A 71,133-nucleotide genomic window follows, 5' to 3' on the forward strand; every position below is an offset into this window, starting at 1 on the left:
TGTTTAAACATTATCTTAAATTAAATCACATGCTGGCTAAGGAGTAACCATTAAACAGCAGGCGACTGCCAAGCATCCTACCTGCAGCAGTGGCCAGAAACGTGCAAACTGGAACAAACTGTGCATAATTTACAGACAGGAGCAGGCAACAAATGCTTTTAGTGAGCAGCGGGAAACTCGCTGTGTGTTCTTTATAGTATTATTTTAACTTTGCCTCAGAACTCCTTTATAATTATGAGTGGACCTGTTGTTCATTCTCACCATTTATTTATAGACAAAATATTCCATCATTTCCAGCAGTAACATCAGTCAGCCTAAACTTTAACAGTTTGGTTGCTTGACTTCATTTGGAACAGGTAAACCTTTCACTGCAGCCAGGGCATTTTTGACCATCTTCTCCAGTATTCTTTCTGCTGTGCTGTAGGTATTGATGCCGATGTGGGGGGTGAGCAGCACGTTAGGCAGGCCAAGGAGTGGATGATCCCTGCATAAGATGAAGTAGAAGAGCTGTTAGTATTCAATTTAAGTCTATTTATTCAGTATAGCACATTTTTTTCAAAGAGGTGAGACCTTGGTAAAGGTTCGGGATGAGTCACATCCAATGCTGCAGCACGAATTGTTCCCGACTGGAGAGCTTTGACTAAGGCATCTTGATCCAGAACTTGACCTGAGACATGACAAAAGCATTATTGCTTATTTGAGCCCTTGTAAGTCAAGATCAATGCGGTCTAGAAACCACGCCGCCCTCACCTCTGCTGATGTTGATAAGTATTGCTGTGGGTTTCATGAGGGACAGCTCTCTGTGTCCAATGAGGCCTGTTGTGTCCGGAGTTAATTTGACAGCGATCGTGACAAAGTCCGAGCGCCTCAGCAGGTCACTCAGGCTCTCGCAGTAACTCGCACCAACTGCCTGCTCCTCTGCTACACTCCTGAACACCAGGAGAAATGAGTGTATAAGTTACTGGACACATACACCAAGTGTTCCAGACGTACAGATCATTGAATCAATCTTTTTTTTTTTTTTTTCTTCAGTTAAAAAAGTACAAATCAGTGCAATGTTCACTGTACCTGTTAATCATTAGTTGGTTAAAGTTAATCATTTCTCTGAGCAGCAATGTTTGATTTTGGATGTTTAGTGTCGCATGCTGTCACAATGTCAACAATGCATATTTGAATGTAACATATGTGTAATACTACATACTGTTTAAAAACATTAAAGAAACATTTTGATGTGTTTCTTTTTACCTTTTTGTCCTGCTGTGATAAAGGATCTTCATTTCAAACCCTTTGCTTCTTTGGGCGATTTTGTAACCGACTTCTCCCATTCCAATGATCCCCAGTGTCGACCCTGTGACTTCAACTCCCATCAGTGATCCAGGTAAGCTGGTGGTCATTGGGTCCACAGCAATTTGATTACCTATCAGGAAAAAAGTCTAAATGAGCATTTTATTTATTTATACCAGAGCCCTGTTTTAAGGGAACCTTTGACCTACCTGTGTTTATTTAGTGCCTACATGTTACACTAATGTCTTTATACCTAAATATAACCAAAGCACAGTGACTGTTCTCCCTTTGAAAAATTGGCAACACTTTGATTTACAGCCCGTGACTTACAGGGTAAGTACAGTGAACTTACTATGTACTTGTAATCACTCGTGTAACGGTGTAACTCCACAGTACCTATGAATACATATTTGTTCTAACCTGATAACAATAAGCAAACTTTGGAGAATAACAGCGTAACAAGATGACAATAAGAAAAATGCCTACAGTGTAGGCATTTTGTAGAGAAGCGGTTCTTATTAATTAATGTCAAGTTTGCTTATTGTTACCAAAGTCTCAACAATTATGTATCCATAGGTGGAGGAACACCGTAGCTATCTCTTTTAGGATGCACTAATATCGGTGTCAGTGTTTGGTTAAGGGATTCTCGTTTGAATGGTTTTGTCTACTCACCTTCCAGGATCCTGCGAGCCGATGCCAGAAGCAGACCCATGGCTAAATCTGCTGTGGAGTCACTAACCACACCAGGCGTGTTGGCCAATTTGACCCCAAGGCTATTGATATATGGCACGTCCACGTGATCGATGCCCACTCCTCCACTGGCCACCACCTTCAGGGAGGGAAGCATTCCAAGCAATGCAGGCTCCGCTTCAGGGAGGAACTTCCATATGAACAGAGCCTGGATTTTGGGGCCATGAAGCGCTGGATTTTGTAGGAACTCTTTGTAGCAGATAATTCGGAAGTGCTGTGTCAATATGTGCGACAGCTCCTGAAGGTAACCACACTCCCCGCCCACCTCTGAGATCAATGCCCATGGCTTGTCCTCTTCCATTAGCTGATGACATAAAAGACATAAAAGGTCTTGAAGTGACAGCATTGAGTTTTTGGTCATTTTAGTTGATTTATCATGTGAATTAAATAGTCTTACCTTGTCAAGATCCTGTTCCCAGTGTTTAGTTGGTCCCTGATTTCCCCAGCTTCGCTTCTTGTCTCCAGCTTTTATTTTTTAGCCCCTCAGCCTACTTCCTGTCTTCAGTGTCATCAGACCCTGATCATTTTCACCTGCTCCTCTGTCCTTTCAAACCCTGCTTGTTCGTCTTTGTTACGTTGCATGCCTCTGGACACCCCACCCACCGCGCTTTTCCCCTTTTGGACTGCTGTTTCTCTGGTCCACCTGTTCCCCGTGTTTTACATCTGTCCGTTTGGACTGAGGTTGCGTTATTTTTGGTCACTGTTTAGCTGCCTCTGTTTTACACTCGGTTTGATTATTAGTTTATCCTTCTTTAATCCTTTACTGTTCATCCCGTCCCTGTGTGTGCACAGCTCTGCTGGCTTTGTGTGTTCATATGTATGTTTGTGTGTAGTTGTGTATTTGTCCCATTTCCCTCTTTCTCCAGCTCAGTTGGAGCTCTCTTTGCATCTCCTTACTTGGCCCTTAAAAAACAGAAAACACTAACCTGTGACATATCTAAACATTGTTAGATTTTGTATTTAGCCTATGGTGAATATTAAATGTGTCATTCTGTACAAAACTCTAACCTAAAAATTTAAAGAAATTACATAAATTACACATTTCTTTTCTGTTCTGTTCTCTCATTTCATTGTAGTCATATGTCATTTTTGTAAGAAAGACTTCACCTTTTTTTCTTTTTTTCACCTTTTTGTAATCACATGTTATTTTGCTTTTTGAGAAAAGTTAAAGATTTGACACAGCAGGATAATGTAAAAACCAAACGAGGGCTGTTGTCGCCCTGTGGTTTAACCATCCACTGCTCACAAACGTGTTATTAATAAAAGAGCTTATGCAGTAAACAGTATGCAGTCTATATTATATAAAGGGTGATGTGCATTGAAGAGTTTTTATTGCGTTGAGTTGTTTGTGGAAAAAATACAAGAGACAGTTTATTATTCAAAGCAGTCATGTTAAATGTCTTAATGCATGACTGGAGGGCACCTCTATTTCTTTCTATAAAATAATTTATACTACAACAGATGCACTGAGTGTCTAAGATAGTTACAATACTAGTAATTAAAAGGTTCTAAAACAGCAAAAAAAACAAAAAAAACTCACTCCGACTTATAAACACAGTCTATAAACTTTAAAAAGATTAAGAAAAAAACTTCAAGCTTCCCACTATACCGCACATGCTGGAACACACAATATGAACACACATTGTACATATTTATTCTAGTACTATCTAAAAAAGAGATGGACTTTAATGCTTATTTTTGATTTTATGGTTATTATCATCCGAACCAAAATGAAAAGTGGCACCTCAAAAAAATATCATCAGCATCAAAGTTGACGACAGTGATGATTATATCTTAATGTAAGCTAAATGATCACTCGTGGCGGGGCATTGGAAGGAAAACACATTAAAAGCATAAAAATATTATCCTAAAGCATTAGTGATTCAGATCTACGGGAGAGACAAACACGCGACATGAAATAGATGAGGTCCTGAAATAAAAGGGGTAAAAGCAGGTCACCATACTGTAAGCTTAGATGGATCACAGGGTGGACGTACTGCGCATAGATGGACAAGGGGCCCATGGGACTGAGGATCTGACGTCTGACCGAGCCCAATAAAACATGTGACCAAAAATAATGAGCCATATCCTGAAAGTATCCCAATCCACTGAAGACCATCCACCAAACGTCCACAGAACAGACACAAAACAAGTAAAAACAGGACACATGGCCCCAAAACATGCATTTATTAATCAAAACCAGACAATAAACTTAATCACTGACAAACTTGCACTAATTCAGTAAGAGAAGAAAACCACTGGAAACATATTGTCAATACAGCAAACGAGTTGTGCAAGAGTGTTATCAATTGCCTGTCGTATCTATGGTGCTGTCACCATCACTACTGGATGTTTCTTATTAATATTTTTAATCCACTTACTCCGTCCTCAGATGACCGCAGAGGCCTTGCAAACTGTCGCCGTGCATTTGAGAAAGCTTTGTTTTCCTGCTCCAGCGTACGGGCATAGCATACAAACGGCTGCATTGTTGGACAAACAGGCCTGTCAGGAACACATTTTATGCACGCACAGACCCATATCTCAAATTGCCTTTATTACAAATCATATCGTGACATAGAAAATATAAATATGACATACCAATAAATTGCTAAAGTGTGGGTGTAACTGTCTGTTGGAAATTATGTTGCTATACCACTGAGCTGTTTTCCCAATTATAGTGTGGTGGCAATGCAATCACTAAAAGAAACAACCTTTGGTCATTATTTTAATAGAGAACATAATCCAGCCGCAATTATGTCTCCTTCAAAAATATTGGCTGTTGCAAATTAGTTATATACTGTAGTATAAACATAACTTCAAAGTGACAGGAATGTGAAGGCACACCTATAAACCGAGCGACCCCCTTTGTGTAATTGGATTCTCTTATACATTGTAATGATGTTTGTTGTTGAGTTCAGTTATTCAGTATTTTACATTAGAGAATAAAAACCTTGCCTCTTATTGCGGCCGGTAATAGGAGGTTGTTAACACCATTTTTACCCAAGCTTCAGCCGTGTCTCCCTGTGCAAAGCCCTGAGAATGACAAATGCCCAATCAGTATTCTTAACCTCAGTGTCGTAGGACAAGTCAATATTATTTTGTTGGTATCGGGTGGATGTGAGAGATAAAGTTGCCTAACGATGCAGCAAAAATATTTCACATGAATGCAAAAACTTCACACTCCCACCTTTAGCTCGACTTCACTGCGAACGCTGCACCGCCGTCCCTCGAACTGCAGCACTGCAGCAGAGGGAGGTTTTCTGCACAAGATGAAGCAGGAGGAGCTAAAAGGAGCGAAGGGGGTCGGTTTTTATTCATGCACCCTTTGTGCTGGGTTCTGCTGATGACTGCTGAAAGTCCAAAAAAGGGTACAAGGTGGTCGTGACTGAATGAATTATAGGAATAGCTCCTTACATCTTATATACTGTGTTCTTCTGCAGACTAATGGTGTGTTACAGCTGGGTCTTTTCACCTCAAGGTAACATGTGTTGCACTTCTACAGTTGAGTGAATTTGAGGCAAGAACTTGGTAAAAGTTCAGGAAGAATCTCATCTAATGTAGAAATTGTTCCATCCACAAGTATAAAGATCAGTTTTTCCAATGTGTTTTTTTAATAATCTCTCCTCAACACCAAGCACAATGTTCCCCCCTCTGCTGATGCTGCTGCGGGTTCAGCTCTCTGTGGCTAAGGAGGTCTGTTGTGTCAGGTGTCAGGTAACAGCCAGCGTAACTAATTCCTCAGCAGGTCATCAGGCTCCCGCAGTAAGTCGTCCCACTGACTGCTCAACGTCTGTGTTTCTGAACAGGGGTAAAGAATGAGCGGATTCACGCTGTTTTGTTACTTTACTATTTTGGATTTTCCGGCTCCCTAATGTGATAATAATGATTTATTAAAAAAGCAAGCGACTTTTTCTTTGACCCTCTTTCCAGTCTTTATTCTTATTAGACCAGTATTATGGGATACTTTCTTGTAATTATAGATACAGGGGTCATAATCACAAGATAAAGCCTCCAGTCTTTTTTCTTCATATAGTGAATGAAATGCCCTTGTGCATTTTCCTGCCTTGTTTTAAAGATTATGGAGTGAAAATCTCGGTCACAGTACATTGACAATTAGTACGACAAACAAACACAACAGATCATAAAACGACTCGTAATACTTGTAATACTACATCATGGAATGTGCATCATTTTTGCACATTTTGATAAATAAAACTATTTGTTGACAGCTTATCTTTTGAGACATTTATCATCTTTTGCCCTCAAGTAGCAGTTTATACATAAGTACAGAACCATTTTAAATGTAATCTTGGCGCTGCTGTTTTGGTCGAGGCAGCCCAGAGGGAGTGTCAGCTCAAAAGCAACCCACACACATCGTCCAGAAATGCTGTTTATGCTCAGAAGTGGACACTCAGAACCCTTTTACCTTCTGGTCCTGTTATGATACAGGATTGTTGTGTCAAGTCTTCTGCTTCTTTGAGCTCTTTTATAACCAGCCTTCCCTCATATTACTTCCGGTGAGTGGACGTAACAGGAGCCACTCAGTGGAATGAGAACATGTTTGTGCTTTGCTATGTGGGTGGTTACACTCTCCAGCTAATTAAAGGTCTGTGAATGAAAATTGTTTTTATTCATTAATCTCTGGCTCTCATGGTGTTTTTTTCTTTAAGACACCATCCTCAGTTTGTGTGACCAGAAAAATCAAGCTGTCTTTAGACCAAATTACAGCCCCGTTCCATGGATGGCAATGATTCTATCGTGTTACGTTAGACTGAAGTATTTAATCAATTACTGCAAATCTTACTAAATCTTTCTAGTACCTTTGTCGGTTCTCTGACTTTTCATACCAACACGATCTTGTCAAACACATTCATTTCTAAATACCTGCAAATATAGCATTCCCATCAGTCTGAGCTGCATTTTGAGTTTATTGTGAAACGTTAACAGCATCCTAACACACAATATAAATATCTGCCGAGCATAAAAAATACAGTTTCCCACATTTTGGGCTATTTCTCGACTTCCTTCCTCTCAACAATGTTACAAGCCAGTGCCTGAAGCAAGCCTATGGCAGCAACTGCAGTGGCACTGCTGACCGCACCTTCACCCCTCGACTGGTAATGAATGGCACGAACAGATGCTCACCGCCTGCCCCTCCATTGGCTACCACCTTCAATAAAGAAGCAAGCTGAGCAAGTAATGCTCAGCTGCACAAACACGGGCTGGATTTCAGGTCCACGTACTGTAGCTGGAGGGGTTGCAGGAATTCCTTGCTGCAGTTGATTTGAAATTGTTGTTTCATTATCTCAATTACCCTGTCAAGGAAACCTTGCTCTGAGATCGGAGCCCACGGCTTGTTCTTTTCTATTACCTGAGAGGATGGAACACAAGGGTCACTCAAAAGCTGCCTGTCATGGAAGAGTGAGGGTGGACGACTCAAACGTGAAAAGTTGTTCCTCACATTGGCCTTTATTACAAGTAATGCAATAAGCACGAGCTGATATTCATCTTAACTCAAAGCTGTCCTCTACACAACCCCGTCTCAGTGAAATAAAGTTCATTTTTTATTCAACTAAAGGGCAGCACTACATTACATTGTCAACAACACACACTTGGCGTTCCAGCAGTTAGCAGCACTGTACACTGAGCTGCTTTTTCCAAAAGTTGTTACAGTAGATATTTACAGCTGTGTGTGGATTCCTGCAGTGTGTGCGAATGTGGGATAAAGCACGATTAAGGCAGGCTGGCAAAACACTATTACTACTACTACTACTACTGCTACTGCCACTACTAATGCAGTGTCACAGTATTGCATCACTGTGTGTCACCTTTCAAAGCTTTCGTTGCATTAGTTTCCAGGTTTTAAAGTCACTTGACCGTCTCATCAGAAAAAAGACAGTGAGACACGTAAATGGCTGTATATGAATTAAAAGAATTATTCAGGGTAAATATGAACTTGCAAATGCTGTCAGTGGGCTGTTCCTGCTCTGGGAGAACTAAACAGCTAATAAATAAATAATTTCTGAGGCTGTTTCCCCAAACCCATCACAGCTTTGTCACTGGGATTAGTGAATAGAATAATGTTGTCATTTTTTTCTACATAGCGAGCCAGCTACCTGGCTTTGCCTAGGAAAAACAAAAGCAAAAAGCAGAAATAATGTGAGCACTAGGCTGAATACAGTGAAACAACATGGGAACTGATAATCAGGTTAATGCAAATAACATAAACTAAAGTTTAAAAAACAACAAACTTTTATTAGTTTTTCTGTGGACACAGATGGCTGCATGTAGCAGTGTCTAAATCTTTTGGTTGTGGTCTGTTGCAATACTGTGTCCGTGGGACTCAATTGTCATTTACTGTAGGACGGAGTGTTTCTTAACGTCAAGGAGAAATTGTTGCTTGTCGTTGTTTGTTTGGAACATGATGCACATTCTTGTCTTTTTATACTTTTTATAAGGGTCTGTGTAACACAGGCTAAACATTTCTACAAGTTACAAACTCCATTTCCAGAAAAGAGAACAGCTCATTGTAAAACTTTGAATAATTTGTGAATTTCATCATCTAAGGTACAACATATCTATAAACCAAGAATCTGCGGGTCTAGCAAAGCAAATAACTTATATTTTAAACAAAAATGGGAAATATTCTCACAAATATTTGAATTTCTCACTTTGAACATTTGATTTTGACTTTGTGTTAGATGCAATAAAAGTTATGTTTCATATCATTTACAAATCACTGCATTTTTTTTTACAGGTTACAGAGGATAGCAGCTTTTGCGAGGTTTGAATTTGAGCACTGTAAAAGGCCTTTGTTGATGAGAGTATGAACATGAAATCTTGCATTGCTACTTGGCTCTTCACTGTGACTCAGATGAGATTTATGATGTAGGATGAACACAGAACGAAATGTAAACTTAATATTGATCATAACATACGCGTGGGAGGAAATGAATAATTGTCATGAAGATGCCTCCAAAGTAAGAAGACATTTTAGAGAAGCAGACCCACGAGGGACGAGGGGAAGATTTTAAATAGCATAAAACCTTGATTCAGTTGTGGCTCTGGAGTCGAGAAACTAAAGGTACAAAGATGAGGATTAAACACGCTGGTCTGTTTTCATCTGCCCTCACATCTGAACTTTCTCCCATTGCTTTGGTTTTTTTTAGCATTAGTGACAGAGGTTTGTCTAAACGAGAGCTGATCCCGACCATGCTGTGTATTCAGATTGTTCTAAAAGTAAGAGTTTAGTAAGGTGCAGAGCTGTTTGAGGCCTCACATCAGTAAACGCTTGTAATGTAAGTGTCATTCTACAGAGCACGGGTAAACAACATATTAAGCATTTAAGGGCTTGCTGAAGTAATTATACCCAAACAGACGTTGTAACAGCATGAAACAAATGGAAGAATAAAACTACACTATGCATAAAGAAAATGTCAGCAAAGCTTACTGTAGCACCTAACAGTGGTGCCCTTTCTCTTTTCTTTTTTCTTTCTTCCCCCTCAAATTTTGATTTCAGTGAATTTCCCTCTTTCTGTTTGGGATTGAGCTCTATGGGTCATGGGAGAAGGTAAAACAGTGGGAGACTGATGCTGCTTCAGCAGTAATGTAGATGTTGTAGCGTGGTGGTGAAGTCTACTGCATGTTCTATAACACAATCAATGGTCTTAGAAGCAGCCAAAGTAAATGTTTTTATTAATATTGATTAAGAGGTAACATGCAAAAATGACAAACAACTACAGACAAATAAATTAACGTAAGACATTTAAAGTCTTTGTCAGTCTGTGGTGTGTGGACAGGGTGAAGGACGTTTCATCTCTCTGAATCGAGGGACCTGCTTTCTCATGATCCATCCATGATTCTGTCACCAACATCTCCTGACATACAGGAGGAGAGCGTGTTATTTTTACATCTGCCCAGTAAACGCCATCCATGTGTTCCCTGCACACCTGCTCCTCATTCCTTCATTACCCAGATCACTTTCTTTGCTCTGTAGCTTTAGCAGGTACCATGTTTTCGTTATGTATTTAACTTTTAAAATCGGAACAGTTCAAAAGTTTGGCTTTCATGTTATCACATCTGGGAGCAAAATACAAGCAAAAACCATCCTGCGCTAATTAATCAATTCAGTTATTGATCGGAATTTCATCTCCGCAGAGCAGTGCAGCCATCGTGGTGATTATCCCTTACATGTCTGACTAATTTTTTCTCGTTAGGCTTGCTATTGTTTCTCCTCTGCTTATTATGCGTCTCTTTTGATAAGTCTTGCTGATGGGGGACCACACATTTCCATAACCCATCCCCGCTGTAATATGAAAAGAAAGAACGGCTGCACGCTTCAATAATCTTTTCTTGTCTTGAGTCTGCAGACACACTCTGCATTTGGACCATAAAACCTAAAGGCTCCATTTGCCGTTCCCCACTGCTAAAGCCCCGCTGAGCTGACACAGTCTCTCCGTTTCATTAATGAAAAGCAAAAGGAATGAGGTCCTATATGGATTTCATACTTAAGCAAGACTGCAAAACTGTAGGAACATAGGAACGGAATAATAACTAACATCCGAAAAGTTTTTTTGTAAATGTATTTGGTTTGAATCATCACTTTAAATCTATTATGACAAAACAAAATGCCACAGGGATAGTGAGTTAATAGTATATAATTATGCATTCCAAAATAATTATGAAGAGCAAGAAACATTTGTGCTTTTAGTCTATCTCACTCTAATCATGAAATATTGTGTTGAAATTACAGTATCTCTTCTTTCTGCTAATAACAGACTATTCTTGTTGAATGCCAGCCCTTCTCCCAGAATACAGCTCAAATGTATTTAGTCTATTCATTAGGGTGACAGCAGGGCACGTTTAATCGGCCTGTGATTTCCTTTTTCACCAGGATCTTCATTATGCAGAGAGAAAGTGACCGGAGACTTTAGTTTAACATGCAAGAACATTAAATAAGCTAAGAAAAGTTCTGTCAAGTCAAGGCCAGGTGAAGGTTTGCGGGAGTGACGTTTCTTCAGTCGATCTTCGGCACAGTGACTGGTAAAGCTGCTGCTCTTGTGACAATATAAACAACGATGCTGCTCCACAAGCTTCGCAGCATCTCTCTCATCATTTTGGTTCGCTCTCACTGCTCTTATCAGTTTCATTTTCCAACCTGCTCTACCAGAAATAATGTCTTTTTTGAATGAATGAAGTGCTACATTGAATAAGGGAAACGGGGAGGCTTCTGGAGTCAGGGGTGGATGGAAAAATAAGTGCAGAACTGTTAAACTATAAAATGGAGATTGACTCCAGAGTCCTGTGTGTGGTTGTTTTTAGACAAAAAAAAAAAAAAAAAACTTGGGTTAGAGAATCCATTAAAGCTACAGTACAAGGCTTTTTGGAATTTATTTATTTTGTTAGTTATGCTCGATAAGGTTTGACCTTCTGTGTGTTACTGATGCAAAAGGTTACCTTGTGTGTATCTATGAAACAGCGTCAATATTTGAAACCCTAGGTAGAGGTGCTGCTTCTTTCCAAAATGCGGCATATTGCAACTTTTATCCCGACCCCAATATTTGTCTAACCTTCACCAAAAGTGTGTTTACATGGACTTAAGTAACCGTGTGTCATGTAATCTGGAAAACGGGTTTCTGAAATCAGTGTAGGTCATGAGGGAAACACTGGTTTCCCTATTTCTGTCATTGAACAAAGATTTTTCTGCTGTGTTTGAACATAACCAGGTTTTCTCCAACTGCACATGTGCGTAAACAAAAAGGCTGCAGACAGGAACAGGCAGCTGAGAGAAAGGAGAGATCGTTAACGGGGCGATGCCGCCTCAAAGTCTGGCTAAGGTCCGACAGAAGATTTAACTGACACGAAGTGCCTCGTTCCCCCGTGGATTTTAAAAGTTCACCCCCTGCGCTGTCACTCTGCTGCCACACAAACACACACACACAGGGAAAGATAGAGAAGCGATTTCCATCATTTTTAAGGTTAAAATCTCTAAGCTAAGGCTTCCAGAATAAGTCAGAGGTGGAGGAGAAATCTTGTTACTCTTCTGCTGCATGTACATGCAGATTTTCCATAACCAGACTTGAATTACCAACAGAAAATGTAGCACTTGCAATTATGTCCAAGAAACATGCAGACAGGACCAACAACATAGAGTGAACATGACGAGCAAGAGAAATAGTCATTCCTCTGGAGATGGAGACCGAAAGCTGAGTCAACACTGGGCTTATATTTGATAGAAACATGACTCCAAATGAGGATCCAGCTCAATACCTGCTGCATGTGTTTAACAGTTATTTAGGTTTAGACTCTAATTTAAAATAAGAATTTCTACTGTAAACAGCACTAAACAAAGAGCACAGCTGAATGCCATCGGCAGGTGCTTGGCTTTTCTACATTTGCTCACAGATAAGACAGTCAGAAACAAGAAATGGGGAAATTGTCCCTTTGGGAAATTGCGCAAAAGTAAAAAAAATAAAAATAAATCTGGGATGTGAAAAGGTAAATAAAAGGACAGTAAAAACTAAACATAGTGCATCTGAGTAAACTAAGTGCAACTGGAGCCACACACCAGTCAGAGGTGATGAACCTTTTGTTCTTTCTGAGAAAAAGTCTCCATATCAGTTCTTTGAGGCCGTGATTGAACTCATGTTGAATCATTTTGAAATGTTTTACAGTGTACTTCATGAGCCCGGAAGAACAATATCAAAGTGCTTTCACCGACTTTATTCTAACTCCTATTGCTGCTGCTGAAAAGACTGAAAAGACTCTTTGGAGGTACATTCCCACTGGAAACTGGGTTTTAGTCATACTTTGTTCAATTTGCCTCAGACCTTTGTAAAAGAATTAAAAGGAATCAACTGGAAGAATTTTTCTGTAGTGAGATGTGTAGGTAAAATTTGCTGTAAAATCAAAGTCACCGACATAATAGCGTCTGCACACAGAGACCCTGGGGATTCACTGCTCCCAGATCAGTTTGTAACACTTTGAGAACGCTGTTAGGGTATTTAGCATCATATACTTCACTTTGAAAAGACAACAAACACAGGCGTTGTAACAGTTGTATTTTTATGTATTTGGCAAAGACAATGTGAAGCAATAGTCAATATCCAGAGTAATCAAAAGTTTAATCCAATTTACAAATAAACAATATGGGTCTTTTTGAGTGTCAAAATGAAAATTAGAAGGTTAAATGTTTTACATTTTTAAAAGCAAATGCCTCAATAGCTACTGCCATTAAATTTAATAGAATGCTCCATGGTGCTCAGTGCATAAATCTTAATGACTCTTGTGATCTCCTGACCTTTCCTCTAGTCCTCTAATCCACTGAAAGGCTCTGGCTAAACACATACTGAATGGATTTGCACAAACTTTTAAAGGTGAAGCCCTTGATGACAATTCATAGCAGGTTTTGCTAAAATCTCCTCTTGTTTGCATGTCTGTCCAGTATGTGTGCTCCAAAGAACTCTCACTCATGCACAGTGAGTATATGGACGTGGGTCTGAGGAATCCGGTACGTTACAGTTTTCATATTTGCATCATTACTGCACCGAGCAGAGGGAGGCTGGATCCTCACAATCTTACGATTAATGTTTCCAAATAACACCGTGAGCATGTTAGCGTGATTGTTTATTTATTTATTTCCTTTCGGCTAATCCCGTGAGTTCAGGGTCGACACAGCGGATCATTCTCCACATGTTGATTTGGCAAAGTTTTTTTTTTTATGCCCTTGATGCAATTCCTGACGCAAACACTACTGTGCTAAATTACTCTTAACATTATTGTTGACTCTTAGTCTGTTTATATGACTACAAAGGTCTTAGCTACTAGAGTTAAAAAAAAGTTTAACATTTTAATACATCATTTAATAATAATAATAGTGATAATAAATTGTATAAGCTGTTGCGGCATAACCATGGCAGCAGTTTTTTTCTTGTGGAAATATGTAGGAGGGCTGTTTAAAGGAGGAACACTCTGATGAAGAGGTCGTCAATGGGTGAACATTCTTTTATATCTTCCTAAAGCATTTGAAGAGGGAAAGATCAGCAAATGCTCAACACCACTCTGCACCATGCTGGATTTATCTCTTCTGCATCTCATCAGTCTGAGAGCTTCTGCTTTGAGAACAGGCTGATATCCTGGTTAAAAGAGCAGAACTCCTCTTTGAGCTTTCTGAAAATAACACGTTTCTAATTTGGTATTGTTCAAAACCCATTTGCTGAGCATATAATACATTTCGGTATGATGTGTTTCTTTTGACCTCAGACGTCTTTGCTATTTCTAAGCACTGCAGTGTAGTTTGAAATCAGTGAGGGATTGCTGGCCTATTTGGCCAAGATTGACCTTGGTATTTGATATTAACACCATCATGCTGCCCATATGTGTCTAATAGGGCCCAGTCTGATGATGAATAGCACTCAGTGTTCACAGAGCTGACCTATAAGGGGTGGGACGCACAAAAAGGGCCAAAAAACAAAGGAAGCCCACTTTTCAGCTCATTTACTGTAGCTTCAGGGTGATTTACGCAGAACCTGTTCGGTGAGCTTTGTTGCGTTTGTATTTTGACTGTTTGAAATTTTGAGTGTTCCTCCCTTTGTGGTGTAAAAGCAGAGCAGATGTGTGATAGTAGAAAGGTTTTAATCTGAGGATCTTGTGATCTCAAACAAGATTTGGAATGTAACTTTGTTACGTTCGTTTTAAGCAACACTTTAAGTGCAGGAATATCACTTCGTAGGAAGCAACAGTACATTTCAGTTTTGAAAAAGCTCATTTGAGAAACACAAAATCACCCAATAACACAAAGAGCTGCACGATAACCCAGAAAATTATGCAAAGAATTATACAAATCAAGACAAATGAACAGAGGCGCAAAAAATACCAAAAACAATGACACATTTAAAAAATAGGAGACACGAAATACATGAAGCGACCTGAGAAGTGAAACGCTCAGTTAAAAGAAAGAAATGACAGCAAAAAAAACTTACAGAAAAAGTCTAAAAAAAAAAGATGCAAAATTAGTACAAAAAAATGAACGACAGCGTGACCAAAACCAGAGACCAGATGCCCAAAATCAAATGTAGAATCCCAAAAAGAGCCAAAATGACCAAAAAGAAAAGGGTGAGGCTTCTGTACCCAGAGGCCTATTTTTTTTTTTACAATCCATCTAACATCAAAAAGGGATTTAAATGCTTCTTCCATCACTGCTCTCAATTTGCAGCAGGGAGCAGCAGCACAGTAAAGTGCAGAATAAGAGTAAAGATGATGATGACAATGACCATTACCTGTTAGTTTCCTCTCTTGGTTTATTAGAGTAAGTCAGTGCAAACACAAAGGCAACATGTGAATCGTTGTTCACGGTTATGTATCTATAAACCATGGAACATTATACTTATGATTTTGGAGTCAGTATGATCGAGTTTCCTCTGTGTACAATAGCTCTCTGGATATTCAAACTTTCGCCCTGCCTTTCAAAGATCCACCCATCCGAAATGTGCTTTAAAGTCTTCACATCTGGAGGGGCACACTAAGGTTGAACCTCACATGTCCTCAGTTTGCTCTGTGTGAGAATTCTTTGTTTTTCTTTGGAAGGGGAAGGACAGAGCTGTGAGTATCTACAGAGGCTTTGGTTTGAAAGAGAGGAAAAAATCAAAGTGCTCTAATGTGTTTTAAGGCGAAATCCAGGCTAAATCGATTCTGCTGAACTGAAACACTGGGGCGGTTTTTGCCAAACCACCGGGTTATTGTTTAGTGTATGTTTATACAGTTTGATCCATGAAAGAACAAAAAACAACTCAGTGCTGGGCCCTGCTTTCATTTCAGCCCGATTTTAAGAGGATAGATGAACTAAATATCTTGTAGCGATCAATGGGTATCGATCAATTCCCTGAAATGCTTTTATTTCAGGCATAGTGTGGACCAAATTGAAAAGCAGTGTGTTGATAATGGAGAGAAAGGGGAGAAACAGAATACGGTGCTGTGCTGTCCTCTGGACTGCTCTAAACTCTCAGTGCTGTGTTGTTTAATGAAACAGGAAACACGAGGGAACAGACTTCTAAGGTTTACTGTGGGGGTTTTTTAAAACGTACAGTTTGATTTCAAGATGCCGCCCTGTCTTATTTTGTTGGCTGGGAAACCAACAGCCAGCTTTGTTAAGGTTGCTGAGTACAAAATCAGCGCATCAAGTGCATAACCATCGGCCCACGACATAAATATAACAACAAGTAGGTAGAGTTATGACATTAAAAGACTGCTACATTAACAAGGAGGTATTCAGAATGGAAGGTGGAGCAATGTAAATCAATCTAACAGCTGAGATATTAGATCAGCAGCGTAACCAGAGGATGGTGCATGGTGAGAGTAGCATGAAATTAGATTTCAGGGAGGCAGCACCAGTGAAAGTGACTGGCTTCAGTCTGGTAGGAGACAAAAATACAGGGACATCTTTCTGACGTTCTTGCTTCATGAGCTCTAAGGAAACCAAAGATTTCCAAAGTCTGAAGGTCCTACGTTCCGAGTACAGCTCCAGTGTTTGAACTGAATAGGGTTAAAAACAAAAATGAAAGGGCCAGAAAGAAAAGCCCATTTTAAATGAGGGTAAATGTAAGAAATCAGTCGGATCACTGAAATACTGTGGATGTGGATCTGAAACAGGCTTTTGTTTTGTCAGTGCATGAGGTGTTGACTTCATCTAGGTCCAACATGAGACTCAGTCATCGCTAATACCCCCCCACCCCCCCCCCCCCTCTGCTCTGGTACAGCTTTACTATGCTCATTACGTTCCGCCACGCTCGGCACAGCCCTTCAGGTAGTTGTACTGATCTGAAAGAATTCACCAATCCAGCAGAAATTATTACTTTCCTCTCATTGGTTATTAGGCTTTTACTAATATTAAATCTAAAATCTAAAATCTAGACCAATGATATGCAGGAATAATAAGTTGCAGTAAATCTGTATATGTGTTTAATAAACAAATTATATTAAAGTACTAGGACTCTACTTCCCGAAATAAAAAAAATACCTTAAATAAATTTAATCATAAAATATTTTACAAATAAATCCAATTTTGAAAAATATCAATAAAAAGAAAAATACTAGTCAAATATATAGAATCCACCAAACCAACAATCCTCCAGTGAAAACACACTGTGTAGTGGGGAAGAAAAAAATCCAATATTTCTCTCTGAAATTTGCATTTAATTATATAAAGTAAGGATGAATCTGGTCAAACTTGAGAATTGTTCAGAATAACAGAAGCAGCTTGTTGATCTCTTTCATGTTGTTCCATGTTAACCATACCATTATTGACAGTTCATAAATTAATGGGACGACCTTAACAACATTTATAAGGTGAATTGGTTTCACATCCACAGGCTAAGAAAACAATATCAGGCTCTGTTTATTATATCAGGAGCCATTAATTTTCTGCCAGCTTTATATTGAATATGTTATCAGAAGCCTGGCAAGCAAATGGGAGCAAAGACAAAATGAGCCAATTTAATACTGTTTGGCAGGAGGAGTTAAATTTCACTCTTATCTGCTCACTGTGATTTTGTCTGACTGGGAATCTCTAAAATAAATTTGTTCGACCTCATTCTCCTGAGGTGTTTGCACCTGTTCCTGACTTTTATCTACAGTGCTTCCATTAGTGCCCCATGATCCAGAACTGCAATGGGTGTTGGATAATTTTCCTTTCTGTTTCAGACAAAGAAGTTCATTGTGTGTGAGCGTCTTCTGTTTCCAATTCAAACACTTCTCAGTTATAAACAACGCGTCCCTTTCATTTCATCCTCAGCTGAAGGTCGAGGAACAAATAGTTTAAGTTGTCCGCAACATGCTGCTCTTTGTTAACTTTTTCCCTTTTATGTGTGCTAAGCTCAGACGCTTTACTTTTAAAGCTAAGTGTTTCAGGGATTAGCTGTGACTCAAACCGTGTGGGCAGTTTCTTGGACTTTCTTTTCTTAGTTGAATGCTAATTATTGAATTATGCTATTTATTTCGGCTTCCTACATATCCGAATGGGGTTGTACACCAAGATAACTGCAGCTACTGTACAACTCAGCAAATGCCAGCAATTAGAAATAGAAAGAAGCACAACGGGCCTTATGAATATTTCTTGAATTATTAATCACATGTAAAACTCTTATTCAAATACGTTGAATGGAGTAGAGCTGCTGATAACCAGGGCTGTGTTTCAACACCTAATGCAGCAGAATAAGAATAAGAATCTTTAGTGTGACGCAGAAAAGTGGAAATCCTTTTCTTTTTTTAATTAATTTTGATCTGTGGTTCACTTTGTCTTATTTTGTCTCTGTTTTTTTGTTGTTGTAGTGTTTTTATTTGTTTTGTGTGTTTATCTGCAGTAATTTCAGTTTACTAATTACAGTGTTTTTTGGTAAACATGTGGGTTTTTGGAGGCGTGTTTTTTCTTATTTTTCCTTTAATTTTAAAGCATGTTTGCTGATTTTCTCTGCATGATGAAGGACACAAAAACTCAATACATTTCTCCTTCCTTTTCTGTCGATTATGCCTGCTTCATGTTTGGGGGGGACATTAACTTATTAATGGTAACAGACACAAATGATGGGTTGAAGGTCTGATGCTTTTTGCAGTTTTGTGGGTGGGCAACGGCAAATTCTCCATCAGGAAGCCAAAGCGTAAAATGACTGCACACCAGTTCACCGCTAGCACTGCATATGTCAAATACGTCTTTTAAATAAGACAGTGGCAAAAGAAAATGGAATAGTAGGTAACTTTGACTAGAAATGTAGTGCAGTAAAAAGTAGAGATGTTTGCTCTAATGTAGTGGAGTAAAAGTACAAAGTAGCCATAATTCAATCTACTTAAGTAAAGTACAGATATGTGGAAAATGTAGTTAAGTACTTAGTCACTTTCTATCCCTGGTTTCTTGGTCTTTTGGTTAGTTTTTATCTTTTCTGACAAACTCTTTTTGTATCTGTTCGGTCGCTTTACGTGCGTTTTTGGTGATTGTTTTTCATCTTGATCATTTTGTGCCAACAAGAAATTTTAAGACTCGTGTGTTATTAAGGCACCACTGATCTCTTGGGCCTCTACTTAATAGACCCGTTTGAAAGTCCATGGTCCAGTGTTCCTTGCTGAAATTTTAAAAAGAAACTTTGGTCAAAAATGAATGGAAGCAGATGGCTAACTGATGGCAAACTGTGGAAAACAGTTTAACAGACTGTGGGACAGTGTTAAAGAAAAAACAGTATAAATGTAGGACAGATGAATTGTATGTTTTACTAAAATGTCCTCCGCATATGAGGAAGACACTGTGAGACAGAGCCACGAGAAAACTGTCGATCTGACTTTTGGAAAGTATTTCAAGTTATTCAGTGGCTTAGTTCTGAGAGAAGCAGAAAATGAAGGATGCTATTGAAAGTGAAGCAGTTCCCTTTTATAATTCCTATTGAGCTCTGTGAAAATTCATTAAAAGACTCACAGCTTCTGCAAAGTCCGGACATATGAACAATGCAGCAGACCCGACTTTGACAAATGAAGATCAAACTGTTTTATACACACAAAGTCAAACACTTCTTTCTGATTCTAGGCCGTCAGGTTTCAGCTGTCGTTACATATGCGGCGAATTTGTAGCGATTAGTTCACATTATCTATAGCTTGACTGCTAAAAGGGTCGGCTCTCCTTCAGAAGTTGAAAAAAAAGAAATGGATGTCAACAAGAATATTAAACTGAGCATGCAGCACTTGTTTCCAGCTGCCACAATGACCTCTTACTTCAATACATAAAAAAGGTTTCTATGCGCACAGCCTCTTCTGTCGCCTTCTCTCTGCAGCAGAGACAGCACAAACATATGAATGCTGACTTATATAATTATCGTTCTGTGCAAGGCAATGTGCTGCAGGAATGCGGAAAGGAAACCTAAAAGATGGAGTCGATGTCTGTATGGATCTGCGAGGAGGCTGCAAATATCCATGGACAAATTGCCCATGGATATTTGCAGCATGTGTTTCTGCTACATGGGCTGCAGGAAAACAGTAGCTGATGAACACACGCTGATAAGATGAATCATAATGACTTTTGGTAATACCCTGACTTTTTATCCATTGCCACTATGGGGTTGATGAAGTTTAAGTGAAATGTCTCAACCTCTGTTTAATGATTTGCCTGTGTAGGCACATTCCGTGCAGCACCACTGATGGTTCAGACAAACCTCTTTTGTTATGATTAAGGTGCAGCAGCAATCAGGGCATTTCTTCCAGTATGTACATCTCTGCTCAAGGTCTTGTGATTGCTGCTGCCAACATTTGCCTTACTACCGATGCAAGATGGCGAACATGGTGTTAGCATCATCAGAGGGACCATTGAGCTCAATGTGCCTCACTGCAGTCTCATGGAGCCACTAGCATTTCTGCCGCGTTACAACAAAATGCATGTCTTTGGACTGTGGGAGGAAACTCACACAAGCATGGGAAGAACATGCAAACTCCACACAGCCCGGGACACGATCACTGGAGTTCAGTGTCTTGTCTGAGGTGAGAGAAAGACATTTCTGACTTCCCTAAATATACCTAGGGACATGTCTGTACAGGACACATAGCCAGGAGAGACTGGGCGCTGCAGTTGGTAAAGGCCACTGTCTTACCAACCGGGCTTCAGCCGTCCCATAGGGAAATGTCCATACTAATATTTTGGGAAATCTTTCTAATATTTGAGCAAGGTCCTTCGCATAATCTTTGGTGTGAATATGTCCAATCTAAGGAGTGATAGGACAGAGCGCCTCCCCAGGACACACCTTTAACACATATTAACAGCAAATTCACTTTGTTGGATAGTAAACTGAAAAGAAGCCTAATCAGACGAGCTGGTCTTGTGTTGCTGCCTCAGTCGTGGCGTCTGTTACTACAAAAGTTCAACAGTTTACACTGGGTTTAAAATACCAGGTAATTATTAACAACACCAAATTATAAAAAAAATGTAAAAATTAACTTTTAAATAGGAAGGAATAATTAGAAAATGTAGAGGAATAGATGTTTGAGGATTCTGGGTAAACTGCACTCGACACAAGCACAGTGAATGCAGGTGTAGTTAATGTGGTTAATTCGGCCTGTGCTGGGAAATAACAGTAGAAAGTTAGAAAGCTGCTGTTTAAAGCCCGGGACATGAAGGGAGAACAGGGACAGGATTATGGTAGAGGGGGACTGGAGGAAAGCAAACACGGTCTGACTTCAAGTAACTCTCGTCAACGGATGCTACAGTTCTGATAGCATAACCCTGTAAATGTGTTTGAATAGGCCGTTATTTAGCTAGGCGAGTGTGTGCTTTGGGGTTGTGGAGTAACTTTGTGTACTTTAGCAGTTATGGTGGTCTGAATGCCAATTAGCCACGTGCTGGGTTTTTAATGGTAATTAGCCATGTGGAGCTGGGGCGGCACAGGTTCCTCTTCCCTGTTTAAATGAGTGAAGAGAAAATGACATTAGAGTATTTTCTGGTAACTGCAGGGCTAAATTGTTTAATGTGTGTTTAGAAACACATTCATATGTTTGTAACAATAAAATCAAAAATCTACTATATGATGATCCAGTTAGTGAAATAAAAAAAATAAAAATGTTTTCATTTTTAGCTTAATAAGCTTAAAGCTACAAGCTGCTCTGCTATGCTCCACACAGCCCTTCAGGTTTTAGATGGTATCAGATTGCAATGAATAGTCCCGTAGGAATGAGGATGTTTTTTTGCTGTTGTTGTTGTTGTTGTTGGCCAACCTGGAAGCATCTTCATTGTTTCATTGACAAAAAGCCGATGGAATTTTTCATTGACATTTGGATTTTTGTGGAAAAAAAGCTCAGTGACCAACAGACATTTATGAGATACATGTTTTTCAGCAAGATTATATTTACAGATGAACACCACTTTATGATTTCTGCATCTTAAATACAGTCGGCAGAAGTAAGAAGCGATTACTGGGCTATCAACTAACCACAGCACAGTCACATGACTGCAGTGTCGCCACCACTATGCTTCCAGAACTACTGGTCTGGTGGCTCAGTGCATCCAGCATTAAAATTCATGCCAAATCAAAATGCGGAACATGTTCCGCTGTGGCGACCCGTGAAGGGACAAGCCGAAAGCTACTGATCGTTGACATCAACCTTTTCTACAGAATTCTTTTTTCTTACGTTGACCCAATAAAGATAGTGATCATGACTCGTGAACTTAACAACACTGTAGATGTTTCATTAAGCTGCTTGTTCGCCACTGCTTTTCAAGACACAAGAGGGTGCAAGAGGGTTTTTGCTTGATGGCTTTGATGTCAGAAAATGTCTTCACCTTGTGTTAACTATAGACCTTATTTCAAACCCATTTTAAACACCATGTATGACGCTAACTACTTTCCAGGTTTTAGGACATCATAGGGTATTCTAAGAATCAGGCAGGTATAATTGACATTTCCTGATGGGGTCTGAGTTTCACACAGAAGTATAGAATAGAAGCATAGAAGTCCTTTTGGAGAGAAACTTCGAAAAAGTTTACGTACTGTAGCTTTAATTTCCACACTGTATTAGTGCTACTTTTCTGTATTTAGCCATAAAAATGATTTAAACAATGAAATACTTAATTGTCGAAAGGCAATTAAACCCAACAACAAAGACTAATTTGGCCTGGTCCTTAAAAACCAAAGCAGCATCTCAGTTCTTTTGTACTAAATTTCTTTTAATCGTTTTTCTTTTTGGGGAAATTAAAAAGGTGAAAAGCCCTGGACGTGCACTGGTATCTTGATGCACATTCATTCATTTGTTGCTGTACCAATGTGTGTGTGTGTGTGTGTGTGTTATATTTGGGCAGCCGCTGTCACCCACCACTGTGCAGGCCACACCAGGCGTCATAGATTTCCAGTCGTGTGACATTAAACTCAGACTGCTGCTACAGTATTTCCACTCTGCCCGTCTGTTTTTTCATTCGAGCTTAACTAAGCCACAAGAGGAGCGAGATGAGAGAGGAAAGAGACGGAAGGTGTGGAGGCGACGCTGAGAAAGAGAGATGGAGAGAATCCTCGTCTAGCTGATGCGACATGCTGAGTAAATAACATCAGTGGAAGAGAGATGGAGAGGTTGCAGTGAAAACAGAATGTATAAAAAGATGAGGCAGTGAGGGATGCATGGGGTGCAAGAAAGGATGGATGAGGGGGGAGGATCTTTGAGGTGCTTTGCTTTTTTTTTTTTTTTTACATGAATAGAATCAATCAGGAGGACAAATTTGTGGAGTGTGAGGTGATGACTAGTATTCAGGGATATTATGACCGTTTGTGGCTCCCAAAAGCAGGAAGGAGAGCTGTGCACCATCCTCACATCAGACATCTATTGTCTCCGAGGGTGAGTGTTTTGGCGCCGACCAGAGGAGCCAGAGCTCCCCCCAGTGGCAGGTTTGGGCACCGCAGTACCTTGTCCCGTGCAGTCACTTGTGTAATTGGCAATAGTTTGCTAGAAAACATAGTGGAGCAGAAATAATTTCTCCTTTGGGTTGATTCGTGTTTTTTGTACAGCACCTGTACTTATACACACTTATATTCAAAGTATTCAAACATGCTATGGATATATGATAACATTTACATATTTGATGAAAATTAAACAACATAAAGAACAGAGTACAATACTTTAGGACAATGATAATCATTCACTGATAGTCATCAGAGGACATAACCCTCCATAACCTCCACTGGTTCTCAGGTTCATTTTATATTAGACACCTCTACATCATATTTATCTTCATTTTTGCATTTCCACTACACCTTCTTTTAGCAAACTACATTATGGTGGACAGACGTTTAATGCCAGCATTACACATTCATTTTCCGTTATCTTTTTTGTTGTTGTTGTTGTTGTGGTATTCTGTTCTGGTGAGTTGTACATTCGTTGGTGGGTTTGCAGTATAACCATTAGATCCTTTAGCGTATGTATGGTTTCGTTTTCTTCATTTTGTCTTTGTTTAACTGTGTGCTCAACTAAACCAAACCCCATTTACAACAAAGGTTTAAGTCAGTCAAACCACATTTTCTCAATTAGAAGGCAAATGTTTTAACTAAACATTTTCACTGTGAGTCATAGGATCCTTTAGTTTTACTTTTAGTAATTCAGATGAAAGATCTCTGTTTCTTGCTGATGGTGGCAGTGCCCTGTTCATAAGTAGCCTGATATTGTAGCCTTTTCTATGTCCATAAACACATTCAGACTGGATAGGCAAACTGGCAGAATCTCTCATGTAGCCTTGCAAGAACAGGTTGGCCCACTGTTCCACCTCTGATTTGCATCTCTGCTTTTTGCTGATGACGTGCTTCAATTGGCTCCATCAGACTGTGACCTTCAATATGCACTAAGCAAAACTCTAAATTTAACTGCCTACATTCCACTATGCATCTATGGTCCTGAGGTAGTGACTGAAAGAATGTGAATGTAAATGTAAGCTGCCAAAACGAGTTCCCTCCGTGGGGCGACTGGGCCGATGGAGTGTGGGGGTTGGACATCCTGAGAACGCGATGATTAAAGCTGCTCCTCCTTTGAATCAAAAGGAGAAGGTTGTGGTGGTTCAGGCATTTTTGGACTGCATCCTGGGTGTTTTCCACAAGAGGTTTCCAGGCATGTCCAACTGGTAGGAGACCCCAAGCAGACCCAAAACATGCTGGAGAGATTATATCTCATCTGTCCTGGGATTACCTTGGAACACTGCCATAGGAGCTGGAAAACATTGCTGGGTAGAGAGAAGTCTGTAAATTGTGCTTAATCTCCTTAACCTGCTGCCACGGCGACCCAGCTGAATAAGCAGAGGATAATTGATGGATGGAGGGACTTTTTTCAGGGGTTTTAAAGAGAAAATAATAGAAGTCCAATTATGATTTTGAAATAGTCTAATCAAAAACCAGGCTAGAGGTACGTTTTGTGTTTAATATAATCAGAGAATAAATTCAAGGCTGCCTCATTAGATGATTTTCTCCTACACTTTGAAGCTCCTAAATGACTTGTGTCAGAGGACCCAGGGGGTTGCTGCGCCAAATTTGCAACATCCAACCTGCAGAGATCATTTCAATTTTGACACATTTCATTGAATAAATCCCACAACGGAAAGTCGTGCAAGTCAAAGACGCAGGTGGTACCTGCAAATGTAGCCACACGTTGTCAGACAGTTTTTGTTGTGAAATGATTTCTGTTTTATACTGTTTATTGCATGAATGTCAGACAAACAGGCTGATTCAAGACCATGAAGGGCTTTATAAACTCCAAAATCAATATGAAACCTGACAGGCAACCACTGCAAAGACTTTAAAATGTCTGTAACATAAGCTTCCATCTGGTCCCGTGGGGAGAAGAGTTCAGAATCAATTGTAACTGATTTATACGAAGCTCAGTGCATCATGGTACGTGCTACATATACTACAGTGCTGGACATTACTGAATGAATACTGTGACAATGTTCGTCAATTCCATCAGTAAATACATCCGGCTACCTGCTGCACAGACTCTGAGGGAGTCATACAGTAACGAGAAAGCTGAATCATATATCTTTTCTGTCCTTTTGCTGAGAATAAAGCTGACTCACTCACTGTGTCACTCCAAGGCTGCACAAAGACAGTCTGAATGGTCGGGAGATCAAAGCCAATGTGCAGTCATCTCTCTCTGAAGCAGCACACCAATTAAACACAAAGTGACAAGGCTCGGATTAGACGCTGTTTACAGCTGCTGGAATCAGTAAAGAAACCACAGTGCCACGAGATGCCAAGCGAAATGGAGAATGCTAAGGCACAATCACTACACGAAGGGATCTATATGTATGAAAATAGCCACAGGCTGTCTGAAGCCAGTTTATTTTGGTTGTTTGGATTTATCTAAGAGTAAAATACAATAATTTCACACCTTCCTGCTCTAGCCTTCATTTTCTTTTCTGGGGTTGTGGGTGACTGAGAATATTCTCAGTTTTCTCGGTGATCCTCTCATCTTTCTCCAGCTTTTCAGAAGCTTTGGAGGTTTGTGGTACTTGATGATGCAAGTCCTGGCAGGCAGAAATGGCAGATGTGAGAATCCCCACTGGGACGCTGTGGGTGTGTGTGTGTGTGCGTGTGTGTGCGTCGGATTCTGGGTTGATTTCATTTTTTTACTTCGACACTTAGCAATCACCGGGAGAAAGGAAGCTCCAGTTGTAACAATGAACGTGCTTCCTGCTCTTCTCTCTGTCAATCCATCACTGAATTTCCTTTCCAGTGTAATTCCCATCGTTATTGCCCAATTTGTCATCCAGAAATTTTCTTGGACCCAATTACCTCCAGATCTACAGTAGCTCACACCATCAGTATTTGCCAAGCTGGTGGCCAAGTCGTATGGTCCTGCCGAATTAGGACGTGATGATATATGCACCAGCACCAGTTTCGCTGCTGCCACATTGTGTTTCACAGCTCAGGTAATGCAATTAGCTAATATAATCAGACAAAGTTGGCTGATGACAAGTACTTTGCAGGAATGTAAGGCTCCTGTAGACATGTGAAAACACCACACAATGACACACTACTTCTCTGTGAACCTGTAATTTGATTTGAGGGTGATATTGCAGTGGCTTGTGTAATTTCTGAAACCTTTTATATACAATATAGAAATGTATACTAGAAAGACTGCTGCTCCTCTACATCCAGCACTCTATAAGACTTGACATTCTGTGAGTGTCTGGGAACTGAGGAGAGTGCTTTCATTTTAAAAGCATTTTTTCCTATTCTTGCTGGATATAGGGTTTTAACTAAGGCCTCCTTAGTTGTAATTTTCAATTCATAATGTGCTAAATGTTTTGAGTGGGTGACAGGTCTGGACTGCAGGCAGGTCAGTTTAGCAAGCAGATTCTTTAGTGAGCAATGCTGTAATATGTGCAGAAATAAGTTGCTGAAGAACCTGTTTACACAGTTCAGCATTAATGGAGCCTTCAAAGTTATGCGGGTTTCGCATCACAGACTTTTGGATTGTGTGCTCATAACAAGACAGATGATTCCTCTTCTCTTCTGCCTGGAGTGTGCAGCTTCCTTGATTTCCAAAGCCAATTACGAATGTTAAAGGTTTTCTACTTCGACTCACTCCATTTTAAATCACTTTGGGCTCAGAGGAGGCAGCAGCATTTCTGGATCTTGTGTGCAAAGTTGTTTCTTTGCATGGTAGAATTTTCACATGCATTTGTGGATACAGCTATAAACCACGTTCAGCAGATCAAAAAAAACAGTCCCGTTTCTCAGACAAAAAAATTATATTCCCTTTAGACAAGGTAGCAAGCTTTTTGGAAATTAGATTAACATCCAGTCAGAATTAAAAATATTTGACTAAAAGCCTTTTCCTTACCTTCCAGTGTTGTTTGTTTTTTTGTTTCTTACAACAAGTAAGGAGACAGAGATAAATACGAAGCTATAGGCAGCAGGTGATTAGCATAGAATAGCATAAACAGGGAAAACACCTAAGCCAACCCTGATAAAATCCACCAGCACCTCAGCTGAAGCTCCCGTATTGCTCACAAATAAACACATAAATTCTAATTTGTTCAGTCTGTACACAACTAATCCTGCAAGAACATTCAAAAAATAAAGATCCCTGCACATAACTTGCTGCACAATTGAAACTTGTAAGTATAATATGTTGTCTCTTGGCTCAGTCTTCATATGTGACAGAAATTAAAGAGGTGTGTATCTTATTATTCATTAACTGTCATGAAAAGCAAAAACAGGTGTATCCTTTGTCCTACACTACTAAACTATTCTTTCAAACTACTTTTAATATAGAAATAATTAGTATTTAAACAATAGATCATGTAATGTACTGGATCCAAACCTAGAGAACAAACCTCAATACTTTTGAAAACGAGGCCCAAAGACTCTACTTCATCTAATTTCACACAATAGCTGACATGACAGTGAAGCATCTTGCAGCAGTGAGCAGGTTGTAATAACTAATCAGCAGATAATTATCATGTGCACAGCTCTCTCTCTCTCTCTCTCTCTCTCTCTATATATATATATATATATATATATATATATTTTTTTTTTTTTGCAGAAATATGAATGCAGAAATAATTCCAGCTCACACAAGAATAGATTGCCTTAATTTATTAATAGTTGTACATGATTACAAAGATGATGTGAAACGCCTGATTACAGATCTGTGTTAATGTGTTCTTCGCTCACAGGTTTGTAATCATGGAACTATTAATGTAGGAAGATGATCCAGACATCCCTGCTGCATCTACACACACTGCTAACCAGCTCTCAGCTTGTAGCTGTTGATGTTTAATAATAAATACCAGCGATTCATCTTCAGCACCAGATAATCAAGCTTGTACCAAACAGGAATGGCTGCAAATCAGTAACATTGCTTAGAATCATGCCAACGTTGGGATCATTTTATAGTCCCATACAGATGATTTTCTGCTCTTTGTTAATCATGAGCTGAACAGTTACAAGGACGTAGACTTGAGCAATCGAGCATTATCAACATAAGTAGCAGGATTTATGCAGAGTGCAGAGCTGTTCTAAGTATTTTTGGAGGAAATTTATCCTAAAGATAAGACTGGGGATATTCTATGTTGTTCCTGCCTTGGATCTGATCTCACAAAGTGACCATAGGCAACAAGGAATTGATCCAGAAACTATTAAAAAGGCATCAGTGAGCCAGAGCCATACACTGGGTGACACGTACCTCCATTACCAAGAGCATGAGCACTCCTTTGAGTCAATTCTAAATACACTGTCCCAGTGCTACAGACGGTAAATAGTGGGGGGGCTGAGCTGTGAGTATACTGGCATGAATAAAATGGGAGTGTGCAAGTACTGATGTGCATGGATGGTGTAAAGAGAAGCTGTGCAGAGGAGCTCTTCGTGTCCATTTCCTTTCTGTGGCCTGGGGAGAGAAGCTGTGGAGGTGTTGAGTGGTCTTGGCTTCGAGGGCTCTCAGATCCGAGTTTTGTGAAGTGTTTCATCATAATCTGCTTTCACATCAGCTGTTTTGTCATCAATAGTTTATTTGCTGGAAACACTCCAATGTCACAGTGCTGTTTACAGTATGTACTGTAGTAGTGCATCTGTCTGTTCCCTGTCATCTCCCCTTCAGAGTAAAAAAAGTACGTCTGGCTCAATACCACCTGCTGTTATGGTGCATGGACGTGGGGACACAAATATAACAAGCTTTTATCTGTTGGTCACGAAACGACTTGTTACGTGTCCAATGTGTTTCGACCTGTAGCCTTCATCAGGGTCTGTTGAAAGCACAGAGGACAAAGACATTTAAATAGAATTGTGTGTAAAATTAAAAAATAAAATAAAACAACCAATCATATACAAACTTAAATATGATAGCCAGTGAGAAACATATACATTGACATGTCATTGACACATTAACCTCGGATATATTTCATGTGTAAATATCCAGTCTTTTCTCTGCCACACGTCCCTACACCTTTTTCCACTTCGCTAATTATGAGTGATTACTTTTACTAGTATCATAGTTCATTCTTACCCAGCTTTCATCCCTTGCCATTGTCTTGAGCCTCTCAGCTTATCTCTGCCTGATCAGTAATTGCCTGGACTCTGTTTAAGCCAGTTTGCTCTTTTTCTGATTAAAAGAATATGTACTCAGTGTAAAGTCTACACTGAAATGTCAGCCCCTACTCACATGGTTAATCCCACAGTTTAAGCAATACACCTATGATATTAGAGAAAACAGAGCAAATGGTAAATGGTCTGCACTTATACACTTATACAGCGCTTTTCCACCTTATCAGTACTCAAAGTGCTTTACAGTTGCTTCACATTCACTCATTCCATAAATCGGCGGAGCCCCCATGCCAGACGCTCGCTTGACCCACCAGGAGCAACAGTTCAGTGTATGGATAACAGGAGCTGGAGATTGAACAGTGAATTTAAAGATATGTATAACTCTGTAAAGATATAATAGAGCTCTGTAAAGATAAATACATTTATTTACAAGGAGAGTACTAATGCAGAGTGCATAGAGACACTGTGAAAGCTTCACACAGCCCCGTATACTAAAGGAAACATGCAAATACTCCCATGTGACTGTACCGACAGTGAGTCCACTGTTAAAAGCTCCAAGGTGCTGCAGCACAAGCCAAGCATTTGTTGGTTGGTGTAACCACCTGCTCTGTTGTTGCAAAATCCTATAAAAAGATGTGTGAGTGCTATTTGTGTGGTGTGTTAGTTTTATCTCTGCTCTGTTCTCACCCAGAAAATGAAACCATCGGCGTTCCAGCCTGTACTCACTTATTGTTGAGCAAGGATGAATGTTTTTAAGCGTTTGCTTATTTTGGTGTTTGTTTGTTTGTTTTTTATTTTTTACAGAGGTTGTTATACAGTACGATGTCTACAGATGCAGAACCCGAGGTACAGTATGTGAAAAACCCCAGTAAAAGCAGCTTAAGTTTTCATCCAGAGGAGGGCAGCATGCTTTAAACACAGGAGTCTATGTGGATAAGTGGAACTGGTGTTTGTTCCAGGAACATTCCCTCACACGCACTGTCAAGTGACTGACAGAGAAACTGCTTTAGCTCTTCTAACGTTTTTCAGTGTAAAAGCCTGAGAGGGTCAACACAATATCTAATGAAGTAGCCCGCTTTCAAAACAACCAAAGAGCTGCATTTCAGTGCTTTAATGAGTTGCCCTGTCCAGATTAGTCCAGACAAAATTTCAAACTTTAAAAAGAAAATTTAGAATTAGTAATGCGGTCAATGTTCTTTGTTAATTAAAGTGGAATAAAAAGAGCAGATGGTAAACGGAGAGCTGGTTTTAACCACAAAATGTACTGACAGATGGTTAATTCATAATTACACACCAGCATTTCTTATTTGAATATATATTTTTAAGGACCTACAAAGCTGCAGAAAGAAACTAGTAACTCTATGCATCTGTTCAATATCCATCCATTCTCTATAACCTCTTATCTTGTTCAGGGTCATGAGGGGCTGGAGCCTCCGTGGAGAGGTCCCCAGTCTATCTCGTGAGAGACATACACAGACAGACAACCACTCACACTCACATTCGAACCAATGAACGTCACATGCATGTTTTTGGACAGTGGGAGGAAACCGGAGTATCCACACAGGCACAGGGAGAACATGCAAACTCCACACAGAAAAGCTGGCACATAAATACACAACTAAAGCTGTAAATCATGTGTAGCACAGCAAAGTAGGCTACAATATTCTGTGTATTGTAGTTGAGTGAAAGTTAGACTAAATGGAAATACTTTATTGAAGTACCCTTAAAACTTTACCCAAGTACAGCACTTAGCTAAATGTATTTAATAAGCATCTCTGTCTCTCAGGTGTGGAAATAAGCACTTGATGCTAGATCTCTTTAAATCTTGAAACATTTTCCAACTGGTTCAAAGAAAACGACTTTTATTTTGAAGCCAGACCGGAAGACACAAGGTTGCTGTCGTAACGCAGGTAGCTTGCGGCGGTACTGTTAGCTTGTCGCTGCGTCGGACGGCTGTGCTTTCTGACAGCTGTGTGTGTCCCATCTGCAAGTTCCCTGTCCAGTAAGTGTGTTTGAATATTTGTCAAATAGGACGGAAGTGTCATGAAACTGTGACATTAACGCTCGCTCTCGACGTTTCCTGTCAGGTAAGTTACCTGCTAGCTAAGATTGTATTTACGGGCAACACGGGACTTTCCCTGCACGTAGAAACACTTTAATTGACAACCGTCATAGTGTTCGTGAAGGAAACTTTTCGCTGGTGTTGCTGCCTTGATTTTGTCGCAGCGCCGTTTGGGGTTTGTTTCCGCGTTAGATTCCCAGCAGTTTACAGTGAGGTGTGTCACTGTACATAACACACCCACAGGACAAGAGAGCGCAGCCGCTGTGTTAGCTCATAATAACTTTAGTGGTTGTGTCCCGGTCCCTACAGCCATGGCTGTCTTCGAGAAGTGCGCCGTGCTTTTGGAGCTGAAAGGTTTGCCCTTCAAAGAGAAGAAGAAGTTGAAGTCGGCGATAACAGAGAATGGAGGCAGCCTTTCCTTTGTGGTCAATAAACAGGTCAGTGCTTGTGATCCTGCTCAGTCACACTGCGTGTTGTCTGCAGGCTACTTCCTTACATGACTTCCTCCCAGTCCATTTGCTGTCTGCTGAATATTGTAGCCAAACGACAAAGTTCGACTGTTTCCCACAGTGCTCGCTGATAGTGACCGGTGATGTGTCCAACCTGAGCGCCAGCAGGCTGCGCAGCATCCACAAGCACCAGACTCCTGTGGTGGGAGTGGGTTATGTCTTCGCTTGTCTGGACAGAGGAGTTCTTCTGCCCGTGGATGAATACAAGCTGGAAATGTCCTCCCCCTTCGGGTCATCACTTACTTCAGTTCCCGTCTTCTCACCGACTCAAGGTCCTCTCTCACTTTATCATCTCAATAGGTGGAAATTGTATCCAAAAAAGGGGTTGATGGTAAATTCCAAGCAGATTTTGCTAAGAAAAATTCGACGCACTGCTTTTGTATTTTTTTTCGGTTTATGTGGATGTGAGTCATAATGTTAATGAGAAAATTATATTCAGCTTCCATTTATCAAGGTCATATGCTTTAGTTGAAAATAGTTGAGTAGATTTGCTCAAGCAGGACATTTAAGTACGATTTTAGTGTTTGGAGAATTTCTGTTTTACTTTTACATTTATGAGTTGCAGTAAATAGGTGTAGTTGCAGTACTTCTGAGATTGAAACAAAGCCAATAAAATATTGTAAATAAATACATTCTGACATATTTATAATGAAAAGTAAATAAAAAAAATATAAATAAAAAGTAAAAAATGTGTTACCCCTTTTGGACATAAAATCTTTACTTAACTCTAAATTAGTCCTACCTTTTTCCAGCTGCAATGAAATGATGTAAACATTAGTACATATCCAATGATATCATGAACACTATTCTGAAAATAAGTCACTTTGCATAATGAGTAACTCTTTGCACTATGAAGTTACAAAATGGAACTTAAGCCAGTGCAAGCAAGAGACATAAATCCTCTCTGCTTTACCCAGTCCTCCCTCTTTCTACTCTGTTGTGCTCTGCTACAGCCCTTGAAATGTGTTAGTCATTATCAAAGTATATTAAGTAAATAAGAATACTTCAGAACGCCGTCATCAGAATTAATGGTGTATCAATAAGGAATTCATAATTGAAATTCTTTGATTGGTTAGAAGGTTACAGTCTGATATCATAGGAGCCATCAATAAAACCTAGAATAGAATTTTTGGACCATTTGTCTAGTAAAATCTTAATCCCCAAAAAGTGACATACTGTAGCTTTAAGTATATTTTGCTGCTAATACTTTGTACCTTCACTTTATAGACATGTAGAATGCAAGACTTTAACCGCCTATTTCAACACTTATACTTGATTAAATGTGTATGAAACGTTTATGGAAAGGATTGCTACTAGAAATGTAACATTTCACATTTGTGGTGGTGCGAAAACATAAAGAAATGATGTTAATCAAAAATATAAAACTGAAAATAAGTAATTGCATAAAGATGTGCCCCTTTCGAAGTAACTGGGGGAGGCCTAATGAATTGGACAGCTTTTCCCTATTAATTACTTTCACGTTTCTTGTTTGGAGTAATTCTGATATTTCCGAATACATAATATGTATCTGTTTACATATCTAACTAAGACCCATTAGAAACATGTTGGAATTAAATTCAAATTGTTTTGAAGTGTACAACATTCATTAGTTGGTTCAGTCAGAGGTATATTTGCAGCCTCAGCATGTGACAGGCCTTAAGTAGAATCTGTACTCCACCCAGTTGCAGCACAATGACTCATTATGGTTTTATTTGCACTGATCATTCAAACATGTCAGAGCTTCTATAGCTGTCAATGCTGGCTCAATACGTCCACGTTGATGTATGGACATTCCTTAGGTTCCAGATAAGCTAATTCCAGCCTGCAGCAGCGTTGTGCAATGAGTGTGTACACAGGCTAAGTCTGTCAATTTAAATGCATTTAAACGCTCTTGTGATCCATCTGACATGAGATTATGTGAGTAGTAAATATGTTTGTTCTGTCTTGTACATTTTAGTGTCTAAAATACCAACAAAGAAAGCAGTTGTTGAATCACCCAAAGACCAGGCCAAGCCTGTGGACTCTGTCAGACTGACTCGAATGGTAGAGGCTCAAGAGAGGAGTGGAAATGTCTTGGATAAATTCAGGTGTGGAAGACGATCATGCTGAACATGCATATTAATATGTAACATTAACATTGGGGACTAAATAGCATACAGTTAAATCATATTAATTGATTGTGGTTAAAGGTTCAGGCATGTTTTTCTTTTCTCTCTTTAAGCAGTCCCTGCTCCTTCATTTATAGACTTAAGACTATAGAACTAAAGTAGTTTCCACACACCCACAGGCAGAGTGTTCTTTGGCATCTGAAGGTGCAGTCCACCATATTAATCATTTTGTAATCATTTTGATCACATTTCATAAGGAATTTAAAGCATTAGGAATTTAAATCTCAGTGTTATTCTGCTGACAATGCAGTTGAACCTCACACACCTTTAACCACTGCTCACATTTATTTGTCAGATGGGGGTAGACACACACCACAAGAGCGTAAAGGCTAAGTTTAGTTTTCAAACACCTCTACAGAAACATGTTTTCCCAATAACATGTATAGTTTGGAATATTATTGATCTTTGCATTTTTGTCAATTGTTAAATTTCACAGAATTTACACGGAAAGTGATTCTGATCTTCCAACATATCCAGATAATTTTCAAGTGGCCAAGTATTCTGTCTTTAATAAGGTAAAGCTGAAATTAACTTTTTAGCTTTTTCATATTGCAATACAATAGTGCTAGAATTACTATTATTAATCATGTGCACTTTTCTTCAGATAAACAGCAACACTTGGTGTGTGCTGGAACTGCAGAGTGTCAAAACAGAGAATGGACGTCAGTACCGCGTGGTCCGCTACTGGAACAATGATATTGTAGCCAAGGTGTGAAGTCTTGTGTACATTATTGCTTGTACTGCATGTCAATACACAGGTAACATTTCTTTGGCTTATAAGCAAGTTGGCAATAACTCTTGTCAATATGATAATAAAAACAAACTGCAGTTGACATTAAATGGTTTTCTGTCAAAATTTTGTGTTTAGTTGCTGTGCTTGTAAATTTACTGATTACGTTGCCCATCTGTTATTTGGTCTGTGGCTTCAAGAACTGTCAAATTAAACATCTGTTCCTACAGTTCTTCTGCAGAGACTTTTGTAAGCTATTGTTTTTCCTTTTAATCTTAAAGCATACTCCCTAGTGTACTGTGCCATTTGAAAACAAAAAGTTGCAGCAGTGTTATAGTTAAAGCCTTATTTATCAGTTTAGCATTTTTCTGCATTTCAGCCGTTACAAGGACAGTCAAGTTCTCGAGGCAGACTAATTCCTTTTTAGCCCCACCAGTAATCTACATTTGGGACTGTGCTTATGCCAACAGAAGGCAGCAGTGAGGGACATGCTGGTGTTTCCGCCCACATCGGAAGATGCTCTGGAGGTGTACCTGGCCCTGAGAGAGACCCTGCAGAATACTGGTCTGCAGCTGCAGAGCGACATCCCTCTACAGGCCCGGGATCTTGGCTCCAGCCCCCTGCAGCAGGTCTGACATTCCCAGGCTGCACAAAACTTGGACAGTTTACACATTATGCAGTTGTATTCAAACCAAGAAAAGCTGCTGTGATTCATAAAAACTGGAATTGCCTGCTTTAATTCAAGGCATTCTGGGTATTGTGATAGTCCTCTACCATCATCATACATATATCATCCCATATTCCCATAAATATATATAGTGATACATATGTAATAAATCCAGAGAAAAATAAAATAGTTCACCAGCTTTAAAATGGTTTTTCTTTAACACTTGAACTAAAATGTGTGGGAGGTGGTTCTTAACACTACCTAGTAAGGTTTTACACCATCTCCACACATTTATTTTTCTGACTTTACAAAGATGTTTCTGATGTTCATCAATAGTTTCTTAATTGTTAGGTTTTAACTAGACTTGTGTTGTTATGACATCTGAAGCCTCTGCAGGAGCCATTGTGTAGCTCATCTTTTGATTGACATCCTCTGTTATACTGGCAGCTGCTGCTAGAAGAGAAGCTGAATACAGGAAGCTTATCGCAGGACGTGGGTGTATTTGTGGAGCTGCTATGGACAGAGGCCCTCGGCTGCCTTGGCAGCATCCTCAGAGTTTCGATTGACAAACTGAGCCTCAATGATGTAAGGTCTTTTGTGTGGATTCTTCAGTAAATATCTGTCCCAGACTACTGAAACCATTTGTCCCAGCAGCCTGTTGTTTATTTCAGCTCAGAGAAAAACTCTCATCACAGAGCTTATTAGAGTTGTGTGTGTGTGTGTGTGTATGTGTGTGTGTGTGTATTTGTAGGTAAGCAGGGCAGAGGGTTTGTTGCTTCAGGCTCAGAGGAAACTAAGCGAGGCAAATCACACTGAGGCAACATCTCTCCTGGAAGAAGTTTACACCCTACTGCCACACCGAGCACCCCAGTTACCTCCCAATGCCAAGCTCATCTCTCAGAAACTGGATCTCTGTCAGGTAACAGAGAACATACACACATGCTCTAAAATGTGCAATGTTATGCATTTATATTACAGTTTATAACACACTGTACATGTACAAGACTAGTATAGAGTTGCTCTGTACTAATTAATGGAAAAAAAAGACAGATATCGCTGTTACCTTGGCAACATGGTATGGAACAAAACAGCAGCTGCTAGAGGCAAAGCTGATCGTTACCACTTTATGTACTCATAATCCTTTTAATCAGTATAATACTCATCATTTATTAGTTGGTTGTATTTTCATAAAGCTGTAAAATAAATGTAATGGAGTAAAAGTCTATGCTTTACCGCTGAATGAGTGAGGAAAAGGGACATAAAATGGAAAAACTCCCGTACAGTTCAGTAAAGTAGCAGAATTTCTAAAGTATAGCACTTAGTACTTATCACCTCTGCATGCTGATGTAGGCAGGAGAATGTCTGTTAATCAGTGTTGATAAATACTGAATGATAAGTCCAATAAAACACACTGCAGGTTAAAAACTTAGAGTAGATATGATTCAAATCTGATATTGTTACACTACCACCACATTGTTTAATGTGATTTTGACTTGTATTAATTTCAGTCCAAAGAAAATGCATGAATATATTTTTTGAACTCTCAAGGCTTTCAAATACATACATGCATACATCTGTACACATATACCTTGAGCATATCTAGGCTTAACATGAACATTATCATTTCTGTGTCAAGTTACTCAGAGATGTCCTGAATGTGAGTGAAATGACTCTGAGAAGTCCTATGCCGTCCTGTCTGGGGAAGTACCGTGCTCTGAGATGCAGCATTGAGACAGTTCCTTCCAGCAGCTCTGAGTTTCGAGCTGTGACTGCTCTGCTGCAGAACAGGTAGTTTGCTGTGTTAAGATGCACGACACCTGTTGCAATTGTATTTATTGTCACAAACCCACCAGAAAATACCTTCTGTCATAAAGTGAGTGTCATTGTTCAAGTCGAGAACAGCTTCTTGCTGTTCTATGCTTCCAACTTGCAGCTTTTTAATGTAGTTTACATTCACTGCTTTTCTTTACTCTGCATGTCCACCAACCACTACAGATTTGTTAAGGTCTATGATTCACACATTTTACACATACAAGAGTCAAGTAAGAGTCAAGAGGCAAGAGTCAAGTAAATATCAAATAGGATAGTAGTTTAAAAACATAGTATACGAGTTCTCAAGATGTAGAAAATACAGATTTTTTAATATTAAACATACCATTCAAAATAAGTGGAAAATGGAGAAACCTTAAATGGATGGGAGTTATTGAAGTAAACCTCTTTGTGCCTTTAGTGCTTTAAAACAGCCCACAACTTTAAAATACCGTTTAATGAGTATTTCATGTTTATTCTATTCGTATTCCATTCTCTTCTTTACATTCAGATACAAATACATATTTTTGGATGTGTGTGTGACATGCTTTGCAGCAAAGTCCAGATCCAGCAGGTTCTGCGTGTCAGCAGAGGAGTGGAGCTTCAGATGTTCAAGAGTGAGCTTGGCAACATTAAGCCTCTCCTCCATTCCTCCGGCCCCAGCAACTTTGTAGGAATCCTGTCTCGGTAAGACACACACACATTGTGTTGTTTTTCCTGGGGTCTTGCAGTACATCCAGAAAATATTCCCAGCACTTATATGTCTCCACATTTTGTTATGTCACAGCCTTAATCCAAAATAGATTAAATTCTATATTTTCCTCAAAGTTCTACAAACAACACCCCATAATGACAACGGGAAAAAGTTTGTTTAAAATCTTTGCAAATTTATGAATAATAAAATGAAAAAAATCACATGTATATCGGTATGACATTCAAATTGAGCTCTGGTTGCATCCTGTTTCCACTGATAATCCTTCAGATGTTTCTACTCCTTGACTGGAGTCCACATGTGTGACATTCAGTTGATTGGACATGAGTTGGAAAAGCATACACGTGTCTATATAAAGGTCCCACACTTAACAGTGCATGTCAGAGCACAAACTAAGCCATGACGTACAAGGAATTGTCTGTAGACCTCAGAGAAAGGATTGTATCGAGGCACAGATCTGGGGAAAGGGCCCAATGAGCACAGTGGCCTCCATCATCTGTAAATGGAAAAAGTTTGGAACCACCAGGACTCTTCCTAGAGCTGGCCGGCAAAACTGAGCGATCGAGAGAAGGGTCTTAGTCAGGGAGGTGACCAAGAACACGATGGTCTCTCTGAAAGAGCTCCAGCCTTTCTCTGTGGAGAGAGGAGAACATTCCAGAAGAACAACCATCTCTGCAGCACTTCACCAATCAGGCCTGTATGGTAAAGTGGCCAGACAGAAACGATTCCTTAGTAAAAGGCACATGACAGCTCATCCGAAGGACTCTCAGACCGTGAGAAACACAATTTTAAATACCCAAAAGGCTATAAGACAACAAAATGGGGGGGAAAGTGCTGTGAATATGTTCCGGATGCACTGTATCCTTAATGAATGTCCTAACCCAAAACTCTACTATAGATCAAACATATATTATAAAACACATCTTAATGAGATTTTATGGTTTTAATGTCACTGCCTGTCGCAACCCACAATCGATTACTAACCACAAATTATGAGAAAATTAACTTTTGAGTGACATAGGAAATCACAAATGAATATCTAAAGCTAGACTGGCCATAATAGGGGAATGCTAAACAATAGGATTATCAGATATTGTTTGGGTTTGTTTCTATATCTAGTCGACTACTGGGGCTATTGACTCTGTTTCATTAGATGCAGTTTTCCCAACATGATCCTTCAAGGTTTATGAATAAATAAAGCTCAAATTTGCAAGCAGTGACCCTCAGGAGCTTTTTGTAGCCTGGACTGAAAGACACTGTAGTGACAGTTTGATAGTTCACTTCCTTAATAATTCATGTGGTGCTTCTTTCTAAATGTATCCATTATTTAAGTCTATTAATATTTTGCATAATAGTTTGCATATGTGATGTGGCGATGCTGACAAACTGACTAAGGTTCTAATCAATAAGTAAAAAAATGTTGTTATCCATTCTGTCTTCAGTGGCCTGCTGTTGCCCCGTGTTGGAGTGGAGCACCATGGGATAGAACGAACCGATGTTGGTAATCTGGGCAGTGGAATCTACTTTAGTGATGCTGTTAGGTTAGTAGATATTGTCCTTAACTTGAGGTAAACAATTTTTTTTTTTTTTTGTACTGAAAGGAAAAAAACAAAAATCAAGAATCATGTCTTCACTACAATTTTTGTACACACATCAATATTTACTTCAAACTGTGACCTATCAGCACAGAGCAGGGGAATACGAACTGAAGAGGGCATAGCATAAATGTGTGTATATGAGAAAGTTGGATTCTGACTTTGGTTATATGCACATAACTCGTTCTATGTCTATGAAACATCAGGTTAGTTACATCACTTAACCATGGCAACAACAGTGTCATTGTTTATCTTCCATCCTCAGCACCAGTTTGAAATACTCCAGGCCCAGTGAGACAGACGGCTCTCGGCTTCTGTTGGTGTGTGATGTGGCGCTTGGACGCTGCTGGGATGTCCACAACAGAGACGTCACACTGACTCAGGCTCCTGAGGGACACCACAGTGTGCACGGTGTCCGTCGCACCCCGAAGGTTCAGTCTGAGTTTGAGGTATGTGTGTGTGTATGTAGATACTGCTGTTACTTAGTCATTTCTAATATGGAGTGTCTGCACTTTATTGTGACATTGTAAGGTGGTCAAATGGATTTATATTTTAAAAAACATGATGTCAACCACCTGAAAGCAAAAAGAGCTCATATATTTGTTGTATCAAAAGTCAACAATCTGCACTGCACTGTTTAGTTAGGTTTTTGGTAGCATGCTGAAGTGTGCAGTGATCCAAAAATATTTTTCCTTGTCTGTAAAGACAAGTATACATGTGATACAAGTAAGTATCTTTTCAAGGCAAGAAAAGTTATCCCCACTATATTATCATGTTTTTGAAATGGAGGTATACTGTCAAACCTAATGTGGTTATATTTGACCTAATATTTTTACAAATGTAATGCTCTTAACATCTGTGGCTATGTCTGCTGTGCTTGTGCGTCAGGATGATGAATATGTGGTCTACAGTCCTGATCAGGTGCAACTGAAATATGTGGTTCAATTCAGCCTTGAGGGAGAACAACTGATGGAGTTCAGTCCTGCCATCGACACCTTAGCTGAGCTGTGTCTGCCCTCCTCTGACCAAGGTGAACACCCAACATCTACAAAATATTTCTCCTTAGGTGCTTTTTTTGTTTGCTTTTTGATTAGAGGACAAATTTGACTTGGTAAGGGGACATGGACACTAATTATATTTGTTTTGTTATTAAAAGAATCAAGATTTGTCTAGCTGTGAAATTAATGGCCTTTGAAAGCATAAATGTGTCAAACTTAGTCCATTATATTTGACTTAAAACTAGGCAAAATCCCTTATGTGCACTTTTTTTATTATTTACGTATTTGTGTATAAAGCTACAGACCAAAACCTCTGTGCAACAAAGACATTTTCAGTCATGCCGGAATGAATGATCTGAGTGTTATTTTAGCTGGAAAACATTTAGGGGACCTCTGGGACCTGTGTAAGGTTGTAAAAGAATTGGTAATACACGCTCAGAATATGGAAAAGATTTTTTATATATATATATATATATATATATATATATATATATATATTTTTTTTTTTTTTTTTTATTTTAATTTTTTTTAAATCTACATTCTTTTTGTACAGTTGTAAATTTAGTTGTCCTGTGTTTGTCTCTTTATCTGTGTGTGTGTAGAGCTCAGTGCAGAGGATGACGGAATTGAAAGCATTAAAAACCCACTGGATGATGTGAAGGCTGGACTGTTGGACAGCTCTGGTCAGCAGCTGCCCCTGCAGTCAGTGCACGTGAGGTGCAAACTGGTGGATCTGCTCTCTCAGGTGAGCAAAGGGATTAGTTCAGTGCTTTTCTTTGTATTTTTTTCTGCAGAACCATGAGCTGATGGTTGACCTGAACTAGTGGCTGCACAATTTTACTGACTGCCACTTGCTCTCAAATACATTATTGACAGTATTTCTTACATTTCTTCTGAAAATCTGTCTCCTTTTTTTAAAAAACATTTTAGGTGGTCATATTTCAGAAATACACCAACATGAGCTCTGTGCCCATTGAGGCAAAATATGTCTTCCCATTAGATGATTCTGCAGCAGTGTGTGGATTTGAAGCTTTCATTAATGGGAAACATGTGGTGGGACAGGTAACGAAAAGTACATTTATTTTGAGTGGTTCCTAGATTTTGAGGCGCCATTCATCTAACCACACCATTAAAGAAATACACTGAGCAAATCCTATTTAACCTTGTTTTTGTGTCCTTTTTGCTTTCAGGTGAAGGAAAAAGAAACCGCTCGCAGGGAGTACAAGCAAGCTATTGAGAAAGGTCATGGGGCATACCTTATGGATCAAGACGCCCCTGTATGTCCAGGTCTTAACGCACATCACCATGCAGATTCCAGCTTTCAAATCCAGCATTTTCTAATCATGGCATTTTCGCACCCTTTCATTCATGTTGAGAATTAATTGACTGAAAAAAGTGTAGTTCTGCATTAATGGTTTTTTTGTTTTGTTTTTTCGTGCTCCCTGCAGGACGTGTTCACCATCAGCGTTGGCAATCTGCCCCCCGGCGCAACTGTTCTCATTAAAGTTACCTTTGTGTCGGAGCTGATTGTCAGGGATGGAAGTATCCTCTTCTCCCTGCCTGGGAGTGTGGCTCCATGGCAGGAGAGTGCAGCCCTCAACCAAACCACACAGGTAAGAGGTTTCTGAGTGGGGTGTGGGGTGACCACATTCATCGGGTGACCAGTTGTCAGATAATGTATATATTCAAGTGCAGACAGATTTTAAACGGCCAGAAATTTGAACAGGCCTCATTGGCAGAAACCGTTAACTAAAGGAAAACGTGGGTCCATTCACTGGGTTTTCTGCAAACATGAATAACAGAACTGTGTAGGAGATGCTTATTTAAAACCTTGTGCCCAAAATCCAAGATGCCCCCCTCAATGACTGATGTGCTTGAATTCTATTTAGTGTTTAAAAAGGGAGCAAGAATATATATAAATCAGCATCTCTCATGTTATAGTACTTAAGAGGCTCTGTGTTGAAAGAAAAATTACTTTTACTATTTTCATCAGTACTTTTTATGCGTTTCCATCTGTCAATAGGTCACAGTGGAGAAGGTGTGTGTGACAGACGAGGCCGCAAGTACGAGGTGAGCAATATTATGTGTTTGGAACATTTTGTGAAATGTATGTTAAACGTAGCCTAGTTTTTAATCCGGGAAATCCTTGTGTCATTAAACCTGACTCTTGTTTTTAGTGTTTGCTGTTCAGGTACAGAATGGGTCTGACATTTGTGTTTGTAAAAACTTCTGAATAGAAAATTTGTGTTGGCCTTCTAGTGGTTCCCTTTGTGGTCTTCCTTATTTATTTTGTAATACACAGCAGAATGTGTGTAATGAGAGGCTGTGTTTTATGTTTTCCTCAGGGATTTTACCCTGGATATGTCAGTTGAGATGCCCTATGAGATCTCGAGCTTGAAATGCATCACTCACAATGTCAAAATCAAGGTAATTGGCGGTTTTGCACTTTTCTTAATCCTGTGCATTGATCAGGTCTAATTGGGATCTTACACAGGTCTGGGAAGTCTAGAAAAGTGTGGCAAATTAATTTTGTTTTTGCATTGACACTAGTTGAGTTTGAGTTGAATCTAGCAAAAGGTTTAACATATTCTACCTAAATATGCTGATTACTTTTTTTTTTTTCTTTACATTCAAAATTAATTTCTAGAAATTCTTGGAGATTTGTTTGAAGCTGTACCACTTTGCACAGCCTGCATACATTTAAAATAAATCTTTTTTGACAAACTAATGTGAGGTTGTCTACACAACACATTTAATCACATTTAGTTAATCACATAGTTGCTGTATAAATTGTCTTTCTCTAATCAGAGAATTTGTTATAGTTAATGATTCGTCATACCTGTATTTTTATGTCAAATGGCTGAATATCTGCTTATTACAGTGTCAATATTCTTGCTTTACTCAAGTTTAACTGTTTGAAAAATGTGTCATCTTTAGTCTCAGTTATGACATCTTTGGGTACCAATTTGTCATTATTTATCATTAATCCATATTTTGTTTGTGATCCAATAGAAAACTGACTGTAAGGCAGTGGTGAGTGTACTGCCAGGAGAGGTCATGGGGTCAGAAGGTTTCCAGCTGTCGGTCACACTCTCTGAGGTTCACCTGCCCAGGATGTGGGTGGAGAAACACCCTGACAAAGACAGTCAGGTCTGCCTATTTGCCTTTTTAGTTTTGTCTCAGTTTGTTACTTTTTTAAATTGTAATTTCTCTCTCTCTCTCCAATAGGCCTGCATGTTGGTTTTCTATCCAGACTTTGACATCAATTGCAGTTCAGCATATGATGAAGTTGTCCTGTTGCTGGATACGTCAGAGTCCATGAAGGGAGAGTCTCTCCATACAGCCCAGAGAATCGCCCTGCAAGTCCTTAAGAGCCTCAACCAAAACCTTCGAGTCAATGTCATTTTGTTTGGCACAGGTCAGTTTTATTCTTTTGAGGTTTGATGTATAGTGATGGTAGAAAGTACATGTTAAAGGAGATGATATAGTAAAACTTTACACCACCTGTAACTATTAAAGGACATAACAATTAACGATAAAAGAAAACATATATATAATACAATATATCACATTTGACCATATTCAATATCAATAGACCATTTTGAAATCCATAAAACTAAATCGGTGGTTTTGGTAATACAGTGATAAAGGTATAAACTGAGAGATTTATCTTACATGAGCTAAATAAAAAAAATAAATAAATAAAAATGCCCCTTAACAAACCAAATTCTGTTTATATCTTAAACCATTTCAGTTTCTCAGACTTTGACCTTACCAAATATTTTACAAAAGTAACTTCTGTATATACACTGCATATACACTGTATCAGTCAGTAATATTTTCCTAACATGAATTGTGTTTGTCAGATCACACAGAAGCTTTCCTAACAGCACAGCCGCTTGTTGAAGCTCGTCAGGCAGCAGAGCGATTCGTGAAGGTGAGTTGTGAAACTATAGCTATAAGGATTAATAAACAATGATGCTCCAAAGCTCTGGCATTAAACAAGTATATATTGTTTTATAAACTTTATTTTTGAATATGGTTATTTCCAGTGATTAATGTCATTACCTACTAATGTACTATTATAACATACTAAATATGAAACTGCACAGCATCTTAAACTTCTTACCCTGTTCTGACTTTGGATAATGCATTATCTAAGATTCCCTACTTTATTTTTTTTTTTGGTTTTGCCTTCAACCTACACACACAATAAATAGGTGTGTGTGTTTATATATATATCTATATATATCTATATATAGATATATATAGATAGATAGATAGATAGATAGATAGATAGATATAGATATAGATATATTTATAGAGAGAGAGAGAATTTTAGGGTACCTGTTCTCATTTTGTTGAAGGTCGTTCAAGGACCTTCAACAAAATGAGAACAGGTACCCTAAAATACCCTAAATTCCAACTTTGCGAGTGTGCAAAGATCGTGAGCTCTTGGTGATAGTGACACCAGATTAACCAACTAGTTCACTGACAAGTGAAGTGGTTTAAACCAAATGATCTAAATGCAACATATAACATTCTGCTCTTAAAACTCTCCTCTCCTTGTTGTCAGCTCCTCTCTCCAGTAGGAGGCAGCACTGAGCTGTGGCGACCCCTGCGGGCTCTCAGCCTGTTGCCTCCGACAAACGGCATTAGGAACCTGGTGCTGCTGTCTGACGGCCACATCCAGAACCCAGACCTCACCCTGCAGCTGCTCAGAGACAATGCTCAGCATAGCCGCCTCTTCACCTGTGGACTCAGGTCTGTAACGGGAAAGGGGTGTTGGAAAACATGGAGGTGTGGGGATATTCAATTGATACCAGTCTTAATACTCAGTGACAGTCAGAAAAGATTTAAACTATACAAATGGATAAACACCGAGCTCAGATGTCTTTATGTAAAAAAGGTTTATGTATGTATCTTTAGTCTACAGTGCAGCAGTGGCTGTGGTGCTCTGCACACTGACCTGTTTTCGATACAGACATTTTAAAGATGTGTCATAATTTCAGCGCAACGGCCAATCGGCACATGCTGAGGGCTCTGGCCCAGGCAGGGGGTGGAGCCTACGAATTCTTTGACACAAAAACCAAACACAACTGGACAGAAAAGGTAAGATGACAACCCAAAATTTACTGTGTCCTGTTGTCCAAGGGACACAATATTTGGGGATCTGCAACAATAAAGAAAGTAAGCACATTTACTTTTTAATGGTTAAACTACAGCACGAAAATATCAAGATTTGTGTTCTGAAATCATGGCATATAAATTCTTCAAGACACCACCGAGATTGGCGAATAGGAAAATAAACTTGTGTAGCAGCTTCTTCTCTCTGAGTGATTGAGGGCAGAGCTCAGCTAAGTCTCCCTGTCTGCAGCAGAGAGGGAGTTTCATAACATGCAGCTGCCAGCTAATCAATCCTAATATCAGATTCTACTCTAGCTGGTATAACCATTTGTTATGCTCTTGATTTCTAATAAAAAAAAAAAAAAAAAAGAGCTTAACGGGACAATATCTTTAGATTATTTGAAAAAATAATTGATAGATTAATCGACAAAAAAATAATCATCGTGCAGATCTACAGATTTGACACTGATATTTTCAAATTGTTCAGGTATTCATGTTATGTTATATGTCCAATCATTAATGGAGCCTAGTTATTTGACACGATTATCTCCAAAGTGTTCATTTGTACAGTTTTAATAATAGTCAGTGCATTAACACAATGATGGTGGTCTCACACCCCCCGTTATAGATCACTGTATTATACAATCTTATACATTTATCTGAATTCCTGTTGTACTGATAGCAGTTACGTATTTTGGCCACTTGGGAGCAGTGGAAACAAGTTGTTAATAATTTTTGATACACTGATTTTACAACCTCCATCAAGGACTGAACGCAGTATTGTAAATTGCCATTTTATTAAAAACACTCAATGCATGAATATTTATATTTTCTCTTTATGACTGCTTATTTGGTGTAATTAATGTTGTTGTTATTATTATTATTATTATTATTATTATTATTGCTGCTGTAAATATGCATTTGTCAATGTGGAGATGCATTTCACACAAGCGGCTCCATCCCAAGGAATATTCTGGCAATAATCATCCAGCAGGACTCACATTTTGCCATAGAGTTAAATAACTTGTGTTAATGTGTCTGTGGTAATGGCAGGTAGCGTGTCAGGTGAAGCGCATGACATCTCCTGGTTGCAATTCAGTGTCAGTGAAGTGGCAGCAGTTCAATCCAAGAGCCCCAGTTCCTGTGCAAGCCCCCAAGCAGATCCATGCTTTGTTCAACGACTGTCACACTTTGGTTTATGGGTTTGTGCCACACTGTACTCAGGTATGCAGTTTGTATACAGTATATGCCTAAAAACTATAAATGCAGCTCAGTTGTTAACTCAATAAAACATTAGAAAGTACTTAAAAATGCAGTTTTGCAATTGGCCTGTAACTTCATACAGGCCACTCTCCTTGGAAACCTGGGGGGTCAAGAGCTTAAAACCATGGTGTCAACCAGCGAGCTTCAGAAGACCAGGGGAACAGTAAGAACACACTCTCACACTCACCGGCCCCAATAGTAACAGTAACTACATGTGTTTTAACACTAGCTGAACCTGAAATCAGAAGGGAAACTTGTCTGACACATAAACACATTAACTATTTTACCCTGCAGAGAACTGAGATTACCTGCACTTACGTAACCAGGTTACAATCAGCATAACACAGTTCATGTATACTCTAATATAATAAATGCAACTTTATAATGATTGTCTTTATAATGAGAATGGTGAGATGGCGTTATATCTGTTTTTGTGTCTTCAGTTTCTTCACAAACTCACAGCGAGGGCCTTAATTAGGGACTACGAAGATGGAAACCTGGATGCCGATGAAGCTGAACATGAGGTGTGTTTGCGTGAGACCAAAAGTGACACAGCTTGGTAAAACGTCCCCTCTGAGCTCCACCTGTTGACGTGGGTTTTTGCTTTTCCAGGGAAAGAAAGCAGAGTTGAAGTCCTTCATTGTGGAGTTAAGCAAAGAATACTCCATTCTGTCTCAGTTCACCAGCTTTGTGGCCATCGAGGAAAGGGTTCGTGCAATTTTCAGCCTGTTTTCACATGTGGACTGTTTATGGTTTTCACTTCTAGTAGCCCGTCCATTCACTGATGAAGCTACACATCCTGGAAGTTTTTTCATATGTGCTTTGAAGCTTCCAAATCAACCTAACTTATCTCCGTTGTTTTAGGACTCAGAAATAACAGAGCAGGGCGTCACAGACATCCCCAAGTTAATCGCAGAGGAAGATGTGGACTTCCTCCCCTACATCCGCTGGGTTTCTCCTCAGCAAAGTGAAGAGGAGGAGTCGGAGTCGGAGGAGGAGTTGGAGGAGGAATCAGCTTGTTGTTATTATACGGCGGATTGTTATATTGTAAGTCGTTTAAATTGAGGGGAAGCAAATTTCCATATTGGGATTTACTAATTTGCCTCACTGTTTTGTGTATATTTATAATAAGGATCGAGAATTACACTTGCTGTATAGGTGAATGGTTAGTCCGTACACTCATAAACGGCAAGCTGCACGTTTGGCATTTTTCGAGGTGCCACAAATGCATGTTTTAGATATATGTATTTTTAGTGCACGCTGCTCTATTCATGTGTAAGGGTATGTTAATGTACATTGGGAAAGAATTTTGTGTGTCAGATAACGTTTCCTAAAGTTTGCTGCTTCCTTATTTCTCATAGGACTTGTTTGAGACATTTGACGAACTCCCTGAAGGCCGATACCAGTCAAACCTTTTAGACGAGCTAGAAGATGAAGATGAAGTATATGTTGATAAAGATAATGATGATGAATGGTCCGAGGAAAAGAGATTCTCTGAAGCAGTGGAAAACAGCTCGGATGAGGCCACAATTTCTCCACAGTCCTTGCACCACATGGATGTTCTCTGTGTTCCTCCTCCCCCTCGCAGTTTTATTCCTACCACTTTTATACCATGTCTACCTCAATCTTCTGCAGTTGGTGGTTCAGTTAATCGTGTTTATTGTAGTCTGTCTCCAGCTCCTCCTGATTCAACCCCTCTTTCTCCTCCTTCTGTTTCCCATCTTTGTGGCCAATTTTCTCCTCATGCTTCTGTGGCTGCTCTACATTCTGCTGATTTTAGCCGTGCTCCTTCTTCTCCTGCCCAAAGTTTTGCTCTTTTTGGTTCAGCTGCTCCTGTTCTATGTGGTCTACCTCCTGCTCCTATTGTCTCAGCCGCTCCTTGTCCTCCTTCTGGCAGATTTGCTTTTAGCCAAATTTCTTCTCATGATTCTGTGCATCCTCTGCGTTCTGCTTTTAGACCTCCTTTTCCTGCCCAAGGTTCTCCTTTTATTGGTTCAGCTGCTCCTGCTTCTTCTGCCCCACCTGCAGCTCCTCTTATCGTAGCCCCTTCTTTCCCTTCTGTCCAATTTTCTGCTGATAGTAGCTTATCTCCACCTGTTCCATGTGCTTTATCTTCTGATGCTCTTCCCCCTCCTCCTTCTGCCCAAAGTTCTGTTGTTTTTGGTTCAGCTCCTACTCCAGTATACGCACGTCGCTTAAAACGCTCTTCACTTCAAGCCTGTGAGTCATTGGAGATACCGGGGATTGCAGACAAGATCAACCTAGAAGATGATTTGCAAAGATCAGAAAAAAATCGTGTGGCAGAAGCTCAAGAAGAAACCACTAGATTTACTAGATCTGCAAGAAGACTAAATTTACGGGAGAAATCATATGCTGCACCGCTTCGAGCTCGACTCGCTAAAAAGCCGTTTAGAGCTCATGATGAACATGCATCTCAAACTGATATAAAGGAGCCGCGCAGGTGAGTCCCCCCTCAAAAAACATTGTTTTGAATGTTCCGTGTGCAGTATTTACAGCATGCATGTTTGAAAGGAGGATAAATTCAGTGCGGTGCCTCACTTTATTTTGAAAGGGCATATGCTGTTTGTCAGCATATTTAATGCACATTTGATGCACATCATCAGAAATTAATTAAAGTTAATGCTAATTAATTTATCAGGGGGATGCAAATGTTTGTACTTTTGTAATTATCATTATTTTACTACTTTTTACTTTTTTAATACTCCTGGATCTTTTTTTTCTTTTTTTTTATCTAATGATGAAGGAACATTTGTATTAGCTGATGGTGCATTGCCACTTCAAAATAATGGGTTGTAAGCTTTTTTATCCAACTGTAAGTCTGTAAGTCTAAGTCTTTTGTTCCTGGATATGCAGATGTTATAAGTCTCACTCTATTGTCTATATTCATTGAGTGTCCTGCTGTGATTGTGTAGTTTAAGGAAAAAACTACCTGACCCTGAAGCGCTGAAGCTCCAATGGACAAACATTTTTCAGATGCAGGACTCAGTAAGAGATTTTACATTTTTATTGCATCAGCTTGAATGTTGTTTCTGAACAGATGAAACATTTCATTCATATAGATAAAGATAGATCTATAGATATAGATATCGACAGATAGATGGATAGATGTGTAACAAATTATATCTGATAAGATTAATTTAGCAGCAAGTTCCAGCACTACAGCATAACTGCATTTAATCTCAACTTTAGTTGAATTCCGTCTTACAGGTAAACAGATGTATTTGTTGTTGGGGTTGTCAATCACACGGAGTTTAATTTACAGTGAACTACAGTTACTTTGATACACATTGAATATAATTGATGGGTTGTTGATGCAGTGTTAACAGTGGCCTTGCTTCATTTATAGTTTGGGTACATACACTTACTATTGTTGTCACCTCCACAGAAAAAAAAATCCCACAGTGCTTTTTTTTTTTTTTTTTTTTCCCACAACTCAAGTAGTGTATGTGTATTGGTCCAATAGGTGAAAGCTTTGGAATTAGGGGATCAATTTCATTAAAATTAAGTTTATTATATGATTATAAAAATAGAAAACTTTGTGTGTTATTGACTTGGATTTGCATAGTAACAACATGTACACGTACGTGTGCTTGATTATAACGGTGCTTTGCTTATGCTAACAATCTATAGAGTACTGAACGCTTGCTATTATAGTTGTTCTTGCCACATTACAAAAGACCTGTGCTAATTGTGTTTTGCAGGAAGGCTACTGGGAGTTAACCACAGAACTGGGTGAATTAATAAATGTTGATCTGGATACATTTGCCAATGTGTTCCTGAAAAACAAGGGCATCAATTCTCTAGGTGAGGACTCTTAAAACCTTTTTCAAGCCTTCACAGTGAAAATATATCACATTTTATTTACATTGTTGTAAATGTAACTAAAATTTCATATATTGCCAAAATGCTGGTGGGTGTGAATACTTTTTTGGATGTTTTTAGGGATAAAGAAAAATAGTAAAAAAGTTAGAGATGAGCCTTATCACATCGTAAATATCATCAGTCATCCTTCCCCATGATAAAACATTTGTCATTGACTTTATAGTTATAGTATAATGTGATTTGTTTCCATATGTACCAATAATGTGGGCATCACACAAATGCCTGCAAACGGAACAAGTAGTTGCAGTCACATTAGTTCCAGCAAAGAATTAAACTTCTTTTATTTCAGAATAGTTTGTCAGTGTATTTAGGTAAACAATAATAACATGCATTTTATAATCAATATGAATAAAATGGATTTTTTCCCAATCGCTCAGCCCGAGGAAAGATGTTCTATTTTGACTTGATTTCACTTAAGTGTCTGTGCCTCCATTAAAATATGACTTTAGCCGTTACATTATTCATATTTTTAACAATCAATGAATTGTCTCTCATCTCATTTTGTGTCAGTCAGTGTCTGTAAGTTTGCAGTTGAGCTTAGCTCGTTATTTTATTATTTAAAAAGAATTAAAAACACATCACCATTGTCCTGGGTAACAGGTGTTTTCATTTCCAAATGCTTGGCTGAGACTTTAAAAAAAAAATATAAAACTTTCAAAAATTGTTTGAGTTCCACTGTACAGAGTTATTGTGATTCAGAGCATTTATTAAAAATGTCTCTACCAAGCATTTTGGAATAAAATGTGACCCTGTGAGCTGTGTTTAGGGTTTATAAGTGTAGTTTTGGGGTAACAGTAATCCAGAGCACAGACGAAGAAAATAATCCAGGACACAGACTGGTGGCCTTTATAAGTGAACACACAGTTTACAGGTGGCTTTGGTGCCTGAATTGATATTGTTGAAAATATGATTTATGTATTGATTGATCAGATGATCCCTCCTGTAATAAAACACAAGTGAGTCACACAGTTGCACTGGGCGACATTTTTTCCTTAAAAAGAATTTGGCAGGTGTCTTAATGGTTTGTATGCTTGGGTGTTTACAAAAGTTTACATCTCCTTTTTTGAAATGTCAAATAATATTTGTTGCAGTCTAAACATCGGCACCCAACTGTGTGTGCACACATCAAAGTGTACAAGCAGTTATAAAGGTATCAAGGCAAAACGTTTTTTATTGCTTACTTCTGCACTGGTGGAGCTGTGAAATGGTGATATCACATTTGTCTCAGCCAAGGTTTAATCTTCCCGCCTCCCTGCCATTAATAAAACATGCAAGTGTATGTGTGGTGCAGGTGTCACGGCACGTGCAGCGATCCTGAGGTTGGTGGCAACTCTTCTGGTTCTGCAGCTGATGAGAGTGAAGAAGCTGGAAGAAGGCAAACTGCTCCGGACCCTCTTCAGTTTGGACGACTCTCAGCCCAGGTCTGTGCACCACCAGACACAACAGCATACAGAAAGTAACATAAATGACTAAGTATTGTACATTTCAATCATAAAACTAGTTTAAATATGCGGGGGTGACGTCTAATGTTAATAAAGTGCACTCCCCTCTAAAAGCATTGGAACAGTGAGGCCAATTGGTTTATTTTCTGCTGTAGACTGAAATCAATTGGGTTTGACATTTGGAGGGGTCCTAAACGTAGCCAGGGCTACTTTACACAATTGTTACAATTCGAATTAGCCAAGTAAAGCTGTTAAAAATGCATTATTACATTATTTATCCAGAATTATAGCAGAAAGGCTTGAAATGTCAGTAGAACATGATCTGTAAGGTAAACACATGACCTTATGAAGTGTGGAGTATTTTCCTCTTTTGGTAACAACTGACATCCTCTACCAGGCCTGAGCGGTGGGAGGATGTGAAAAGGGCCGTGGACTGGGTTTCCTGGGCTGACCGGCAGTACCCGAGCGCCTACAGCCGGCTGGAGTTTGGATTGAGCTGGGAGTCCTCCACCCGTCAGCTGCTGGGCTTTGACAGCCTCCCTCCCTTCTCTCCCCTCAGGGATCTGAACCTGCAGAAAACCACAAGTCCTGTGATGGTGTACTGAGCAGGCTGACGTCAGCGAGGGATTGTGACGAGTGTTTTAGATTTGCATGCATTTTATAGCATTTTTTAACTTTTAAGAGGTCTATGAAAATCCTAACACATGACAAACAAATGTTACCTTCCCAAAAACTGCTGTTAAAATATTATATTTTAATATTTTTTCATATTTTGGGTTTTTTTAACCTTTTATAGCCCATTGTGTTTACATACCTCCATGGGTTTTTCAGTAACAACAACATTAACAATTAAGTATTTATGTGTGAAGCAGCTACACGGCAAAGATGCTCTAGGGCAAAATCTAGTTTGGTTAATTACAGATACGTAGAAAAACAGTTCAAACTCCTATAATGAATGAAAATGCAAAGCAGGTGAGTTTATTACAAAAAGTGCCTAGTGATTGACAGTTAATACATAAACCAAAACAAACCAACAAATGTAAAAGTACATTACTCACAATACACAGGGATGTCAGCCTTGGTTTTTGTAGCCAGTATCTATCAGTCACACCTGACTTTCATAAACTAGAGTCCAGGTGGAGGTACTGTACTCAGTAATATTATTTTGAATGTTGAGATTAAAATAAACATTTTGCTGAGCTGACAATCCAGTTTCCAGTAATACCCCTGCGACCCGAACCTGTCTTAAACACAACAACTCCACAAGACCAGCACTGTGAGGATTTTTCTATTATTGTTATAAAAAATTCTGAGTTTTTAATCATAATATTAAACAGTCTTCACAACTAAAACACTTTTCACTTTGCACCTTTTGAGCGGCAGTGGTAAAAATAACCGCTCATTTTATGCCCCAAAATTAAAGAGAACTAGAGCAAGAAGACATTTATCATTACAGTATGTGAATTACTGAAGTCTCCAGTAACTCACTGTTACATTAAACACCCAGATTGTCATTGATGTGAAAGCTTTCCTACTGTCAGCTGCTCACACACACACACAAAATCAGTGACCTGGTTTCTCAAGTGCATGTAAATATAGAGAAAGGTGGTAATGCAATGAATCAGGTACAAAACTGCCTTTCACTGCAGCATTATAGACTGTAAGTTCATACAGAAGATGATGCACTCAGCTTCTGGCTGTGTACGTCAAATAAGATATAACCAGCTCAGGAAATGGTTGGTCTTTTAGTTTTAGTTTTATCTTATGTTAGTTTATCTTTTCTGGAACTGGCTGAAAGAAACTGTTTTACAGAAAGAAGAAACGCTTAACCACCTTTAAATATAGTGTATGTGCTTTGACGACATTTCATGAGTTTTGGAAATTTGAACAAAATAGTATGTTGTTTGCATTTTTGCTTCTTCTTATTCTTTGGATTTTACACAAATGAGCACCTTCTTCAATAATACTTTTGAATAACTTCATATGTTAATGTTTGGCAACTGCTGGAGTACTGTGACCAACTGGAGACCAGAGGTTTGTTCATTTTAAGAAAGAAGTTACAGAGTTGGTGAAAATCTGCTAAATGTAATTATTAGTTAGTTGGTGTTATTAGATGATCTTTGGAATGGTCGATATTTTTGGTGTGTGATCACAAACCAAATCAAACTTTCCTAAAATGTTAAAGTGCCTTAATCCTTATTGTGTTTATTATCATCTTTGATTGTTAAGAAAACTTTTTTCCCCTTTTAGCTGCACTTTTATGCTGTTTTTATTAAACCTGTCAATAAAAACTCAATAACTGATCAATGTGGTTACAGTATGTCCCTTGGCTCAGTAAGTTGACAATGAGTTTAATTTGAAGAAATGTTAAAGATATTAGATACAAAAAACACAATTCACCAAGTGCATGTGTCAACAAAGATGCAAGTTAATAATTAACATGGTTTAGATGTGCTAGGATCTATTGAAAGCAAAAGAGGCCAACGTGCAATTGAAATCTGAAGTTCTACTTTATATAATAATCATATTAGTTTAAGTAAAAAACTGATATTTAAAAAACATTTTAGACATTAGTTTCAGATGTGACTGCCTTTACACAGATGCAGTGTTTTAAAACTTCGGTTCAGTGCCAGATTATTATCTTGCAAACAGTTTTTGCCACCTCTAAAACTCATGACTTCCTCAGAAGTTGAAAAGGGGAAATTAAAAGCGTTGGGAGATGAATCGCTCACATATGCTGTAGTTTGAGCTGTAGAGCTGAGCCTTTAGGAAATACGTGGCATTTTTGGATGTGATGGAGGAAATTTATGTGAATGTCGAACCTCAAAAACATCTGGCCCCGAGACCTTCAACAGATGAGACGGGTGAGTCAATATCACCAGAGAGTGCCTTTCAACCCTCACAATACTCAAATATTTACATTTTAATTTACCATTCACTTTATGTCATGTCATAAATAGTAGACATTCAAGTATATAAGAAATATATTATCTGAGCTCCCACACTCCCCCATTTTTCAGAGCATATAAATATAAATACATAAAAGATTTTACATAAAACGTGTTTTTAAAGAAACATAATTTGCACATGTATTTTATTCTTATTTGGAGAATAAAATTATATTTGGACACAGTTTTTTGTTTGCATGTTATTGCCCCCACACCTAGCTATTGAACAAACTGGATTATATAGGTATGATTGAATTATTATTTTAAATATTATTTTAAAATATCAAGATGACAGGGTGGATAAGCACACAACGGGGTGGACACATAAAGCACAACACAAAAAGCATGAGAAAATATGTCAATGGAACAATTATTCAACTTAAAAAAAGAAATGCAAAAATTAAATTCTCAATCACATTCATATAACCAAACATTTAGAACGGCCTGCTGTGGGGTCATGTCGTCGACTTGGAGAAATGGAGAAGAAGGCCAGAGGTGACTGGTCTTCAGCAGTGTAAAGTGCCCCTGTATGGAGAGTTGTCTGTTGGTGCGATCCTCCAACGTGGACTGCTTGAATTTCTTGGCTGTATTTGCACAAGTAATTTTCACTATAATCAATATGCAGCATGCACTCATCTGATTTTAGGGTCTCCCTGATTTTTCTGTAGGCTGTGTATTGCCATCTATATATTACGACTGTGGAGGACATTTGCCATGAGTTGTGTATTCTCATGTGTTTTGCACAATCACGTGTTGCGGTCAGCCTCTGTGGGTGTAACAACTTATAATGGCCTAAGCCGGCAAAACATGCTGTATGACAGTTGGCCCTGCTGCTCAGATGTGTCTGTGAGTCATCTTTTTGCATATTTTTATTTTGTCGTGTGATTATTTGTTAGCAGCCTGGTTTCATACGGCTGACATCATCACGGAGAGAAAAAGACCTCACTTCCCTCTTAATCTCCAGAGCTGCACCACTTTCTTTTTTCTTCACGGTTGCACAAAGATCCACACTGAGGGTTACATTTCTTTTTTTGGAGTAGCCAAACGCCACTTTGTGTGTACTTCTCAAGTTTGTACTTTTTAAAATACTCCCAGAAGTCACCCTGGCAATCAGTTGTCTTTCTCTCTCAGTTTTTGCGTTTCTGTATTTTTGCCTGATGTTCTCAACCAGGGTGGTGTGAAATAGCAGGGCTCTCGTAATAGATGCCCTAACTTTTTGGGCTCTTACCAATTCCCTGACTTTTGAGTGAGGAGACACCGAAGGTTCTTGTCGCTTCATCCTCTGGTACCTCTTTTTGTATTTTTCCACTATTGTCCTGGCTTTAGCTCTGGCAGCTGTCTTTGCCTCCTTCCATTTTTTCCTTTGTGAACATTTTCCTCTCTGTGTGAGGTCATTAATAGCTTTCTTCTTGCTTGTATCTCTATCTTTTCTCCATCTCTCCCTTTCTTTCTTAAAGTATGCCTCTCTTTGTTCAGGGTTTGCATCCCGGCGTTTTGTGTATTGCCGTGCACTTTCTGCCGCACTCAGAGGCATGTCCTGAGAACAGCAATGACTTTATGTTTTTTTAAATTACAAAACGTTATCTACAGCAGATGTTTTCTATAAAATGTAATATAAAATTTTTTATAAATTACAATATTAACTTCAAATGAATGCTATGTCCACCCTGTCATATGTATGTCCACCCTATCGAGTCGAAGGGACCGACAGGGTGGACATTTTGGAACAACGATAGGGTGGACATTTTGAGCTTCAATTAGCATATTATCTTACAACAAACTGTGACTATTTAAATAGTTAGTCTGGTTGTTGAAGAGAATTTGGTATATTTAAACTTACATATTAAACTTAAATATTGTATTTTACTCACTTCTAGTGTATTTTATGCCGACAGGGTGGACATGTTAAGCTTTGGCAAAACAAGTAAGCGAACTCATATGAATAAAATTTGTCATTTGGAAAGTCAGCAGCTCATTCACCTCAGCAGTAGAAATCCTGCCACTAAAGAGATAAAAAATCTGTTGTCCTGATGTCACTAATGGAGACAGACTTTTCTTAAAGGGGCAGATTCCGCAATACGACAGGGTGGACAACCATTCAAGGGACATGGACAACGCTATTTTTTTATTAAATAAAAATATTGTTTTTATTACAAAATGATCAATACACTAAATTTGAGTAATATCTTATTTAACAAAATATTAATAGGAAAACATTTTATTTTATTTTTATGATTTTATTCTCATTCAAATTTAATGAGCGGTGCCTGGGACATAGCAAAATAACACACATCCTTTTATACAAAACAAAAAAATATCTTGAAAATGTATCTAAAGAGCCAAGTAATGCTTCTGTTATGAATAAGAAACTTACCCTAATACAACACACCCTGTCATAGTCATTTGTATGTTAAGTTATCATGGCAAATGACTTATTTATGTTCAGGACACCAAAAGGCACAGTGATATTGATTTGTTTGTTTGGTCAAACAGATGCTCACTGACTGTGCTTTGCCTGAATTTATATCATCAGCTTTCACTGTGGTATAACTGACTGGATTCATTGGTCTTTGCACAGGTTCAAGGAGCTCACAGAGGAGATTTTATGGAGCTCTTCTCTTTTTGGGGCTGTTGAGTGGTTTTCTTCTCGCTTTTCTCATCAGCCTCGGTGTCCACTGTGAGTTTAGATTTCAGTAGTATTATTAAGTATTATTTTTGCTCTGAAACATTTTTATTTAGGTATTTTTTGTCTAAGGTAAAAGTGCAGTCGTAGCTTTAGTTTTACTAAAGTTTGGGCGTTTAGACATTTCACATTTTGCATATAGTTGGAACAGATGTTGGAAACCTAGAGCAAAACTACAACATATTTTCAATGTATTATGCTTTAGCTATTAGGACTCTAGATGTTTACCTTTTTTCGTTTTAGAAACATGTATCCTAAATGTATTTCAGACCGTGATTCATCACATCGTTTAGCTGCAGAGCTCTCTGCTGTTAAAGCCAATCTGACTGAGCGTTTTCAGGTCAGTGATGGTCAACTTTCCTTGATGACTGCAGAGAGAGACCAGCTGAATGCCAGCCTCATTGCAATGACTGGAGAGAGGAACAGGCTTCAGAGTTTGTCCAAACAGAGTGAGTGCTTTCCAGTACGTTGGTCTTGTTCCAATAACTTAATTTTGTTTGATTGTGTATTGATTTTTGTATCGTCTCCAATGAGAAACTGCAGTCCTAACAGAGTTTCCCTTCAGTTTTGGGATTGAGAAAGTTCACATTCTGCATGTAGCTGGAATAGATTTTGGAACCCAAATGAGAACTAGAACATATTTTCAATGCATTATACTTTAGCTATTATTACTATGAATGTTTACTTTGACTGCAGAGAGAGACCAGCTGAATGCCAGGCTTACGAGTTTGTCCAATCAAAGTGAGTGCCTTTAGTAAAATCCTGCAAAATCCTATCATTGATGGACACATGTTCCTTCAATGATAGTTTATCATCCAGCCAGATAGCCAAATACAAGTATGATGATACTTTTTCAATAGTATCTCCTCCTTTACTTTGTATTCCTGGATAGTTGATGTCAGCCAAGTGAGCTCTGGTGAAGCTCATATGTCTGGTCTTTTTAACATTAAGGACCAACTTTACTTTAGTCAGAGATGACTGGAGCTGTCCAAACCAGACTCATTAACAGCCTAGAGCAGAGAGGGAGTGATTGAGTAAATGACTGTGTGTCATCTGCATAAAGGCGGATTTTTGCCTTTATAGTAATTTTGACATGTTCTAGATCAGAGCTAATTGGATTCATTGGGCATTGCATAACAAGGGCACTTACATCATGCACGGAAAATGAACTGGAAGCATATTGTAGCCTCTCAAATAGAAGCTCTGGCCGCTTCTTGAAGTTCTCTCCTTGGAAATATCTTACAGAGAAAACATGTCCTACAGGATGGAGGAAGTTTAGTTGTTCCTGTTACCTCCTCTCCAGTCTGTCTGGTTCCTGGGAAAGAGGCAGAGAGGACTGCAGAGTCAAAGGAGCAGATCTGCTGGTTATAGAGAGTGATGAGGAGCAGGTTTTTGTTCAAGATTTTTATTAGACTTCTCAGATCGATCCAGTTGATTTTTGGGCTCATATTTCTTATTGTGATGTGTCAGACTAAAGTATGATGCAAGTTTCTCTATGTTGAACAGACCTTTGTTTTAGGATTAACTCAGCAACCAGCTTGGATTGGTTTGAATGATAAAGAAGTGGAGGGGACCTGGAAATGGGTAGATGGTACTTCACTGATTAAGACGTAAGACTTCACTTTGATTGAAAACTGTCATTACTGTTAAAATATAGTAATAATAGAATTCATTTGTTTTTAATTGAATTTAAATGATCTGATACGGAGGGTAGTTAGACTAAACCATACAGTCACCTTTTTTTGTTGGTACATTATATCTTTTTGCTCACCGCCCTGCTAGGTACTGGAAGAAAGATCAGCCTGATAATGGTGGTGGAAGCCCGCTGTGGGGCGAAGAGGACTGTGCACATATCAGAAATGAAGAAAACAACCTCTGGAATGATCTGTCATGTACAGCTTCTCTGCGTTGGATCTGTGAAAAACTACTATAAGACCGTTGTGTGATTAGATCGTATATTTGTAAATGTTTTGACAGTGTCATTTATATAAATGCAGAACTTTTTAGTGACATTCTTCTACCTTTGTAAAAAAATATGTCTGCATGTGTTTGTCGACGTCTATATTAACATGTACAGACGTGGATAAAGTTGTATTTAATGCAAAACGCATTAAAAAGAGTAACTTACATTTTTTCTGTAATATGTTGAAAATGACAAAAGTGATTAAATAAAAAGTAAAAACCAGACTTTGCCAAATAAGTGACAGTTTTTCTCCAATTTAAAGAAGCTAAATAACTGGGTACATAGTTAAAAAGGTTGGTTTGTTTTAGTTGCACAACCCTAACATACTCTGCCCCTCCACACTTCCTCTTACAGTATCACAGCTCCTTTCTCAGCACCCTGTCATATGCTTTCTCAAAATCTACGAAGTTGCAATTCAGCTCCCTTTGACCTTCTCTGTACTTTTCTATCAGCATTACTTGAAAAAGAATAACCCAAAATCTTTTCACTGAAATATGTTGAAACTGACAGAAGTAATGAAAACAAAAAGTACAAATCTGACTTTGCTTTTAGGCTAAATAACTGGTTACATGGTTAAAAATATGTGAAGCTGAATTAGTTTGATTTAGTTTAAATATTCTGTTGAATCAGAAAAAAAAAACAACAAAGTCTCATTTTACTTCTTTTCCTTTATATTATGAGTTTCAGGTTGTTTTAAGAAAAAAATGGATTTTAAACTACTCTGAATCCCAGCAGCTAAATACCTGCATACAATGTGAAAATGCTCATATCGATCACAAAAATACTCAAACCGATCAGTGATTCTTCCGGTGTTTTTACGTTCAGCTACTGAAGAATCATTGGAAAATGTACAATTATACAAATATCAGATTAATTATCCACATCAATGTTTTTCCCCAGAGGAGGAATGACTTTTCCCTGTACAGTGTGTTATAAAATATGTGGCTCACTGTGAACTTTATGTTCACATAAAGTGTTGAGTGCACTGTATGTAAACAGTGACAACTACTTAATCAGAATCTAATTATCACTTTTCAAACTCATGGGCAAGAAAGACGGTGTTACTAATGTTACTTCCTCTTTTCTCAGTAAGCTGGCTTTTTGTTTTTGTTGTGAAGTGCGAAGCAGACGTACAAGATGCTTATAGTCCAGTGTTGTAAAATGAACTATTTGGTCAGATTCCATGGGACTAGTGATACACAGTAATATCTATCTATGGAACCAAATGAAAAAAAACGGTTAATCAAGCTTCAAGCCTACAAGACATAAAGGCCTGGATGTCCCAGAATGTTTTGCTTCTAAACTCAGACAAAACTGAAGTCATAGTATTTGGGGCTAAAAATCTCAGAAATGTCATGTCCAACCCTTAGTGGACTTAACAACACAACATTGGTGACATGCGATTGTCGTTGGAGACACCAAAGCTTCTGTTTGACAGAAAACAATTTGTTGGTACCTGGTAGATACTTTACTGATATATTGTCTGTACAAAGGAATTAAATTAAATTTTTGTTCACAGATCCATCGCAGAGAATCTTCACAGGGCAGGTCATTCCATGCAGTGTGAGTTCTCATTTGTACACAGTCCTCTCTACCGGCCCATTGTTGTCCACCATCATTATCAGGCTGGTCCTATGTCCAGTACCTAACAGTTTATTGAACAAAACAAAAATGCGTTCCATAAAAAGAATTTCTCAGTGGCACCTGATAGTCTCTAGATTAATGTCTGATACATCACATCTGCAGCAGAAATAGAACAGCCAGAGCCAAACACATATCTGGCTGTTTCAGCTTAACCTGTGCTTTTATCATGAATTTCTCTTTCATGCTTTTATTTTGATACCCTGGCACTTCCTGTTTCTCACCATGTCCTCTGTGTTTTTCAGATCCTGCACTTCCTCTAGTGCATGCCCCGTCTGTCTTCGTCGCCCACAACTTCGAACCATGGTACCAGTAACAGCTGACTTTACAGATTGTCATAAATGCAACTTATGCTTGTGCTAACATAAGGATTGCAATCAGTCTTCTTCAGATCTGCCTGAGCTTTTTACGCGTAACCATGGTACCCAGACAAGACCTACCCAAGAACTGGGAGAACATGCAAACTCCAGATGTTACTGTATCTAAATAATTTCTTGCTAAACATTTACCATTTATGCTATTTTCTCAAAGATCCAATGCAGAGTCTTTTCACAGGCCATTCAGCTCTGCAAGCTCAGTTACAATATGTGCATAGTCCTCTTCACCAATCATCTCATCTTTACCACCATTGTCAGTCTGGTTCTCCTTACAGTACCTAACCATAAGAACAACAGGACAATCGTGGTAAATATTAGATATGAATACAGTTTCTCTGTGTCACCTGACAGTCTGTAGATTGATGACTGGTTTACCAAGTGTTATTTTCAGTCAGAAGGACTGAAAATAATGACTGTAATGACTGTATTCTACAGTCAGTACCAAACACACAGGTTGTTTGTCAACCTGATGTGTGTCATCTCCTGCATGTGGAGAGGGTCCCTGTGTCTTGATCAAGCCTGTGTGTCTCTTTTCCATATGATGCTGTATACCTCAGAGTCCTGCAACCTTAAAGACATGTTCTGATGTCTCTGCTGTAGTAGCAGGTATTTTAGGTGGAGACATCAGAGTAGCAGTCTGTAGTGGACCTTCTCAGTTCTGTTGCTGCATTATTGAGATGGTGTTTTTGACCCACTTCGGTGCAAAGCTCAGGTGACACTATCCCTGTTACTCTACAAGGGCTCAGGAGCTGAGACAACATCATTCAGCTTAAGAGAAGGAAGTAGATTGTTTGTTGCTCTTGGTTCTTCGAGTCCCCCTCGACCCTGAAACAGGAGCTGGATTGTTGGTATTAATTCTGATTGTGTTTACATACACTTCAATAACCGGGGCACTCAGAGAAATCAGGTTATTGAAGAACAGTTTACATGGACTTTAGGAACCTGGTTACTGTAAACACAAAACACAAACAAACCCCGATTTCTCCTCCACCAAAGAAATCTGCGGGGGAAAGTGACTTATTTAGACATCTACAAGGACTTTTTTGTGTTAGTTACATTTCTGACGGACCTTAGTCAGACTTTTTTGTAGAGTAACTAGGTTTGAGCTTCACTCCACCTCGCTCATTTGTAAAATGCTAAAAAGTGGGCATGGGGCTATAAAGGAGAAAAAGAGGGTCTCAGAGGGCGGTGGGCAGCAGATCTGCAAGAGGGAGTTGGTCAGTGTGACATGACCGGAGAAAAATGGAGAATGATTCAAAATCACAGGGCAGCTAAAGTACACAGGGCTCTTTTAATGTGAAGGACATTTTCCATCCAGAATCCACTACAGCAGGAACAGCCCGGTGTGGCAGGTTACATTTCACCCTACCCCTGCCCCCAGAGGGGTCTCTAGCCTGTGAATGACACCAATACAGCCCCAGTGATCAGATCAGACCAAAAGCCAAATTGAGTAGCATGGTTGAGGGCAGTAGAGGGCATTTCCTGTGCAAATTTAAAGCACATAATATAGGATTCAAATACTTTGCCCTAAAATTCCAAGATTTGGACCTGAATAAATTGACAACATTAAATACCCATATACATGGATTTTGAGCTGAAGAAGGTGTTTGGGGGTTTAGTTACTCTTTACCAAGTTTTGTTTTCTCCTTGAATAAGATTTTTGCTGCTTTGTCCCTCACTTGTAAATGACTAAATGTAAATGTACCAAAATTGACACTACTCAATAGCTTCTTAAAATGAAAATGTCCTTATTTAACCAGTCCTCACATTTACAGTCACAAAAGTTAAGTAAACCACTGCACCTGCTCTTTGGCACCGTCTATGACCACCAGATCTGCACCTCTGCATCTGCAGTCTTCTCTGTCTTTTGTCCAAGAACCAGACTCACTGGTGAGAATATAGCAGGAAAAGCTGAACATTGTCCATCCTGCAGGACAAGTTTCTTCTGTAATAAAAAACAACAGACATTTAATGTACTGAGCAAACCTAAGCATTTAATTCAAAATCGGATTATTGAGTTCACACTTATTTTAGTTTTCTGGCATCAAGGAAATACCATGTGCCTTGTCTCTTACTGCTCACACTCACTCTCTCCGTTCAACCTGTCCATCCTGTCCTGGTCTTCAGTCACTTTTAAGAGGCTGGCATTCAGCTGGTCCTTCTCTGCAGTCAAGAAGACAGTTTGCTCACACACACACACACACACACACAAAATCAGTGACCTGGTTTCTCAAGTGCATGTAAATATAGAGAAAGGTGGTAATGCAATGAATTAACATCGCTTCAGGTACAAAACTGCCTTTCACTGCAGCATTATAGACTTTAAGTTCATAAAGAAGATGATGCACTGCAGCTTCTGGCTGTGTACGTCAAATAAGATATGACCAGCACAGGAAAGGGTTGGTGTCTTATTTTTAGTTTTATCTTATGTTAGTATCTTTTCTAGAACTGGCTGAAAGAAACTGTTTTACAGAAAGAAGAAACGCTTAACCACATTTAATGAGTTTTGGAAATTTGAACAAAATACTATTTTGTTTGCGTTTTTGCTTCTTCTTATTCTTTGGTTTTTTACACAAATGAGCACCTTCTTCAATAATACTTTTGAATAACTTCATATGTTAATGTTTGGCAACAACTGCTGTGACCAACTGGAGACCAGAGGTTTGTTCATTTTAAGAAAGAAGTTACAGAGTTGGTGAAAATCTGCTAAATGTAATTATTAGTTAGTTGGTGTTATTAGATGATCTTTAGAATGGTCGATATTTTTGGTGTGTGATCAAAAACCAAATCAAACTTTCCTAAAATTTTCAAGTGCCTTAATCCTTATTGTGTTTATTATCATCTTTGATTGTTAAGAAAACTTTTTGATGCTTAGCTTTTCTTCTGCCAAGCAGCTGTGCAGCAGCTACTGCTTCGAGGAGAATTTCCCCTTTTAGCTGCACTTTTATGCTGTTTTTATAAAACCTGTCAATAAAAACTCAATAACTGATCAATGTGGTTACAGTATGTCCCTCGGCTCAGTAAGTTGATGTCTCTTTATTTGACGATCAATCAAATTTGAAAAAATGTGATAGATATTACATGCAAAAAAAACACAATTCACTATGTTCATGTGTCAACAAAGATGCAAGTTAATAACATGGTTTAGATGTTTTAGGATGTATGGAAAGCAAAAGAGGCAAACATGCAATTGAAATCGGAAGTTCTACTTTATGTAATAATCATATTAGTTTAAGTTAAAAAACTGATATTTAAAAAACATTTTAGACATTTGTTTCAGATGTGACTCCCTTTACACTGATGCAGTGTTTTAAAACTTAAGTTCAGTGCCAGATTATTATCTTGCAAACAATTTTTGACACCTCTGAAATTTATGACTTCCTCAGAAGTTTAAAAAGGGAAACTGTAAGCATTGGGAGATTAATCACTCGCATATGCTGCAGTGTGAGCTGCAGAACTGAGTCTTTCACAAATTCGTGGCATCCTTGGATGTGATGGCGGAAATTTGTATGAATGTCGAACCTCAAAACCATTTGGAACAGAGACCTTCAACAGATGAGACGGGTTTGTTTGTTTGCTCAGACAGATGCTCACTGACTGTGCTTTGCCTGAATTTATATCATCAGCTTTCGTTGTGGTATAACTGACTGGATTCATTGGTATTTGCACAGGTTCAAGGAGCTCACAGAGGAGATTTTATGGAGCTCTTCTCTTTTGGGCGCTGTTGAGTCCTTTTCTTGTGGCTTTTCTCATCCGCCTCAGTGTGCACTGTGAGTCTACATTTTAGAAGTATAATTATTTTAGTATTATTTTTGCTCTGAAGCATTGTTTTAGGTATATTTTTACTCTTTAATCTAATACCTATTTTCCCAAATGTATGTTGCTATAAATATACATTTTCCCACCTAGGATAATGGTTGAGGATCAGGAGCATTAACATTTTAATTTTATTATTATTTAGACTGTTTGAGCTCAGGTACAGGTTGTGAGGTCAACAACATAAAACCGCAGCCGTAGCAGAGTTTCAATAAACTTTTGGGGTTGAGAAAATTCACATTTTGCATATAGTTGGAACAGATGTTGGAACCTTAGAGCAAAACTAGAACATATTTTCAATGCAATATACTTTAGCTATTATTACTATGAATGTGTACCTTTTTCTGTTTTAGAAACATGTATCCTAAATGTATTTCCAACCGTGATTCATCACATCGTTTAGCTGCAGAGCTCTCTGCTGTTAAAGCCAAACTGACTGAACGTTTGCAGGCCAGTGATGGTCAACTTTCCTTGATGAGTGCAGAGAGAGACCAGCTGAATGCCAGGCTCATCGCAATGACTGAAGAGCGGAACAGGCTTCAGACTTTGTCCAATCAAAGTGAGTGTTTTTAGTAAAATCCTAACAGGGAGTTTCTTCAGCAGATGAGACACATGTTCTGTCAATGATAGTTTGTCATCCAGCCAAATAGCTAAACACTTGTATGATGATGATGATACTTTTCCAACAGTATCTCCTCCTTTAGTTTGTATTCCTGAATGGTTGATGTCAGCCAAGTGAGCTCTAATGAAGGTCATATGTTTGGTCTTTTTAACAACCAGACCAAGTTTAATTCTGTCAGTGATGACTGAAGCTCATTAATAGCCTAGAGCAGAGAGGGAGTGATTGAGTAAATGACCTTGTGTCATCTGCATAAAGACGGATTTTTGCACTGTTCAGGTTTCTCCCAGTGTCATTTAAAAAAAATAAGATAGCAACCAAATAGAAACTTGAGGGATCCCATTACAAATTGTCATAAAACCTGACTAATGTCCATCTACAACAACACATCCTACCTGTAAGATAATTTCTAAACCACTGAACGGGCAGATTCGACATGCCAATATGTTTGAGTCTGATACTGACCTGTCAAATAGCCTTTAGTCATGAAATAATCCAGGTGTTACACAACCTTTTCCAATATAGTTAAGGCTGATTGATAATAGTCATTTTGTCATGTTGTAGATCAGAGCTAATTGGATTCATTGGGCATTGCATAACAAGTACACTTACATCATGCACAGAAAATGAACTGGAAACATATTATAACCTCTGAAATAGAAGATCTGGCCTCTTCTTGAAGTTCTCTCCTTGGACATATCTTGCAGAGAAAACATGTCCTACAGGATGGAGGAAGTTTAGTTGTTCCTGTTACCTCCTCTCCAGTCTGTCTGGTTCCTGGGAAAGAGGCAGAGAGGACTGCAGAGTCAAAGGAGCAGATCTGGTGGTTATAGAGAGTGATGAAGAGCAGGTAAGATTTTTATTAGACTTTTGCTTTACCCAAGTTAAAACAATATCCTCAGATAGATCCAGTCGCTCATATTTCTATGCAGTATGATGAAGGTTTCTCTATGTTGAACAGACCTTTGTTTTAGGATTAACTCAGCAACCAGCTTGGATTGGTTTGAATGATAAAGAAGTGGAGGGGACCTGGAAATGGGTAGATGGTACTTCACTGATTAAGACGTAAGACTTCACTTTGATTGAAAACTGTCATTACTGTTAAAATATAGTAATAATAGAATTCATTTGTTTTTAATTGAATTTAAATGATCTGATACGGAGGGTAGTTAGACTAAACCATACAGTCACCTTTTTTTGTTGGTACATTATATCTTTTTGCTCACCGCCCTGCTAGGTACTGGAAGAAAGATCAGCCTGATAATGGTGGTGGAAGCTCACGGTGGGGTGAAGAGGACTGTGCACATATCAGAAATGAAGAAAACACCCGTTGGAATGATCTGTCATGTACAGCTTCTCTGCGTTGGATCTGTGAAACATTAGCATAAGACCTTTGTGTGATTAGATCGTATATTTGTAAATGTTTTGACAGTGTCATTTATATAAATGCAGAAGTTTTTAGTGACATTCTTCTATGTTTGTAAAAAAATATGTCTGCATGTGTTTGCGGACGTCTATATTAACATGTACAGACGTGGATAAAATCGTTTTGGACACATTTTTTTTCTCAAATATGTTAAAATTGTCAAAAGTAATGCAATAAAATAAGTAAAAATCTGACTTTGCTGTTGATTTTTGAGTCAATAAAATATTTTAAATATTACAACAAAGATGAAAACCAAATATCTGACAGCTTTTCTCCAATTTAAAGAGGCTAAATAACTGGTTACATGGTTAAAAACATGTGAACAGCTGAATTAGTTTAATTTAATTTAATTTAGTTTGATTTAGTTTAAATATTCTGTTGAATCAGAAATAAAAAGCAAAGTCTCACTTTACTTCTTTTCCTTTATATTATGAGTTTCAGGTTGTTTTAAGGAAAACAGTGGGTTTTAAACTACTCTGAATCCCAGCAGCTAAATACCTGCATACAATGTGAAAATGCTCATATTGATCACAAAAATACTCAAACCGATCAGTGATTCTTCTGGTGTTTTTACTTTCAGCTACCGAAGAATCATTGGAAAATGTACAATTATACAAATATCAGATTAATTATCCACATCAATGTTTTTCCCCAGAGGAGGAATGAATTTTCCCTGTACAGTGTGTTATAAAATATGTGGCTCACTGTGAACTTTATGTTCACATAAAGTGTTGAGTGCACTGTATGTGAACAGTGACAACTACTTAATCAGAATCTAATTATCACTTTTCACACTCAAGTAAAGACAAGAAAGAAGGTGTTACTAATGTCATTTCCTCTCTTCTCAGTAAGCTTGCTTTTTATTTTTCTTACGAAGAGTGACGCAGAGTTGCAAGATGCACATAGTCCAGTGTTGTAAAATGAACTATTTGGTCAGATTCCATGGGACTAGTTTAAGAGTGTTTGCCTGTGATTTGTGAATGAAAAATAGTTTGTAGCGTTTCTCAGGCTTTTCTCAGTTGTCCTCTGTGTTTAAGGCAACGTTGCACGCCCCGTCTGTCTTCGTCGCCCACAACCTTGCTCCCCCTCACCTGCACCTCGTCAGCTGCTTCCCCTTTGGCATTTACCCCTCTCCACCTCCACTTGTGTGGATTAGACCCTGCATGCAGGGCCGTGGTCTTTGTGTTTCAGCCTGGTAGTGGAGGCAGCAAACCCACTAAAACGGAGACTTGTGTCCTGAGTGAGTGCAGACTGCGAGGCCCTGGCTGGGCTTCTAGGGAGTTGTCACAGTACAAGTCTCAGATACACATTATATACACGGATATTTGGATTTAAACAAAGTTAAGCACATTTCTGCCTTACTTCAAACTCAGTGGAGATCCATCAGTCCACTTCCAAGTTCCCTCTATATCTCCGTCACTCAAACCAATCCATGAATCCATCTTGGCAAATCCAGACAGGAATCTCTGTTTAATAAAAATAAGAGAAATCCACAATATTTATATTCTAGTTTTATCCACATACATGCATCTTATGGCAAAGGTACATTAACAGATGACTCAAACAAAAAAAAGTGCATAAGAATCTCATAACAAGTTGATAATAGAACAGAACTTTTTTGTCATCACTGAGGACATAAATGTTACAATGGAATTTAATGAGCGTGAGCAGTGGGCAGCCACAGGCTGTGGCAATGAAGCTATAGCTGAGTGTCCCACTGAAGGAGACACCTGGTGAATGGGCTGTAATTTGATCCTGCAGACCTCTCCAATCAGCCTGATGCTCTATCCACTGAGCCACAAAAACCACTACAAGCCCCAAAGTTGAAATCATTCCACTTATGGAAAAGATTTAGAAAACACTCAGGTGCATAAATCATGATTCCAATGTAACTCGAGTCCAAGTCATGTGGCTCAAGCTGCTGCCTATGACTTTTACTGTTGCTGCATTATTGAGATGGTGTTTTTGACCCACTTCGGTGCAAAGCTCAGGTGACACTATCCCTGTTACTCTACAAGGGCTCAGGAGCTGAGACAACATCATTCAGCTTAAGAGAAGGAAGTAGATTGTTTGTTGCTCTTGGTTCTTCGAGTCCCCCTCGACCCTGAAACAGGAGCTGGATTGTTGGTATTAATTCTGATTGTGTTTACATACACTTCAATAACCGGGGCACTCAGAGAAATCAGGTTATTGAGGAACAGTTTACATGGACTTTAGGAACCTGGTTACTGTAAACACAAAACACAAACAAACCCCGATTTCTCCTCCACCACAGACTTAAATTGGAAGCCTGCTACACAGTTTTTAACTGTGTGATGGAAAATGCTGCTTTCTGACTTCTCTGTGTGTGTGTGTGTGTGTGTGTGTGTGTAGGTGTGTGTGTGTGTGTGTGTGTGTGTGTGTGTGTGTGTGTGTGTGTGTGTGTGTGTGTGTGTGTGTGTGTGTGTGAATTTTAAAAATCAGCGGGGGAAAGTGACTTATTTAGACATCTACAAGGACTTTTTTGTGTTAGTTACATTTCTGACGGACCTTAGTCAGACTTTTTTGTAGAGTAACTAGGTTTGAGCTTCACTCCACCTCGCTCATTTGTAAAATGCTAAAAAGTGGGCATGGGGCTATAAAGGAGAAAAAGAGGGTCTCAGAGGGCGGTGGGCAGCAGATCTGCAAGAGGGAGTTGGTCAGTGTGACATGACCAGAGAAAAATGGAGAATGATTCAAAATCACAGGGCAGCTAAAGTACACAGGGCTCTTTTAATGTGAAGGACATTTTCCATCCAGAATCCACTACAGCAGGAACAGCCTGGTGTGGCAGGTTACATTTCACCCTACCCCTGCCCCCAGAGGGGTCTCTAGCCTGTGAATGACACCAATACAGCCCCAGTGACCAGATCAGACCAAAAGCCAAACTGAGTAGCATGGTTGAGGGCAGTAGAGGGCATTTCCTGTGCAAATTTAAAGCACATAATATAGGATTCAAATACTTTGCCCTAAAATGTCAAGATTTGGACCTGAATAAATTGACAACATTAAATACCCATAAACATGGATTTTGAGCTGAACAAGGTGTTTGGGGGTTTAGTTACTCTTTACCAAAATTGACACTAGTCA

The 71,133-nt window shown here is 38.9% G+C and overlaps 4 protein-coding genes across 7 annotated transcripts; 3 read left to right on the forward strand and 1 right to left on the reverse strand.

Moving 5' to 3' along the window:
- Window positions 1-262: 262 nt before the first annotated feature.
- LOC137133080 (probable 2-ketogluconate reductase) lies at window positions 263-2,657 on the reverse strand. Its single transcript, XM_067516227.1, has 6 exons — window positions 2,432-2,657; window positions 1,957-2,338; window positions 1,246-1,417; window positions 751-929; window positions 571-667; window positions 263-484 (listed from the first exon to the last, which is right to left on the reverse strand). Exons 2-6 carry the CDS (start codon window positions 2,333-2,335, stop codon window positions 322-324), a joined length of 990 nt encoding a protein of 329 aa, XP_067372328.1. The 5' UTR covers window positions 2,336-2,338; window positions 2,432-2,657; the 3' UTR covers window positions 263-321.
- Window positions 2,658-31,434: 28,777 nt separating this feature from the next.
- On the forward strand, window positions 31,435-54,855 carry parp4 (poly (ADP-ribose) polymerase family, member 4). 3 transcript variants are annotated; one of them, XM_067515616.1, is made up of 35 exons: window positions 31,435-31,569; window positions 31,939-32,066; window positions 32,200-32,410; window positions 34,096-34,225; window positions 34,743-34,821; window positions 34,911-35,015; window positions 35,507-35,665; window positions 36,151-36,288; window positions 36,455-36,622; window positions 37,340-37,491; window positions 38,068-38,199; window positions 39,667-39,765; window positions 40,085-40,268; window positions 40,708-40,849; window positions 41,420-41,562; window positions 41,748-41,879; window positions 42,008-42,094; window positions 42,266-42,430; window positions 42,841-42,887; window positions 43,163-43,244; window positions 43,830-43,967; window positions 44,046-44,235; window positions 44,684-44,754; window positions 45,394-45,581; window positions 45,830-45,929; window positions 46,998-47,168; window positions 47,290-47,370; window positions 47,651-47,731; window positions 47,820-47,915; window positions 48,072-48,254; window positions 48,569-49,668; window positions 50,141-50,213; window positions 50,930-51,032; window positions 52,402-52,531; window positions 52,950-54,855. In XM_067515616.1, exons 2-35 carry the CDS (start codon window positions 31,941-31,943, stop codon window positions 53,155-53,157), a joined length of 5,394 nt encoding a protein of 1,797 aa, XP_067371717.1. In that variant the 5' UTR covers window positions 31,435-31,569; window positions 31,939-31,940; the 3' UTR covers window positions 53,158-54,855. The 3 variants fall into 3 exon arrangements, with proteins under 3 accessions (XP_067371717.1, XP_067371719.1, XP_067371718.1); XM_067515618.1 differs by having other exon boundaries at window positions 35,510-35,665; XM_067515617.1 differs by having other exon boundaries at window positions 31,504-31,654.
- Window positions 54,856-55,278: 423 nt separating this feature from the next.
- LOC137132639 (CD209 antigen-like protein C) lies at window positions 55,279-60,364 on the forward strand. Of its 2 annotated transcripts, XM_067515453.1 has the most exons (6): window positions 55,282-55,416; window positions 58,079-58,177; window positions 58,453-58,632; window positions 59,429-59,571; window positions 59,690-59,793; window positions 59,966-60,364. In XM_067515453.1, the coding sequence occupies exons 1-6, from the start codon at window positions 55,347-55,349 to the stop codon at window positions 60,114-60,116; spliced, it is 747 nt and encodes a 248-aa protein (XP_067371554.1). In that variant the 5' UTR covers window positions 55,282-55,346; the 3' UTR covers window positions 60,117-60,364. The 2 variants fall into 2 exon arrangements, with proteins under 2 accessions (XP_067371555.1, XP_067371554.1); XM_067515454.1 differs by lacking the exon at window positions 59,429-59,571 and having other exon boundaries at window positions 55,279-55,416; window positions 59,703-59,793.
- A 5,109-nt stretch (window positions 60,365-65,473) lies between these two features.
- Window positions 65,474-68,631, forward strand: LOC137132640 (CD209 antigen-like protein C). Its single transcript, XM_067515455.1, has 6 exons — window positions 65,474-65,728; window positions 65,836-65,934; window positions 66,384-66,539; window positions 67,307-67,449; window positions 67,561-67,664; window positions 67,837-68,631. The coding sequence occupies exons 1-6, from the start codon at window positions 65,659-65,661 to the stop codon at window positions 67,985-67,987; spliced, it is 723 nt and encodes a 240-aa protein (XP_067371556.1). The 5' UTR covers window positions 65,474-65,658; the 3' UTR covers window positions 67,988-68,631.
- The last annotated feature ends 2,502 nt before the right edge of the window (window positions 68,632-71,133 follow it).

Source organism: Channa argus, chromosome 9 (genome assembly GCF_033026475.1).
Source record: "Channa argus isolate prfri chromosome 9, Channa argus male v1.0, whole genome shotgun sequence".
In the NCBI taxonomy this organism is placed as follows: Eukaryota; Metazoa; Chordata; class Actinopteri; order Anabantiformes; family Channidae; genus Channa; species Channa argus.

Excerpts from the sequence above, each read along its gene's own strand:
- LOC137133080 (XM_067516227.1), bottom strand. The coding sequence starts at position 2,335 with ATGGAAGAGGACAAGCCATGGGCATTGATCTCAGAGGTGGGCGGGGAG. Across the intron at positions 930-1,245 it reads TATCACAGCAGGACAAAAAG|GAGTGTAGCAGAGGAGCAGG; the intron begins GTAAAAAGAAAC and ends CCTGGTGTTCAG. Across the intron at positions 668-750 it reads ACTTATCAACATCAGCAGAG|GTCAAGTTCTGGATCAAGAT; the intron begins GTGAGGGCGGCG and ends GTCATGTCTCAG.
- parp4 (XM_067515616.1), top strand. The coding sequence starts at position 31,941 with ATGGCTGTCTTCGAGAAGTGCGCCGTGCTTTTGGAGCTGAAAGGTTTG. Across the intron at positions 37,492-38,067 it reads ACTGCTCTGCTGCAGAACAG|CAAAGTCCAGATCCAGCAGG; the intron begins GTAGTTTGCTGT and ends CATGCTTTGCAG. Across the intron at positions 47,371-47,650 it reads TTCAGAAGACCAGGGGAACA|TTTCTTCACAAACTCACAGC; the intron begins GTAAGAACACAC and ends TTGTGTCTTCAG.
- LOC137132639 (XM_067515453.1), top strand. The coding sequence starts at position 55,347 with ATGGAGGAAATTTATGTGAATGTCGAACCTCAAAAACATCTGGCCCCG. Across the intron at positions 59,572-59,689 it reads TAGAGAGTGATGAGGAGCAG|ACCTTTGTTTTAGGATTAAC; the intron begins GTTTTTGTTCAA and ends TATGTTGAACAG. Across the intron at positions 59,794-59,965 it reads GGTACTTCACTGATTAAGAC|GTACTGGAAGAAAGATCAGC; the intron begins GTAAGACTTCAC and ends CCGCCCTGCTAG.
- LOC137132640 (XM_067515455.1), top strand. The coding sequence starts at position 65,659 with ATGGCGGAAATTTGTATGAATGTCGAACCTCAAAACCATTTGGAACAG. Across the intron at positions 65,729-65,835 it reads ACCTTCAACAGATGAGACGG|GTTCAAGGAGCTCACAGAGG; the intron begins GTTTGTTTGTTT and ends GTATTTGCACAG. Across the intron at positions 65,935-66,383 it reads CATCCGCCTCAGTGTGCACT|CTGCAGAGCTCTCTGCTGTT; the intron begins GTGAGTCTACAT and ends CACATCGTTTAG.